Below are 72,089 nucleotides of genomic sequence, written 5' to 3'. Positions count from 1 at the left end.
TCCAGCGCCGAGAAACGCACCGCACCACGCCAATGGAAACGGGGCACCATTTCCGACCAGACAATGCATACCCCAGGCCAGTGACAACGTATCGCCACCACATCCGCCTTTATAGACAAAATCAAGTCTATGCCTTTAACTCGGCCCAGATCATTACCACCCAGATGAATGATAATACAACTGGGGCGACCCCAGCGGCGCTCCCTAGAAAAAAGGACGCGCAACAAATCACCCCATAACATGCCCCTAACCTAACCATCTAAATTGCCGGGACCCAAAAATCTCAGTCGCCCTAGATGCCATGGGATGTTTCTCCGCCCAAAAAACATATGAATGACCAACCATCCATATGTGGTCTCCAAAATTGCTGACAGCTGTAAAAGAAAATATCCTAATGTCAGATTATGCACATAATCTGTAACTTAAACACAACGTAACCAATAAAACCCAAGTGAAGGAGAAAACTCAAAAAACCTCCCGTGGACCTTGGTAGAACAGCCAATTGAAATTAGGCCCCCTCGGAGGAAAAATTTTAAAAATTCGCTTCACACCCTCGATTCCTGAACGGTAAGCGTTCAAAAACCGACGAGTAAACACGTTTTTGGGTTAGCGCAACAGGCGCACTTATAACTTATCTATACGGACATAGGACTTATAGGAGGCCGACCTCCAGCGACCCAACTCCCGAATAGCCGCTGGTGATGAACCAGCGGCCGCCGCATGGGTAGCCGCCCCAATCCGAAAGGAATGAGTACCGAAGTCCGCCTCCTGCAAGCCCAATGCCGTCAAACATTTCTTGAACACCGATGAGAACTGAAACTTTGTCAGAGGGTCCAACTGCGCGTGCACCAGCAACTGGTTGCCCCCCGGAGGTCTTAACCGCACATACTCTTGCGTCAACCGCAGCGGGCAAACGCCCATACCTCCCTGAGCCTCCAAGGACAACCAGCGACCCCGACCTGTTTGATCTGTCTTGGACCGCACAATCCTACAGAGCAACAGGCCCTCCTGCAAGCGCACATTCTCGTAGAGCAGACCCGATTCCCGGGACGCCTTGCTGCTCGCCACTAGCTCGCTCACCCGAAAAGCCCCGAAAAAGGCCAGGGCATACGCGCTACTAAACAATGCCACCTCAAATTCCGAGGACGCAATCCGAGGTAGCACACGCAGCAATTCCGCTAGCAGCTGCAACGTTATAGGCCTACGTGAATCCGCAGGCGCCGGGTGCAACCTAGCCCAACCTTTCAGCGCTCTGGAAAGGACAAACGACCCCGTGGGGTCCGTTGTCCCGTGGAGTCGCGAGTGAAAGGCGATGCCCGCAAGGGCAGTAGCCATGGCCGCTTTTGACCTACCGTTTTGGTAATGCTCCCAAACAAAGGTCAACAGGGCGTCGGCCGAGGACTCACCTGCTACCCCGTACCTACTCTGAAAGGCTGACCAATCCCGCCAGGCAGCATCATACGCTCGTAGCGTAGAGGGAGCCAGTGCACACCTGGCCAACGCCGTTAAACCGCTTCGACCATCTGCCAGACAGAAGGTGGGCACTGTAACCCCTCTGCCTCCGCTCCCGGAACCAACGTCCTGAATTTGTCAAACTGGAACCGGGACAATGCATCCGCAATTCCATTGTCAATTCCAGGTACGTGGCGAGCCCTAAAATTAATATTGCGCTGCAAACAAACCAACACTAAATGCCTTAGCAATCGCAGCGCCTGCGGAGATGAGGAACGCTGGTTATTAATCGCATGCACTACCCCTAAGTTGTTGCAAAGAAACAAAATGTCCCTATTTGCGAACCGTCCGGCCCATAACTCAAGCGCCACTAAGATCGGGAACAATTCCAGCAGAAGCAGGTTCTTGGTAAACCCACGCGTTACCCAAGATGCCGGCCAGGCCGCAGCGCACCATGAGCCAGCGAAGAACGCGCCGAAACCTCGACTGCCTGAAGCATCCGTGAACAACTGCAGCTGCTTACTGGAACAACAAGGAGCGGGCCACAACACTTCCCTGTTGAAGGACACCAGGAACGAGACCCAAATCCGCAAATCATCCTTGATCTCGCGGGAAAGGTACACGGAGTGATTCTGTCGAACCGTCCCCGCGGTGGCCCGCTCAAGTTTGCGACAGAAAATCCTACCCATGGGGATAATCCGACACGCAAAATTGAGAGAACCAAGCAAGGACTGCACCTGTTTAAGCCGAACCCTGCGTTTTCCTAAACAGTCTGTAATCAAACCCAATAGTTTCCGCACCTTATCCTCGGGCAAGCGACAGCACCCCCCTACCGTGTCAATCTCGATACCTAAATAGCTAAGACAAGTGCAAGGACCCTCGCACTTATCCTGCGCAACCGGTACCCCTAAAGCGCAGAATAACGACCTGGCCACCGAGAGAATGTCCCCACAGACCGAACTGTCTCCGGGGCCTACAAAAAGAAAGTCATCCAGGTAGTGAGCCACCCCCATCTGCCCGGAGGCGGTCTGGACGCACCAGTGCAAAAACGTGCTAAAGCACTCAAAGTAGGCGCAGGAGACAGAGCAACCCATGGGGAGACACCGATCGACGTAGAATTCGCCCCCTATTTTGAAACCCAGAAACCGCAGGGAATCTGGGTGTAGCGGGAGTAGCCGAAAGGCCGACTCCACGTCCAATTTTGCCAACAGACTCCCCGGACCACAATCCCGCACTAATCGCAGCGCGTCATCAAACGACTGATATCGAACTCTGCATTGGGCTTCCGGGATAGCGTCGTTGACCGACAGCCCCGGCGGGTGCGACAAGTGCTGTATCAAACGAAACTTACCTATGGCCTTCTTGGGCACTACCCCTACTGGGGAAATGCACAAGGAGGGTAACGGGGAAAGGGCGTAGGGCCCAGCCATGCGCCCAAGCCCAATCTCCCCGTCAACCTTCCGCCGGACTTCCTGCGGGAATTCCCGAGCCGATCTCAAATTCTGGCGTGCAACCACATACACCGAATCCGGGATTGGCAAACGAAAACCGTGCTGAAAGCCCTGCAAGAGAAACGATGCCGCCGACTCATCGGGGTACAAGGTAAGCCAGCGCTGCAACTCGGGAACTATAATCGGGGAGAAGGCCTTACTTGCCAATTCCACCGGCCTCGGTGGAAGCGGCAGGCTTACCGCCTGTCGCCGCGGTGCATTCCTTGGCCGGGTGACTGGCTCCGCACAACCTGCATGAGTGGGGAAAACGACAGCCCGTTCCTTTGCCGCATTTGCCGTCGTTGTAGGCAAAGCACTTGCCTTTTCCCGTCAATCGAGAAGCCACCGCCCCGGCCGCCCCGGGCTTCTTGGCCGTGACGTCCGGGGTGGGTTTGACCTGCTGCGTGACCTCCAACCACACCTCAACATCCTTAAAACCCGCGGGCAGGATGGGGTTGCCATCCTGATTGCGACGAAACTTCTCGTCGTAATCCCGCCACGCGGAACCCTTGGATTTTAAGTACATATCGTGTACTAAAAACAAATATTTCACCAAGTTGGCATACTCCGCGGGACGCGATTCCGTGTAGCAAGCCATGAACACCAAAAACCCACGCAGCCACTGGTGAAAATTGCTAAACGCATTTTCCCCAATACCACCCGGTTTCTTGGCCGCGTCAAAACCCTGCCGCATTTCCTCTGTAAGGGTGAATATGTCTACATACTTCCCCTTACGTATTTTTTCCCGCATGCGCTTACGAACCCCTCTTGTCACTGCCGTGTTGGCGCAATGTACCATCTCGCCGTAACGGGGAGGGTCGGAGGGGACCACCTGCGCAGGAGCGGCCACCTTGTGCGCCTCCTTGGCCATTCGCCGCGCGATGAGCCTAGCTAATTTACGCGGGCGCCGCGGAGAGCCGGATGATACGCTGCTAGAAGACGAGGAACTACAAGTTGAAACGTGTAAAGGAATATTTAGCTCACCGGAGTTTGAAGGACCCGGAACCGCGTCGTCCGCTGCACCCGCCTCCGCTGATGGCCGTACCTCCACGTTCGCAGTCGCGCTTGTCCGTGACCTTCGCCTCGTGACGGGCGTAGCCCCTGAATTAGACGGAACCTGCAAGGGAGAAAAAGAGGGGACAACCGGCACCGGGGGAACCAGAACATCATTAACACTTGTCCGCAAATGCGGAGGCGGAGAGCCCGTCCCCCCGTTCCGTGGCGGATGGCCGCCCGGCAGCTGCAGGGAGGGGGCCCCCGCCGAGGTGTACCCGATCGACTGCGTAAAGGCTGACCCGCTCACTGCACCGAAACTCGCGGGGTAAGACGGACGCCACGCCGTATGCGGCGGGCAGCCGCCCGCCCCCGCCCATCCGTATGACGCCGGAAGGAACTGAGGGGGCGCCGCGAGAGGGGGCCAACTCTGTGCCACCTGATACCCACCGCCCGGTGCCTGCCCTGACTGCAGGCCCGCAAAGGCCGGAAAGGGCACCGCGACTCGGGGGCCACCGACCGACCACGTGGACTGCACGCCGGCGCCCGCGCTGGCCCCGTGCGGGGAAAACTGTGTGCCGGACACCGTCATGAAGCCCATGGAAGGCATGCTGGCGGCTAAGGGGAATGCTGGAGCCGGAGGCCACGCAAAACCCCCGGGGAAGGACTGGCTCCCCGCGAAGCCTTGCTGCGCTGCTACCGAAAGCGCCCCGCCGGGCGTCATATAAGCCGCCGAGACGGATGTCTGTGTGGACCCAAACTGAAAAGGACCGGGAAGGGCGTGGAGAGGGGTTTGAAAACCGACGAGCGGGGGCGCCGTTAATGGCGTCGGGGCGTCTGACACCCAGGAGGAGCCCGAGCAGGCCACCGAGGCCGGGGGAAAACCCTGCCATGTGACTGCCACCGGGGCGGGTGTGGCGGCCGCCGCTGCCACGTCCCCCGCCCCGGCGACACTAGGCCCCAACGGCCCAATATTATTTAAATTGAGGTGCGGTGTGCTAAACCCCCCGCTGGAGGGGGGTAGTATGGGGCCCTGTATTGTCCCGGGGACAGCGGGAGCCGCTACCCGCTGCCCTGGGCTCATATCCCCCAGCTGCATATTGACCCCCCCCTCGCCCCCCGCAGCTCTGCCGCGGCCGTCCGGCACAGCTTGTGCCCCCAGGACGCCGCCGAGAGCCGACCGCGGGGATGGAGGAGGAGGGCCGGAGGCACTTATGGAAGGAGGGAGGGAAGTCGTTTCGCCCGCGGGAGGCGCCGGGGAGCGCGGCCCAGCCGGACCGCGCGCACCCGCGCCACGTGCAGAGCGGCCGCCGGCCGCCGGAGGGGAAGTGCTGCAGACGCCCGAGGCAGGAGGGAGAGGAGAGGCCCATCCCGCTGCGAGCGCCGGGACGCGCGGCCCGGCCGAGCCGCGCGCATCGGCACCACGCGACGAGCGGCCGCTGGCCGCCCGTCTCCGTGCGGCAGGGGAGCGGGCTGTAACTGCCCGTCCCCGCCGCCTGTCTGAAACAGGGGGAAGTCCTCTCTGTGGCGCAACGCTCGGGGAGCGGGAGCGGAAGGCGCTCCCCGCATCCACGAGGCGCCGGGGGGGGGGAGCTGCACGTTTTGGACGAGGCATGGCAGAGGGGGGAGAATCTGCAAAAGTAGACAATGACACGCAGAGAGGGGGCACAGCACTGTATAATGCCCTAGAGAAGGCAAATGAAATTCAAAAAAAAAAAAAAAAAAAAACAATTTACAGGCAGTGAAAATAAGCAATAGTACTTATCCTTCCTGGGGCATAAACTGAAAGGCAAGAGGGAGTCTAGCAAGATGGCCACCCCCTATATACTAACCTAAGACCCTCCTCTTCATCCTGATGCACAACCCCTTAAACCAATAGGAAAAAACCAACCGGGAAAACTGATCTGCCTAGCAACTGCTTAGTCATTTAACAACCAATCACAAAAAGTTGATCGCTTATATGGCCTCAGGCTTATGCAGCCTTCAGCTTATCTAACCCGAAGCACAGGAACAAGTTCACTTCTGAATGGCTCAAAAGAAACAAGATTAAGAGTCTGGAAACAACTAGATAAAGTCATGATTTAAATCCATTGATATACTATGGCAGGACCTTAAATCATCCAATGTAGTTGAATAAAAACAATTATGTAAAGAAGAGTAGGGCAAAAATCCACCACAATGATGTGAACCGATTTTCAGTTACATGAAATGATTGGTGGCAAATAATTTACTTAATTTGTCTTGATTTTATATTCAACTAGCGGTTCTACCTGTTCTTCACACAGGAGTTTCTGACATTCATGGTTGTAAATATAAATGAGTGTTAAAAATTTGGTAAATCTATAGAGAATTAAATTTAAGACGTCTTAATGTAAGTAAATATTAATCCAGGTTTCTTGGAATTACCCGAGGAGCACCCATAGCAGATACGGTAAACAGTGACAGGACCATTTTTGTAGTTTATTAAATTCTGCACACTGGAGGTGCAATCCAAACTTTGATCAGATTGTCCATTTGGGTGTTATCATTCATGCAACGCAAGCCATGCATCGGTAATGACATCATTATGTCAGCACCCTGTTCATCCCCTTAGGGGATGTTTATTAAAATTCTAATAATGTTGTTTTCCTACTTCCCTCTTGAAGAATACCTATGTTAAATTTCATCTTCCTAACATATCGGGAAGCAAGAGAAGTAGTGATGAGTCAGTCAGTGAGTGAGCGAGGGCTTTCACATTTTTGTAGTTTATTAAATTCTACACACTGGAGGTGCAATCCAAATTTTGATCCAATTGTCCGTTTGGGCGTTCTCATTCACGCAATGCAAGACACACATCGGTAATGATGTAATTATGTCAACCCCCTTTTCATCCCGTAGCAGATACCATAGCAGATACAGTAAAAAGGGACAGGACCATTTTTGTAGTTAATTAAATTCTACAGACTGAAGGTGCAATCCAAATTTTGATCCGATTTCCCATTTGGCCGTTATCGTTCACACAATGCAAGCCACGCATCATTAGGTCAACCCCCTGTTCATCCCCTTAGGGGAGGTTTATTAAAACTAATTTTGTACAGAGTGTGTGGAAAGTCACTGTGCACTTATGTATATATATTAACACACATGTATATTTATAATATATGATGTAAACATGAATAATAATTACAAACAATGTTGAAAATGACCACTGTTAGCATCAATACAGGCTTGGATCCTTTTTATTTTGTTTCTAAACACCTCTATATACATAGGTGCACAGTGACTTTCAGATCAAAATATGGGTTCTTTTCATAAAGCAGTGAAAACAGTGGAGAAGTGAAGCATCTGCTCCGTATAATTTCATAATATGCAAATTAGAAATGTTACCTCAACACTGATTGGTTGCCATGGGCAACTTCTTCACTGTTGTCACTGCTTTATGAAAAGTACACAGTGACTTTCCGAACACCCTGTAGTTTTCCTATTTTGCACCTGCAGAATACCTATGCTAAATTTGATCTTCCTAACATATCAGGAAGAAAGAGAATTAGTGATGAGTAAGGGCTTTCACATTATATATATATATATATATATATATATATATATATATATATAGAACAACAGTTTGACCCGGCACTCACAGTTCCGTAATGCTGCTTAATTGGCTCACGGTGCCCTCCCACGGCATGGAACCCGATAGTACAAGCAAACAGAAGGGCGGCACTCAGAGCATTTCTTTTAGAAGTAAAGTGCAGTGACTTTATTGTCAGTGAAGACAGATGTCTTCACTGACAATAAAGTCACTGCACTTTACTTCTTAAAGAAATGCTCTGAGTGCCACCCTTCTGTTTGCTTTTATATATATATATATATATATATATATATATATATTTATATATTTTCTTTATTTTTATTTTTTGTTTGTTTGCGGATCCGAAACAATAAAGTGTGGCATATATACAAAAATAGGAGAATTCAGAAAGGGGGCAAAAACTTTTTTAAGTCACTGAATCTGTGTTCATATGTAACATCATGTAATGTAACAGTGAAATGTTTTTATTTGTTCTTTTTGAGAAGACTGTGTTAACGCAAAGCATACCTATTACTTTATAATAACTCATGAATGCAATAATTAAACTAAGTGGTGTTATGTCACCAAGTTTTCAAAAACTATGCTCTGCATGGATTCCAGAGAATGTCATACCAAACCCATAAATATTGAAGTACAATAAATATAAAATATATTCTAAGCCAGATGCACAATAGTGAGTATTGCTGCTTTATGGCACTGAGGTCTTTGGTTCAAGGCACTGCCTGTATGAAGTTTCTCTTTTTCTCCATGTATGCAATTTAGGTTGTGTCTATGTTGCCTTCGTGCAAAGGACCTGGACGTGACAAAACGAGTGGGCAGGAGACAACTTCTGCCCTTACAGCTCCTAAATGTTTTCTTCGTTCTCCGTTCGTTTGGGGTATTTTTTTTTTTTCTATGCAGCATTGGACGCTCGCCACGCATCGGGCCCGGTGTCTCTCGCTTCGCTCGCCACACTTTTCTATTCCAAATAGATTGTGACATGGACCCAGGGGGTTATGGGAAAGGTCCTCTGCATAAAGAGAATCTAGACGCTACCATGCAATTTATGTATGGGTTTCCTCCAGGTACTTAGGTTCCATTGCATACATACGCACAGTATTTTGAATGGAATTGGTATGCAGTCCCGGCGGATAGGATGCCAGCAGTCACAGTACCGACAGGGGTGAGGTAATATATAAATTCCCCCCTAACCCCCTAATTCTAACCCTCCCTTACAGCAGCCTATCCCTAATTTCCCCCTTAGTGTCTAAACCTACTCCCCCCCCCCCCCCTAACTCTTACCCTCCTCCCCTCTTAGTGCCTAGGCCTAATCCTGCCCTTTCCACTGCATAAACCTAACCTAAAAATATATTATTATTATTATTATTATTATTATTATTAATAATAATAATAATAATAATAATAATAAGTATTACTAAAGCCACATAATATTGTAAGTGCTAACTGTTGAACCACTGGTAACCCCTAAAATCATGTGAAAAAATGCTTTATGTTTTTGCTAAAGGAAAGAAAGACATGAGGTTACAATAATTTGGCAAAGTATGGATAGGCTTTTTTAAGCTAATGGTTTTTGCAAGATACAAAACACTGAATGTTCCTAAAACAACTTATTTATTTGTAAGATGCATCCTGTACTTTTGGCAAACATCCAGAAGTCAGAGAAGTTGAACACATTATGACGTCCTGCTGAGATAAATGAAACATTGTGTATGCAAGAACAATGGATAATTGTTTTTTAAATCCTAGAGTTCAGCAAACATAGAAATAAATGTATTAATATGCAAATATAAAGTATGGCCTATATATATAGCAATGCCCTCATTATATGTTATCATATATCTACAGCAATGTCACTATCACTATGCCACATAAAAATGATAATTATATCCTTTCAGCTACAGTATAATACATATGAAATACAGTACTGGGGCAATAATATACTCTAACCTCTTGGCTGCTAGATTTTGTGACAAATTATACATACATCATATAAACCAGCTACTTTGGGCAATAATTGATGTCCACATACTGTACATGTTAGATCACGAGGTCACAAATTCTCTAATAATAGTACTGTTAAAATAGCAAAGAACTTATCTTGCAATGCAAACTATAACAGATGCAATTTTTCTGAACTTCAGAATAATTAGATACTATACAAATCCAGAAATACAATTTTTTCCTGTAAGTGCTTAAAAAGCATATCGCAAAATGTTATTGGCTGTAGGAATGCCCCCAAATACAGGGATGTCACATTACATATACAATATTTACATATGTGATACCCGCGTTTGGGGTACCCCGTCTACTAGTTAAACCAGCTGCAGATGCACTGTGAGAATTAAAATCCTTTGTTACCCTGGTTGCTAAGCAACCATGGCACCCAGGAGAGAAATATGTATAGCACTAGGACCCTGGGCTTTCCATCAGGATCCCTGCAGAGCGGGAAGCTGGGAGCGCTCTGATTGGCCGTGGTGTGTGGGGAGAGAAGCAGGGAGGAGGGCTGCAGTGAGCAGAGAGCAGCATGGCAGTGAAACAGGATGCAGTGTGTGTGGGTGTGAGGAGCTGTACGCGGAGGTCTGGAGGCAGGCTGCGCTGGGAGAGACTGGGCACTGAGAGAAGGCTGTCATCCTGAAAAGCAGCAGTGAGAAGCGACCGGCAGGAGCTGGCAACAGCAGCAGATAATACAGGTACTCTACCTCACCCCAGACAGCCCCCCACCTATGGGCACCCAGACCAACAGTGATCACCCTGACAGCTTTCAACATCACAGCCCCCTTGGGACAGATCACAGCAGGACTCTATGTACAAGGAGAGGGACATGTGTGATTTATTTGGGGCTGCCTGCCACTGTACCAGAGAGCCTGGACGGATGGGGTTGTGTGAAACCCCCTGCTTCCCCTTACCACTTCAATTGCAAGGAAAACACAAAGTGACATTTATCCCTAGGCTGTTTGAGCTGCAGCACCATGTGTGTGCCAGGATTGGGTCATTTGCTCTGTGTCCCTCTGTATACTGACATCAGTTCAACTACACAGCTCCCTCTATTTGAAGCTCCTTGCTACAATATGCTATGACTTACTGCACAGCGCCCTCTATTTGAAGCTCCTTGCTACACTGTGCTATGACTTACTACACAGCGCCCTCTATTGGAAACTGGTGCTATACATTGCAAGTAGCTGCTCTACGGCACCACCCGTTGGATTACAAATACTGTGCACAGTGCAAACTCATTCTACAGCACCCCCTGTAGGACAGTGATATAGCTGGAACATTTTGTCAGCAGCATAAACTGAACATATCCAATCTAGCGCCATCTAGTGACCCGTCAGTATAACGCATGCATACTCATGAAACAGCTGTATAAGACTTCTGAGTGTTGAAATTCTGAAATGCTCTTGTGTTAATGTTATGTTATATTTTTAGTATGTGACTAAAAGTATTGTGGCTTATTGAATTGCACTGAACTCTAAGCGGTGAATTAAGTCACATGGACCAGTGACTAACCCTGTTTAGAATAAATCTTTGTTACTGTATCCCACCGTAGTGGTCCTTTCACATTTGGGGGGTGTTGCCTATACTGGGGTATCTCCGTCCCTTCTGCCCAGGTTCTGCACAGGTGTCCTCCGCAGATTCCAACCGGCTTCGCACAAGCAGGAACTGGACGGCCGGACCGGAACAGACGCGAGATTCCAGGTACGCTTAGCCACCTATCACACATACACAGACATATTTTTACATTGTTTTCATTTTTTAGGGAAAATGTAAACTATGGTGACAATGTAATAGTTTGCAACTTGCAGACATCAGCATCTTTCTGGTCAGTTGTTTTTGTCTTTTATATGATTGCCACTTTAAAACATTGCGCAGACCCTCCAGAATCATGGTGATGACTGCGTGTTGCAGGAAAATACATTTCCCCATATATGTAGATTCTGCCAGGCATTCAGTCACTCTGGAACTGATTCTGAGTTGGATGGATCTCGGAGCACAGCCATAAACAATGAGTCTTTACATAGATTGCATGTGTAATTGTAAACTTTTGTATTTTTGTGTCACTTCTTCCTATTCTGAGTGGCACACAACTCAGTTGGGCATTACAGGATGGCAATTGGGTAGTAACAAAACAAGTGTACAGAACCGGCATGACTTGTGGGAGTGTCATAGGAGTGTTGTGGGAGTGACATGGGAGTATTGTGGGAGAGACCTTAGAGTATTGTGTGAGCAATCTGGGAGTGTTGTAGAAGTGTCATGGGAGTGTTTTCGGAGAGACATGGCAGTGGTGCGGGTGTATCATGGGAGTGTATTGGGAATGCCATGGAAGTGTTGTGGGAGTGTCATGGGAGTGTGGTGGGTGTGTCACATGAGTGTTGAGTGCTATGGGAGTATTGTGGGAGTGACAGAGTATTGCGAGAGCAGCATGGGAGTGATAAGGGAGTGTCATGGGGGTGCTGTGGAAGTATCATGTGAATGTTATGGGACAGTTATGGGAGTGTCTAGACAGTGTCTTGGGAGTGTTATGGGAGCACTATGGGAGTGTCATGGGAGTGATATGGGACTGTTTTGGGAGTGAAGTGGTAGTGTTGTGTGAGTAACATGGGTTTGCAAGAGGGATATAGGAGTGATGTGGGAGTGTCATGGGAGTGTTGTGGGAGTGACATGAGATTGCGGGAGTGACATGGGAATATTGTTGGAGTGTGATGGGAGTGATGTGGGAGTAACATGGCAGTGTTGTGGGAGTGTAATAACAGTGTTTTGGGAGTGACATGGGTTTGTGGGAGTGACATGAGTGTATTGTTGTAGTTTCATGGGAGCAATGTGGGAGTGTCATGGCAGTGTTGTGGGGAGCTGTAGGAGTGTCGAGGGAGTGTCATAGGAGTGTTGTGGGAGTGTCATGGGAGTGTTGTGGGAGTGTAATGGGATTGTTGTGGGAGTGTTGTGGGAGTGTCATGGGATCAGAGCTGGCAGAACCCACTCAGCAGGGGCATGTATTGAAGGGAATCACCGGCCAGGAGAGGCGCTCTCCCCACTCTGCTACCCGCTGATGGGTCCACCATTGCTGCCTGCTGCAGCTGCGCTTGTCAGACTGACAGGCAGCGTTGGTAATGTGAAGAGCCATGCCTCCTCCTTGCTGGCTGCAGGTCTGGCTGTGTCACCGGCATCTGACCTGCTGGCTAGGTTTCAGCAATGGGGCCCTGCTCCTGCACGTCTTCCTCTCATATCCTCTCCCTGGGTGACTGCTGACAAGGAGCGGAACCCCTCTCTCATACTGCTGGCTACTATCGGGTATGGAAGGAGGTGGGCATTTGTTCAGCAGAGCCACAGCTAGACGTTATGAAGAGTTCCATATATGTAGCCCACTAAGCCGAGGCAGTACTTTAATTAGTTGATAGGCTGCTGCCAGTGCCACTGCAGGGATACCTGTAGTGTACAGGAGGCAGAGCCCTGAGCAGCATCAAATGATGCAGTAAGGGGAGAAGAGACTACAGTTCTCCAGCTACGGAGGCTCCATGGCAGGATGTCATTCAGTGCCCTGGCCTGGACTCTGCTGGAGCTGAGGCTGGATGTGACAGATGATGCAGTGTGCAGAGTGGGCTCACCATGCAGCTAAGCAGCTCACAGCCAGCCCAGGGAGAGTGAGCCGAAGTACCAAGACTTCAGGCTGATGGAGGATTCCAGGACACCAACAGCCAGAAGACACAGCAGTGTAACCCTAATCCTTACCCTCCCCACACAGCCTATCCACACAACACCGCAGCCTAACCCTAACCTCTCCCCCCACATCTGAACTCTAACCCCCCTCAGCCTAACCCTCCTCTGCACTAACGCTCACCCCCGCATCCCCTCCCTATTCATCCCCCTGCAGCCTAATCCTAACCTCCCACAGACTATCCCTGCAGCCTATTCCTAACCACTCCCAACCCATCCTACCTCTAACCCCCCTGCAGCCGTACCCTCTCCCTAACCCTAACTCTCTCCCCCACATCCTCCCCCTGCAGCCTGATCCTATCCCCCCCACAGCTTATCCCTGCCCCCTGCAGCCTAACCCTAACTTCTCCACACGCATCCTAACACTAACCCCCCCCCGCAGCCTAACTCTCCCCTCACATCCTAACCCTCCTCCCGCAGCCTAACAGACCTCCTGCAGCATAACCCTCCAACAGCAGCCTAACTCTAATCCTTCCTCTCTGCTGCCTAAACCTCCCCCGCAACTTAACCCTTCCCTCCCCCAGCCTAACCCTAACCCTCCTTCCCCGCAACCTAACCCTAACTCTCCCCTCCCACAACCTAACCCCACCACAGCCTAACCTTAACCCTTTCGCAGCCTAACCCTCACCCTGCAGCCTAAACCAAACCTTCCCGATGCAGCCTATCCCAATCCCTCCTGCAGCCTAACCCTCCCCCTGTAGCCTAACCCTTCCCACTTTTAGCCTAGCCCTAGACCTCCCTCCCCACGACCTAACCCTTCCACCTGCAGCCTAACTCTAACTCTGCCTACCTGCAGCCTATCCCTATCCATCTCTTCCCACAGCCTAACCCTCCCTCAACACAGCCTAACCCTAACCCTTACCCCCGCAGCCTAACCCTTACCCTCCCTGGCATACTTAGGTTCTGGTTTCCGTTGCTGGCATTCTGACAGGTGTCAGGATTCTGGCGCCAGTCTCCTGATGGCTGGTATCCCGTACAATGCGATGCTAACTACATGAGGGTAGGTGTTACTGCTTAGCCCCTATATTAAAACATTCAAACATAAAAAAAAGTTCACATTGACCTGTTGTATAAAGAAAAAAAAGTTGAACAAAGTAAAAATGAAAATTTTAAAAGAAATAAAAATTTCAGACAAGCATGTGTCTCTGTGGAGGGCAAGGTGGTCAGAGCGGGAGAAGCTATGGTTAGTGTTTACAGTCATTATACTAAAATAGTTTGATTCCAGTGTGTTTATGGAAATGTGGAGTAAGCTTGTCAGAGCTGGAAAACTTTCACATGCAGCCTTCCCAAGTACACTGATAACCTATGTAGCGCCATTTGCATAAAGTCACAAACACAACTGCAGCAAAAGATGCACGGCAGGCCACAATTGCCTTCAATTTAGAGGGAGTATACTGCCAACCTCAGACCCAGTCCTCTCAACAGACCTACCCCTATTAGGGCTGCTTTCAGAAATGTATACAGGGGCAGCACAACCCACTCAGTGGTAACCACTACCCATGGTCATTATATGTATAATGGGCACTACTACAGGGAGATTATGTGTATAAGGGGAACTACTACTTTGGGCATTATGTGTATAAGGGCGCTACTACAGGGGGATTATGTGTATAAGCAGCACTACTACTGTGGGCATTATGTGCATAAGAGGCGCTACTACAGGGGAATTATGTGTATAAGTGGCACTACTACTGTGAGCATTAAGGGGCACTACTGTGTGACGTAATGTGAATAATGGACACTACTGTGTGCCATAATAAGAATAAGGGACACTACTATGTGGTGTAATGTGAATAAGATTGTGCTACTGTGTGGCGTAATTTTAAATGTGGATATTATTGTGAGACCAAACCCCTTTTTGCGGCACATCCCTTAGCAAAGAATTGGAAGGAAGGCGTAAATTTATAGTTTGCAGGGGGTGCCAAACATCCTAGCACCAGCCATGCATGGGAGTGTTGTGGGCATGTATACTGGGAATGGAAACCTGTTTCTTATGGATCTCTTGCACTTAGCATGGGGCTGGTGGAAGTGTTGATACTAATTGTGGAAGTTGTAGCCAAGGCCACCATCAAGGGGAAACTGCTGGGACAGGAGTCCCAGGCCCAGCAGTTAAGACAGTGGGGACCCACTCCTACCACCTGCCCATTACTACTGTTGTGCAATAAAGTGATAGGGGTACCACTATTACTGCCTGTCCACCCGCTGCTACCACCACCCTCCCCCTCCTACCCATCCTACCACTCCTACCCACCAAATATTGAACTTTTTGTTTTCAATATTTCTAAAGAAGGGGAACTGGCCACACCTCCCGGTATTAGCCATGCCCCCTCCAATTACCTGGGCTCGTCACAGCTGTTGCCCCTGCTCCTGCCCTCAGCCTCATGCTTGATACTACATCCATGCAATAAAGTGGAACCAAGAAGGAGCAGGCCCCGTTCCTACCACCCACCTTCTCCTTCTTGGTTCCATCATTCAATATTCCAGCTAGACGGTGCTATAGCTGATGTGAATTCATAGTGCTAAACCAGGGCAGGAGGCTGGTTCCATGGTTACTGGGCCCAGGGAGAAGACACCTGAACTAGGGACGGAACCATACCAGGATCACATGAATGGCACAAAGATGAGGTGGAGTATCCGGAACACTGTTAAAAAGACCTTGTCCGATGAGTATATGCTGTCTCCACGCACATGCTTTTATGTTATGTTTGTGAATGTAAATCTTATCAAATTACATTGTTTTAAAACCTTATCAAAGGTGTCTGCACTATTGGCATTCAATTTCTTTTATGTCTTCCATGTGGTTCCTACATATTTGAAAATATGTGTCGGAGAGCATATATGAAAATTATTCCTTCACCATAGGACACATTTGACTGTGAAGATTATTGTTTATATTATACCCTTCTAAGAAAGCTGCAAAAAGAATTTTCAGTGTTCTCAAAACTTTTATGTGAGTGACATTTATAAGATTTTGTTAAACAGTTTGTTTGCGCAATTGTACATCATATTTTGTTCTTTATTCTGTAGTATTTAAGGAGTTAGAAGTGAACCTCCTTTTGATGTATGTGATCTGGTATCTGTTTATGCACATGATCACAGAGCCTTTCTTCTATATTAGATTCTCACATTAGCAAAAGGCAGTAAATCAGGCTTCCATGGATGCCTGCAAGCAGGGAGCAGGGGCAGATTGGGATGGAAAACCAGTCTGGCAAATTTATTGAAGCAGCCCTAATAAGGGTGTGGTCTAAGGGAGAGGGGGGTATGTTTAAGAGGCAGGAACCCTCCTCATAGGGCCTGATTGTATACAATTGCGGCCTTCCTGATGCCTTTTGCTGCAGTTGTGTCTGAGACCAGGGGCAGATCAGGAACTATAAGTGTCCCTGTAACTTTTTGTAGAAGTGGATGATCAAATTTTGTAGAAATGTTGATCAAAAATGGCAATATTGTAACTTCATTAGTTGCACAATTATAACTTATCTAAATATATATGCAAGAATAGAAAAGGAGCCTTGTAAGTTCTTTATTTTGTTCTAGGACCTCTAGGTCCTAGAACAAAAGGTCCTCTAGCAATGAGGTCCTCTAGCAATGAGCTTGTATACTGTAGCTATAGCTATGCCCTTGCCTGATAGATTTGCACATAAATGTTATGTATTGTTTATGATTTTTCTCTTACAATATAGATTTGCTTGTGTGCTCTAATAAAATATTGTTCATATTCCAGCTGCTGAATTATACTGCAGCATTCTAGAGTAATGAAACAATGCTAGTCTTATATTCCAGATCATAACGTGGCAAGAGAGTGAAGGATAAAAACCTCTTGTTAAATCAATTTAGGACGTCTATGTAATGAAATAGTTTTCCATGTGTACAATTCAAAAACATTTCCAAAATAGTTTCAATATTTCCAATACTGTACGGTATGTAAAATATAAATATAAATGTGGCATTTTTTTTACATTACAAAGCAAGATATTTGGTAGACATTCCTGGGAAGTAGATTTTAAAATTACATTCCAAGATTCTTAAAATTAAGAAATTTAAATAATTCTAGATAAAACCATATGTAATTTAAATTAACCTGACACTTAGTATTTAACATTTCTATCAGTCTGGATTTAATATTTGGAACTAGAGATGTGCACTGACCCCCATATTTTGGTTTTGGATTTTGATTAATTTTAATGTTTTGGTATTGGCTCTGTTTTTGCATTTGTATTTTTTTTATGCTAAAAACATCTCAAATCAAGTAATTTTGGCCTATTTTTGTTCCTACAGTATTATTGACCTCAATAACATTCATTTTCAGTCAATTCTAGTCAATTCTGACCACCTCACAGCTCACAATATTATTCACATCTATGAATCATTGTGGCATAGCAGTGGCAAACAGGATGGCAGTTTACTTAACTATGCGACCCCACATTAGTTTTTAACACAGTGCCTAATACTACAACTAACAGTGCTTCTAGTAATGGTGGCACCTAATGAAAGCTATTTTTTAACACAGTTCATGAAACTGAACACACATACGTTTTATTTATTTATTTACAAATTTTGACTCACTGTATACACTGACAATATGATAATTTATCATTGTCAGGAAATACAGGGGAGTAAGTTCATCCAAGTTGCCCGGAAATAAGTTGGAGTTTGGCGACCCCCCTTAAATAAAAAAGACAAAACAAATATGGTGTGTGTATGTATATATATATATATATATATATATATATATAGCTTAAAAAAGTGGCAAAAGGCACCTTCTAGTGCATTAAATATGATTTTTTAAGGTGACATATAAAAGGTATTTATCCACACATACCCAAATTAAAGCCCAGGGTATACCATTTGGGCTGAAAGTGCTTGTATGAATAATATATCCCGGATCTGGTTCTCAGCTTACACCATCCTCTCAGGATTTCATTTTGCAGTGAATAATATACAGTTTGAAAAGAAATAAAACATATAGTGCAATATGTTTTTTCTTTAATTATTACACACATATACAACAAAATAAGTTGAGTGTACAAGATAAAATGTGCACAGATTTTTGGTAAGTGTAATAAAAGCTTATCTGAGCTCAAGGAGAGACACCAGCATATGGATCTCAGAGCAGGAGTGCCACACAGCCTGAACGCATTTCATCCTTCTCTTTACCAGGACTTCATCACTGCAAAATGAAATACTGAGAGGATGGTGTAAGCTGAGAACCAGTTCCACTATTTATTATTCATACAAGCACTTTCAGCCCAAATGGTGTACCCTAGGCTTTAATTTGGGTACGTGTGGAAGAATACCTTTTACATGTCACCTTGAAAAGTCATATTTAATGCACTAGGATGCGCCTTTTGCCACTTTTTTACCACGGGAATCTTGCCTATGGAGACATAGAATCGGGTGTTGGGCAGCCACTGGACAATCAAGGGAGTGCATATACAAAGAACATTTCATACAAAGCACCTTGCACGATTGCTGAGTGGATCACTAAAGTTAAGCGCCTTTATAATTATTTGTTTTATATATATATACACCAAAGTATTCCATTCACAGTTGCCCGGTCAGCAAATTAGATATCAATACTTCTAAAGTATGAGGTTCCGACACGGGCTATGATGCAGACAAGACCAGCACTCTGTTTCAGTCATTTTAATGTCATCCACGACATGTGTGCAAAATATGTACAAAAGCAGCATAACAGGACATGGTACATATTGTTTGAGGCATACCAAGTGATCTCACATATCCAATATACAGGTATCACTGGGGATACAGATCCGACCCAATTTGCTGACCGGGCACCTGTGAATGAAATACTTTGGTGTTGTACGGTTTACACATTTTTTCTATACTATTACCCTGGACTGGATTCAAACTGCACCACATTTTTAATATTTTATTGGTGTTTTGTTGTTGTGATTTTTGTATATGCGAGGCTTTTTTGTTAGTGGATATCATTTATGACTATGGAGTTCAGTGTCAGTGATATCACTGGGACCAAGAGATTTTTAGATAAAGATGTATCTAAAATATTGTTTGCGAACACAGAGCAGCTTGCCTTTGATCAGGATAGCCCACCAAATGCGCATACAGATTTATTGAGATTGCGTAAAAGGCCGGTGGAGCTAGAATTGCATGGGCTCACACTGTCATGATCCTCACTGTAGTTCTCATATTGGTGACTTACCTCTGCCATCTCTGTCCTGTACCATGCGTTTCCTGAGTCCTGAGTTCTCTGCCTGGAAGCTAAGAGTTAATGAGCTCCACCTTTGGTGATTAAGCTTCTGTCTGAGTCTGAATTCAGCAATCTGAACTTTCGGCCTAAAAGCCAGCATCCTTGGTTTGTTTGCAGAAGTTCAGGCTTCAGTGTTCTTTCGGCCTGCTAGGCATCACTCCACATCACAGCCTAGTCTAGAGTACTCACATGACAGTGACTGTTCACCTGACCCAGAGCTGTCCAATCCTGTGCCAGCCTGAGACTCTCTGAATCACCTGACACTGCTCACCAATCACCAAGGATCAGGAAGTATGTCAGGAGACTTGAGTTGGAAACTCTGCCAGTTCCTTATGTCACACACAGCTCTGTGTGAGCTTAGAAGCTCAGCTCCCTAAAGGTAACACTTGTACTTGGCTGCAGTATTCTACAGTTTCATCTTAAAGTCACAGTTGCAGTATTCCATAGTCTCATCTTAAAGACCTGGCTGCAGTATTCTACAGTTTCATCTTAAAGTCACAGTTGCAGTATTCCATAGTCTCATCTTAAAGACACAGCTGCAGTATTCTACAGTTTCATATTAAAGTCACAGTTGCAGTATTCCATAGTCTCATCTTAAAGACACAGCTGCAGTATTCTACAGTCTCATCTTAAAGCCACAGCTGCAGTGTTCTTCAGCCTTGTCCTAAAGTCGCAGCCACAGTCATTGTTCTACTTTCAGTTGCGTTTCCATTTATATCCAGTACCAGCCCGGATTACAGTTGTGTCCCAGTCTCACCAGTAACCAGCCCGGTTCTCAGTCTCACCAGTAACCAGTCCGGCTTACTATCTCGCCAGTATCCTTGAGTACATAAGCACCTACTCCTGTGACACTATATCCAGTTCAATCTCACCAATACATTAATCATCCCGCTATCAACACCAAGTCCCTGGTGATCCAGTGGTCAGGATATGGCTTCCTCTGCTGAGTCTTGGGTTCGATCCCCGGTCAGGGATTGCTCCTTCTCACTGATTCCTACAGACCAGCCTAATATTCACATAGTCCTCCTGTCACCCGCACAGACTTCACTAACACCGGGTTCACAAAAACCACAGTCATGACACAGACTTATCACAATATCATAAAGAGAATTTAATTCCCAGGGGATTTAGGATTAAGAACCAGCCGACTCTGGGTTGCAACTGTAAAGATTTCTGCAGACAGTGGTGATTAATCCTTAATCAGTGTAGTTTCGATTTAATGTTATTAGTTATCCAGTAAGTGAACACCGACATTAAAAGTGTGGAGAAGGACATCCGTGCCTGTGAATCAGTAGGGTTAGATGTTATAAAATTGGATGGTAACACTGATTGACATGCAAAACTAGATGAAAGTGTCACTACATGTAACACTGAATTGTTAACCTTTAAAAAGATAAAATACAAAAAGGTGAAAGAAGATTATAGGGACCTCCGTGTATATCCCTGGCTAATTGTACAGTCCAATAGACGCCAGTGGAAAACTGGACAACCATATCGTAAGTGACAACCTATACAATTCACTGACACTGAATCAACAACCTCTCAATGCGACTCAGATCAGTCTAGTAGACCAAAACAGCTTTTTTCAGTTGGGAGGGTCCATACTCGCAGCAAAATAACAACAGACAGGGATCCAGAAAACGTCGCAGGGGAGGGGGTGTCAAGCACCAAAATTAAAAAAATAAGAATGCCAAAACAGCCCACAGATAGCATTGTTTAACTTATCTTCTTATGAATTAACAGATCCCAAGATTAGTGTACTAAGGGATTGTCGTTTGTACAAACCCATAGACAAAAAACGTTTGATTTTGAAATAGAACTGCATAAATTTCATAGGCAACTACGCCTAAATGATATTTTTGGTAACAAGGCAGCCATAGAACATAATTTGATTCAATTCATGGCCCATAGTACATTTGAACCTCCTTCATCCAACGCATTGATCGAGACATTCATGCGTTTGGTGAAGATGGATACTTTGGCTGGCTTTCGAAAGCAAAAATTTGACACTCTAATCTTAGCTGCGAGGAGACAGCCACGATTAAATGAAAACTCCGAAATTGTTGTGCACCTTGCCAATAAAGGCGGGGGAATTGTTATATTAAAGAAGTCCAATTATGTGAACGAGGTCATGAGACAGCTGTCTGATGATACATATTACAAAAAGTTAATGTTTGATCCAACTCATAATTTCAAAAGAGAGATTCTGTTATCTTGCTGGGCTTTAATAATGGTTGGATAAATTAACAAACTGTAAAATTTCTGACACAGGACTACCCGAGGATCCCACTTTTGTATATCTTGCTCAAGGTACATAAGAGTTTAGTGGATACTCTGGGTAGGACCATTATCTCTTCTAGTGGGTAACTTGGACAACCATTATCAGTTTGTGGATTACTATCTGCAACCAGTGGTGCAGGACACCCCTTACTTTATCAAGGATACATCTGATTTCATCAACAAACTTGACAGCTGGGGTCCACCTCCTAAAGGATTGATGCTGGTAACTCTAGATGTCACCAGCTTATATACCAGTATCAAACACTCTGAAGGTATTGAATCAGTCAGGAATGCCATAACCAACAGTCCACAGTATGTGGATCTGCCAGTAGATTTTTTTGTTATTGCTCATTGAAATTATTTTACTCAAAAATTATTTTTAGTTTAATTTTTTTTATTTACAGTTAAATAGTACTGCAATGGGGTCTAACATGGCCCCATCATATGCCAATTTATTTACGTATGACATTGAGCAAAGCCATATTATGAGTGATCCTGATTTTTCCAAATTTATCATTTTTTTATGTCAGATTTATTGATGATGTTTTCATGCTGTGGACTGGTCGTGAGATGGCACTTACTGAATTTGTGTATAGGTTGACTAGTATGCCTGGTTCTATCAGATTCATCCACCACTGCAGCACTATGTTTATAGAGTATTTGGCTGTTCATGTAGGAATTGAAAATGGATGTTTTACTACTAATATCTACAAAAAACCAACAGACAAAAATACTCTTCTTTTGGCCACTAGCTTTCACCCCCAACCCTTCAAGAATTGACTCCTGTTCCCTCAGCTAGAGTGGCATGTATTACCTCAGACATTACAAAATTACCTGACGCTCTGGCTAACATGGGGCAGAATTTTATTGACCATGGTTATGATCCACAAGAAGTGAAGAAAGCTGTCACCAAATGCTTGGAACTGAAACATGAGGATTTACTTATACCATGTGAGAAAAAGGAGGACGCAGATCATTTGGTCTTCTCCAGTACATATGCAATCACATCAGGCTTGGTGAAAAAATCAATTCTAAAGCACTGGCATATCATCCAGACAGACCCAACATTACATACATTTTGTAAAAACAATCCGCTTTTTAGCTATGAGAGGATCAAGAATCTAAAAGAAAGGGTCTCATATTCTGACATCAGCCCGAGAGTGGTGTCCAATATGGGTTGGCTCAGTCTACAAGCAGGGGCATTTAAGTGTGGCGGTTGTGCTAACTGCACCTTTATGCTCACAGGCAAAGACTTTATGCATCCCACTCAGGGTAACAAGTAATGTCTTCCACATAGGATGACATGTGAGACCCATTTTGTGACATGTAATTCTATGCCTGTGTAAAAAGCTATACGTGGGTAAGACCATACATATGGTCAAAGAGACGATCTCTATGCATCGCTCCTCGATTAAGAAAGCATTACTATTGTTGGAACCAAGCACTCCGCCGGCTGCGAGACATTTTGTCAACAGTGGACATACCATCAGGGACTTTAAAATCATGCCACTGAACCATGTGCCACCTTTAAGAAGAGGGGGTGATCAAAATAAGTTACTTTTGAAACAGGAGAGACGTTTGATTTACCGGTTGAACTTTATGGCCCCATATGGGCTAAATGAGAAGCTATTGCTATCACTTTTTTTGTAGGATAATATGGGTGGATCTGAGACCAGGCTTACTGATCTTATTTTGAATCCTATATTTATGCGATTCACAGACCATTTGTTAACGTTTCCACACTGATGAACTCCTATATGTGTTTTGTTATATTTGTTTATTTGTTTGTATGTATTATTGGTATTGCATGACTTTTTACACGTCCAGTACAAACCTGTTTTTTTACACAACCAATGGTAGTGACTATGAGAGTCCTGTTATCCTACACTAGATATGTTGATAGTGTAGAAATGACTAGGAAGGTTACTGAACATAACATTGGTTGTGTATACAGGTTTTAGATAGTTTTAGATGGTTACACATCGGTGGTCTGGGAATGTGCTTGACAGTCTAATACGCTTGGCATTGCTCATTAGCTTAATGAGAAATTTATATGCCATTTAATTCAATGATTACAGTGGTTATGTGACTTAGTACGTGTATTATATATGGTTTAAGTGTTATAGCACTGGATTTTGTTTGAAATTGTATATTTAACCCTCACGCTCCATGTCATGCTTTATGGGAGTGCATTGTTGTACTGTTGCCTGGTGACAGGTGTGCTGGTAATCTGATGTTACTTACGGGTACCATCCAGTGCTAAAGTACGCACTCCAGATGACGCTGCAGCTTGCTGTGGGTTGGAGTTGCAGCTGCGCAGACATCACATATGAGTGACGCGCTGATGCGGCGGCCCCTGCACCCTGACAACCCGGATGGAGGTTTAGGGGTGCGGCCTGAGATGCTGATTCGTCACTTCCGGTTGATGTCAGGGCATGGCGAATTATGGGCAAATGTTAGATCCACACTCCCCTCACGATGGCAGGAGCCAAAACGGCCGTTGGGAGCTGGTTCTGGTTCGGATCTATATCCCCAGTGATACCTGTATATTGGATATGTGAGATCACTTGATATGTCTCAAACAATATGTACCATGTCCTGTTATGCTGCTTTTGCACATATTTTGCAGACGTAGTGGATGACATTAAAATGACTGAAATAGAGTGCAGGTCTTGTCTGCATCATAGGCTGTGCCGGAGCCTCATGCTGTGGAAGTATTGATATATATATATATATATATATATATATATATATATATATACATATATATATATATATATACATACATATACACATATGTATACATATACATATGTGTATATATATATATATATATATATATATATACACACACACACATATAAAACACATGATTTTCGAATTATATAGATCTCTCAGACAGTCTGCAGGAATCAAAGCACACAGTGAATTGGCAGGGCTGCAGCTATGCTGTGTGACAATGGCTGGCTGGTCAGAGTCAGACTCATGAGATTCAGCCATCTGCAGCATGCAGAATAACATTCGCCAGTCACCAGTGGGTCCCATCTCACAGTGCAGCTTGGAGTATGGAGGCAGGCATGTTAATTGCCTCTGGGAATTACGGAACAGATTGCTCATCCACACAATAAATGGTATAGTACCCCAATGTCTCAATGTGCTCCATATATATTAATAATAAGCAAGCAGGTAAATGTATACCTTATTTATTGCTATCTCAGGCAAATGCAGTGTACACCAGTTCAACAATCCCTGTTTTACTACAGCGGGTATAAATAATGGGCACTAGTCTTATAACATTTCCATTATAGGAGGTTTATTATCTCCAACTCCCATAACATATGGAATAACAAATCATATAATCTACGTGAAGTACAATGTGCAGTGTTTTAGATGTTTTCACAATCACAGATTAGATCTCAATTTATTGTAACAGGCAGCCGAAAATGCTGCAACGTGTTGAGTCTCTATCACATTCATTCAATGCGTGTGCTGCATATCAGCTGCTAATTCAACTGCCATAACTGCAGGTTATTTAATTACCATCACTAAATAGCGGTGCATATCTGAAAGGTCTGCCACACAAGCTCAACTTGATATTATAATGTGTGAAAAAACTACCAAGGTAGGATGGCGCTGACAGGTGTTGTAGATCCTTAAGCTGCTGAATGGAAGGGCTAGTTAGACCCTTAAGTGGAAACAGAGAAGGTGAAAACAATTCAGCGCTAGGAACTAGTTAAGTGTATAATAGAAAATTTATTAAGAACATATATCATCAATTTCATGCATATTGATATATAATTACTGTTGCAACAGATATTAAAAAAATATTGAAGGTACCACAATTAAAAAATATGGCCAAAATCAACACTGCTAAGTTTTGAGAAAAATTCTTGAAATGCTGGGTGTATTGCAAGAAGCCTTATCCTAGGGAAATTTTTGTACGGTGTTACCAGTTCACTGGAGTGAGTCCTCCAATCGGTTAGCACTCAGTGGAAAAGGAGATCCTCTCACTTGTTTTAGTTGTCCCGTGCTGGTACTAGTAAGGGAATTGAACCATAGCAAGGTCCTGATGTTGTTGTCTTCCCAAAAGTTGTCCCATAGGGATCACCGTTCCCAATAATCGGATGGCAGGCGAATCTTGTAGTTTGACAGTCCCAGTCTTATCACCAACGCGTTTCACTGCTGGCGCAGCTTTTTCAAGGTGTGTGTGTGTGCATATATATATATATACACATATGTATATGTATACATATGTGTATATGTATATATATATATATATATATATATAATTGTATATTTAACCCTCATGCTCCATGTCATGCTTTATGGGAGTGCATTGTTGTACTGTTGCCTGGTGGTACCCGTAAGTAACATCAGATTACCAGCACACCTGTCACCAGGCAACAGTACAACAATGCACTCCCATAAAGCATGACATGGAGCGTGAGGGTTAAATATACAATTTCAAACAAAATCCAGTGCTATAACACTTAAACCATATGTAATACACGTACTAAGTCACATAACCACTGTAATCATTGAATTAAATGGCATATAAATTTCTCATTAAGCTAATGAGCAATGCCAAGCGTATTAGACTGTCAAGCACATTCCCAGACCAGCGATGTGTAACCATCTAAAACTATCTAAAACCTGTATACACAACCAATGTTATGTTCAGTAACCTTCCTAGTCATTTCTACACTATCAACATATCTAGTGTAGGATAACAGGACTCTCATAGTCACTTCCATTGGTTGTGTAAAAAAACAGGTTTGTACTGGACGTGTAAAAAGTCATGCAATACCAATAATACATACAAACAAATAAACAAATATAACAAAACACATATAGGAGTTCATCAGTGTGGAAACGTTAACAAATGGTCTGTGAATCGCATAAATATAGGATTCAAAATAAGATCAGTAAGCCTGGTCTCAGATCCACCCATATTATCCTACAAAAAAAGTGATAGCAATAGCTTCTCATTTAGCCCATATGGGGCCATAAAGTTCAACCGGTAAATCAAACGTCTCTCCTGTTTCAAAAGTAACTTATTTTGAAGGTGAAAAAGCTGCGCCAGCAGTGAAACGCGTTGGTGATAAGACTGGGACTTTCAAACTACAAGATTCGCCTGCCATCCTATTATTGGGAACGGTGATCCCTATGGGACAACTTTTGGGAAGACAACAACATCAGGACCTTGCTATGGTTCAATTCCCTTAATAGTACCAGCACGGGACAACTAAAACAAGTGAGAGGATCTCCTTTTCCACAGAGTGCTAACCGATTGGAGGACTCACTACAGTGAACTGGTAACACCGTACAAAAATTTCCCTAGGATAAGGCTTCTTGCAATACACCCAGCATTTCAAGAATTTTTCTCAAAACTTAGCAGTGTTGATTTTGGCCCTATTTTTTAATTGTGGTACCTTCAATATTTTTTTAATATCTGTTGCAACAGTAATTATATATCAATATGCATGAAATTGATGATATATGTTCTTAATAAATTTTCTATTATACACTTAACTAGTTCCTAGCGCTGAATTGTTTTCACCAACTTGATATTATAACTGCATACAGCAATTACAGTATGTGGCAGCATAGCTGCTATCTTCACTATCATGGCTCCCACTTAATCTATCACTTTGCCATTATCATTGAGTGTATACCTCCCACAGGTATGCACTCAATGGTGTTCCCATTCCCTGCACCTTTAAGCACAGTGCATCAACTGCATTTACTGAATAGGCCCCAGTAATCATGCTCCTAATTGCACAGTAAGTTGCCTTGTATCAGTCCATTCCTACATTATAAAAATAACAATGTCTTGCTGTCTATCAAAGAACTATCACAGACAATTTATTAGCTAAAGTGACAGAGGGTGTCTGTCAATAATAGATCTGCTTGAAACTTTGCCTATTTTTTGGACTGAGCCTGGTGCTCAGATCCACTCATAATCTGTAAAATCAAGTATATTTGGTTTACATGGAAACCAAATTGCACATCTCTATTTTGAACAGATTATATTAAACAATGCAATATATATCCATCTCATTCTCTGTTCATCCACATCTCACTTTTCTGAGATACCTCGTTTCCAGATTTCAGTGTTACCATGGTCCACAGCTCCAGTAAGTTCTCTTGAGTAACCAATTCAGTTGAGCAACTCCAGGCTATCTCCTCAAGAATGGCAAAATCTTTTTAAAAACAACCTTTGCGTCTACTCTAAACCTCTAGTTCACATATTAGCCAATTGTCCCAAAAATAAATCTTCAGAGCCTAGGCAGTGGCAAAGAAGTTCCACTGGGTTACTCTTTAGAATCCTTGTCTCAGTTCTCTGATAACTCTCATGGTTCATAAATCTGTTTAACCCTCTTCCTATTTGCACTTGGGAGCAGTAGATAATTACATTTGTGCTTCATTAGTAAATAAAACGTTGGATTACTCAAATAAAAAGCTTTAAACTTGTTTACCTCCTTGGTTTTGATGAAAACAAAGTCATAGACGGGCCTGTATTCTCCAAGATATGACCAATTACTATGCAAATAGGGGCTTTATATCAAGAGGAAATCCTCTCATATAATACTGAAAGCCATTAACCCTATTTTCTTTGGTTTTACCTTGTTTCAAACAAATATTCCAACTTGAATTGGTAGAGGGATAAGATCTTAGCTTGTGCTTCCCTGCAAAACTGCTATAGTTTGTCCTCCAGCGTCAAAATCTTCTGTATCTGCACAATATGCTGCATCCGCCATTATTTTCAGTAATCAAGATGTGATTAACTCCCTCCTCATAGGGAATGTGGTGTTGATCTGGTCATCATAGTCATGTGTATCTGCTTTCCGTGCCTGTAGTACAGACCATGTCTGAATATATATTGGAATGTGTGTTCATTTGTATGCTTTCTTCTAAAGAAACTCATCTCTTCTTTGTGCAGAACCAGGATGGGGGCTTTGTTTCTGTATAGACTACTGAAATCTGAATGTCATTACAATCAAGGAGAGATTTCCATAGTCCCTAAACTAAAATCTTAACTAAGCTAGCTTTGCTATCCTCACAGTTAGCCCTGGGAAAGAATTATAGCCCACAGTCATTACTAGAGCTGGCCATTCTGAGTATCTTGCAAAACTATATGACCTGGACAATGCCCCAGCAGTGTTTCAAAGCAGTATGAATTACATTTAATTATATTAGATTTATTTATACAAAATTCTCTTTTCATCTCAAAAACTCTCTGATCACTATGCTCAGGAAATTCTCATCTGGCTCATGAAGAACCACCTCTACAGTTTTATTTTCCTTCTTTCTGGCTGCAGATGAACACAGAAAAGTTAAATCCAATTGGCTTCCACCAACTCGATTGAAAGCTATCTAATGTCTTGTGTAATTTTCCAATTATCATAGACAATTATTAAAGGTAAATAAGGTAGATAACTATAATTTCGCTGCTAACAGTTATCCAAGCATTCCACCACTTAGAGCAGACAGTCTATTTGTCTCATGTTCTCAATCAGCCTCATAAGAACTTATAGATTTTTTTCGAAGTAGTCACATCTTTTGGAGTAAAGTGTGGTTTGTCTCAACATTAATCTTTTGGTAAACTCCAACCATGTGTGTTTTCCTCAGCTAAATAATTCTAAGGGATAGGATTAAACTAGCTTTTTTTAATCAAACTAGCTCTAGAGGAATGTCATTTTTGGGTCTGTCTTCCATGTAACCATCTGCACAAACCATAAAAGTATTCTATGATTATGGTCAGCCCAAAGCGATGCCAAATGGTCACACTTTTTCTCCAGTTTCTATTCAGCCATGGCCCTTTTCCTTTTGGCCAGAAACCAAGAACAGGAAAGATGAAATCCATTTATGCTTTTTCAGTGCTACAGACATTAGAACTGAAATGTGTTGTGCAGGCTGCAATATTTCAAGTTAGACATACTCATTGTCCTGGTAAAACCCTAGTGACCCCTAATCTTCATATTTTCAGTCATAGTTCTCATTTTTCTGGACATGCACTTTAAGAAGACATTGAAGTCAATATCTAGCCATTTAATTTGGCCTCTCCTGAGATTTTGTTTCTGCTTGTACTACCAGTCTGCATAGAAACCTATCAGGTTTCTTCAATACTCCCTGTTCTGGATAAACCCTGGACACATTTGTCCATCCACAATAATAAATAATTTAAAAAATAAGAAATGTCTCCCTTGCTAAATTCTTGACCATCACTAACTCTAGATGATTTGCCTGTAACAGGGAACATGCTGGATCCACCTACTACAGTTTATATCAGTCAGAGGTTAGTTAGTTTAAGGCTGTTATTGTAATGGGGAGGGTGGGTTGGAAAAAGTAATATTGTGAGGAGTGAAGTTATAAATAATTAATTATATTTAATTAATTATTTATAAATGTATTTAGGAAATGCAACTAAATAGCATGTATAATTTTAAAATAAACTTTAGCTAAATAATTGACTTCTCAATCCCTCATTCAGCATTTTATTAGATATAAAATAAAACTATTGTTTCTTCCTTGTTTCTGTATTATAATCAGATTATATTACACCATTATCCCAAATATAGAATACAGTAGACATTCATGTACAGTAGACATGCATGTGCAGTTTCATGTAAGCACCACCTACTGTTTGAATTCAATATTGCATGCCTGATAGAAACTATTAGCTGTATGCCTTTTTGTCAGAGGTTTAATCTTTTTTTTACTCTGATTGCCTTGTATTAAAGTCCTGCATCACTGAAACAATCATTAAAGCATACATACATTACAATACATTCCCAAATATAATCTGGAACACATTTATAAGTGTCTCAATGTAAGACATCATTGGGAAACCCATTGTGAATGGTAAAATTAATCTACAATAAGTAATGTGTGATATAATGCTTATATAAAACACCCATAATTATCAGTTGACCAAATTCAATCTGTAAACTGTGAACTAGTTTAAAAATGCAAAATTTTACATGTGTGACAGCACCACATACACATTTCTATATTATATAGGCAATGACGTAATTGGGATTGCTGTCTTATTACAGGAGCCATTCTCTATGCTGACACCAGAGGTGGAACTACCATTGATGCGGCAGGTGCATTGCACCAGGGCCCCTGAGGACTAAGGGGCCCACTGTTGCCCAGACCAGCAATGAGCTATCCCCTAGCCCACCTGCAGACCATTTTGAGTAATGTCGAATGAATGGCCCAGTGCAGAGAGCAGGGTTGGCGACTCTGCTTGAGGGACCTGCACCTCACCTTATGGTGTCAGGGGAGACCTTGTGTGTGCTGGACTGATAAAGGAATCCTGCCACCTAACAGCACTGATGATCACAGCCACTTACTTCCTCTAATTAACAGACAGCTGTACATTTCTTTCTGATTCTCTGCTGTCTGTGAATTAAAGGTAGCCCATAACCGGTGTAACTGGCACTGTCAGAGTCTGCTTGACCAAGTGCCAAGCTGAAGAAAACACAAGAGGTGGGGGCCATGTCACAGACAGAGCAAATATCAATGTGTTCCTGCCCCCACCAAGGTACATGCTCCCTGTTCTCCAAACTCTGCAGGACATTGTACTTGTACCCCTGTCACCCACTGCCTTCCCCTGCATTCTGCTGTCACTCGCTGCCTCCCCCTGCATTCTGCTGTCACCCTCTGCCTTCCCTTGCCTTTTGTTGTCACTCTCTGCTTTAATCTGTTACCCTTTGCCTCTCATAGTTACCCACTGCCGTATTGTGACCTTGGGTTGGGGAAGGAGGAGGGGGGCCCAAATTATATGTTTGCACCTGGATCCACCACTTACAAGTTCTGCTACTGGCTGACACTATATAAATTGCAATACTACTAGTTCTTCTAAACAATGTATGATATTAATGAAAGCTTTACAAATCTTGTAGTGAGAAGTATTTAAACAAAGTTTACTGTTAAGCAGCAAGAAATCCCACCAATGTTCTTCAAGTATTTATGTGTATCTGAAATGTTATTTATAGTTTCCCTTTAATAACAACTTTTTTTTATTTTCTTAACTGATTCGGTAGACTTCAATTCAATATACCCTTTCACCAGCTTGTATGAGATCCATTATGTATCCTACAAAAAGCCAAACACTTGCTTTTGAAAATGTCATCAGTGTGATGATCACGGAACCGCAAGGGCTATTTATTGTAATGGTTTACGTTGTCTTTTTTTAAACATTTGGACTAGTGCAATCTTTTATTACAACTGATATAGATTTTCAGTTGAACAACAGCTGCTAAACACTTTCTCATTGCCACACTTGCTACACAGGACAATATAGACTTCTATTTGGTATATTACTTTTATACTTATTATTTTATACCTGCCACAGTCTGACAGAAAACTGTAATATGTTATTGATTTTTCCTTTGATATGTCATGTAAGAGAGCTGTAACAGGAATTCGACTGCAATGTAATATTACATTACTAAAAACAGATTATCAAAAATATATTTTTGTTACAGATTTATCACACTTTCCCCCCCAGTTTGCAACTAAAGTTTGTCTGCAATTGTTATGATGGTGTGTGGTCAGTAATTTTGAAGATTGCTTTGGACAAAGGAGTTTGTAAAAGCTTTCAGGTTTTGAAATTGAGAATAAAGTTGAGTTCACTTTCTGGACTGATAGCAAAGTATATTATTTATGACCAGGTGACCAGGTTATGGTTAAACAAGAAATTTATATTTATATATACAGTATATAAAAACCTGTATATATAGCAAGCAAGTAGATGGCAACATTCAGGGAATAACCAACTACAGAGCCAATTTGAACAACTGTTTCAATCTATTTACAATCTTTTCATCAGGTTAAGTAACAAAGAACAAACACCTATTACTATATGCTCCCAGAGACAACTTTCATGCACATGCCAATGTTCCATAATGATTATGTCATGGACTGAGCATCTGTCATCCACTGTTGATGGCATCATGGACCTACTGTCCACTGTCATGACCATTGTGGTGCAAATCTAAATAAACAATACACAACACAGTGCATTCAGTTTTAATACTAAAGAAAAAAGAGGCTAAAACATTCAAGACATGTGGATGTACATTAATAATAGTTATATGCACAGAAGTATAATAGATCATTACAGTGCCGTAACTAGACATTTTAGCGCTATGCGCAAGATAGGGCATCGGCGCCCCTCTCTATGTAAAAAAGGGGTAGTGCGCGGCGTAGGCGCGCACAAAAAATATAGGGGCATGGCTTCATGGGGAAGAGATGTGGCAACAAAATAATACTAATTCACATTACATATTATAGTAGTAACCATTATTCAAATTACGCTGCACAGTAGCGCCACTACACCAGGTACAGCCCCTCTTACACATTACGGTGGAAGGATTCCCCTTTTTACACATTACGGCAGATAGTCCCCCTTTTTACACATTACGGCAGACAGCGTCCCCCTTTTTACACATTACGGCAGACAGTGTCCCCCTTTTTACACATTATGGCAGACAATGTCCCCCTTTTTACACATTACGGCAGACAGCATCCCCCTTTTTACACATTATGGCAAACAGTGTCCCCCTTTTTACACATTACGGCAGACAGCGTCCCCTTTTTACACATTAAGGCAGACAGCATCCCCTTTTTACACATTACGGCAGACAGCGTCCCCCTTTTTTCACATTACTGCAGCCAGTCTCCCTTTTTACACATTAAGACAGACAGCGTCCCCTTTTTACACATTACGGCAGACAGCATCCCTCTTTTTACACATTACGGCAGACAGCGTCCCCTTTTTTACACATTACAGCTGACAGAGTCCCCCTTTTACACATTAGGTAGACAGACCGATAGATAGATAGATAGATAGATAGATAGATAGATAGATAGATAGATAGATAGAATAGATGATACTTACCATCTCTCAGGCAGTCAGGCTCCTCGGTGCTGGCAGCTCCGGGTGGTAGGGGAGAAGGAGGGGGAGGAGGGAGCCGCAGCAGTGCACTGGGATTACCGGCGGCGCCGCATGCAGCTGTACCTCTCCTTAAGCATTGGCTGGCCGCTGCCGCTGTGAATGCTGGAATGAGGGAAGCACATCCCAGCATTCACAGGAGTGCCGGGCCAGCTAATGCGGAAGGACTGCTGCAGCGGCGCCGCTACCAATTACATAGCGCTGCTGCGGCTCCCTCCTCCCCCTCTCTCCTGCTCCCTCTCCTCCTCCGGCACAGGCGGATTGTAATGAGTCAAATTGACTCATTACAAGCCGCTGGCCATTGCGGCTTGTAATGACTACGTGTGCCACACCTGGCACACACGTAGTTTCGGCACTGCAGGCTATACACACAGACTGTCATCCCCCCAGTCCCTACACACACACACAAACACACACACACACACACACACACACACACACACACACACACACACACACACACACTCTGTCCCCTGTAGTCACCACACACACTTTACCTCCAGGGTGAATGACTGCAGGAGAAATTAGTCAGAAGGTGAGAGAGCACTGAGCAGGTAGGGCTGCACACAATCTGCCAAGGCCAAGTTGGGGGCATGGCCTAATCCTGGTCCCCTGTGGCCACGCCCCCTTTAAAAAATCCCAGAAACATAGAGCAGCCACCTCCAGCTGCTGACCTGGCTGGGAGAGCAGGAGATCTGGGAATGCAGGCAAGGCCAGCTGCACATCAGTTCACCTGCCACTTTCAAGTGGGGGGCATGACCAACAAGTATTGCTGGGTGGGGTCTCCGTCTTGCTTTCTCGGGGTCTGCAGGCTTCAGAGTTCCCCTCCCTCCTTCTCCTCTCCTCGCTCCGGTGCAGCGCACATCACAGGGCACAGGTGGCTTGTAATGAGTCAGTCTGACTCATTACAATGCTGCACACTTTGTGCCCCTTGAACAGGTATGCGGGCAGTGGGAGCGCAGGGGGAATATGCACTCTAACTAGGTGTGCGCTGTGGGCAATGCCCCTTCTGCACACACCTAGTTATGGCACTGGATCATTATAAGTATATTCATTATCATAGAATATTCAACAGCAAAAATAAGAACTATTTTAGCCAGTACATCTCGAGATAAAGATATACACAATATTTTTAAATTAAAACATTGTAAACCAAGTGTTTAGTTTAAAGCTTTAGGAGCAAAGGAATCTAAAGCTGGGTACACATTTTGTAAACAGAGCAGCCGATCAGTGGCGGAACATGTGAGTGATTGGGCCCAGGTGCAAAATTATAATTCGGGCCCCACTCCTCCTCCCCAACTCAAGTTCACAATAAGCCACACAGCAGTTGGTGATGGTGGAGGGGCAGAAGGTGACAGCAGAATGTAGGGGGAGGCAGAAGGTGACAGGATGAGACAGTGGGTGACAGGTGTACAAGAACAATGTGTCCTGTGTGATGTTGAGAATAGGAGGCATGTACTTTGGTGCGGGAACACAGTGGCCTCTGCTCTTCCCCTGATAGTGGCCCCCACACCTTTGTGTTTTCCTCAGTTTGGCACTCAGTCAGGCAGACTCTGACAGTGCCAGTTACACTGGGTATGAGCTAAGTTTAATTCAGTGAATCTGAAAAAAATAACAGCTGTCTGTTAATTAGAAGCAGTATGTGGCTGTGATCATCGGTGCTGATAGGTGGCAAGACTCCTCTATCAGGCTAAAACACACAAGGTCAGCCCTGCCTTCCTAAATTAAGGGGCAGGTCCCTCAGTCAATGTGGCCCAACCTGCTCTCGGCACTGTGCCATTCATCCTCCTTTGCTCAAAATGATGTGCAGGGGATCCAGCGGATAACTCATTGCTGGTCTTGGTAGCAGTGGGCCCCTTAGTCCTCAGGGGCCCTGGTGCAATGCACCTGCAGTACCAATGGTAGTTCTGCTTCTGCGGCCAATGTAAGTAAGCATATACTGTACACTTACTGATCGGCTTCTCGATGTGTAGTCCTGACATCACAGCTGGGTAGGTATTTGAATTTGCCCGCACAGCTGGGATGTCAGTCCATGCAGCAGGTGTACAGGCAGTCAGTATAACAAGATTAGGGTCTATGATAGCAATAGGCTAATAAGATTTAGATGGCATATGGTATTTAAAACTAGTATTACATGTATTTGGCCAAATCATTGTAGGTGTCATATTTTTGTTTGTGCAGGGCATCAAACTATGGTTTCGAGAGGTAGCAATACAGTCTTTTTTATATCATATAACATACTGTATTGTATTCATAGCCTCTCTGCAGAATCTTATCTACCATATTAGCCAACATACAGTATTCAGGATCACTACAAATCCTGCATACACATAACATCTGTGAATAAGGGAGACCCTTTTGGAGAGGTTTAGGATGGAAACTAGAGAATCCTAAAATTATATTTCTATTTGTGGGTTAAACAAAAAAGGTGTCTTTACCTACTTATCAAATTTACTGATTGTTGTATCTAGAAAATTGGTGGATTACAAATAATATAGATAAGTAAATTTGGTCCACTTCATAGAAAAATAATATAATCTGTGTGAACGGTATAATATGTTATAAGGTGTTGCATTATCTCAGTAGCAGGTCCCTCCCAATTGTAAACATATACACAGTGGCATACGATGGGGCAACATTGCACCCCACCACACAACCAGAGAGTTGTAAGTAATACTGCCCATTATAGTAAAAGTAATTATTATGAAGTACTACTTCAAGTAATTAAAACAAAAAGCAATGTCTGGTCCTTTATATAAAGAGTTGTCAGAGATTAGCACACTGATAGCCTGTATGCCTGATCAGGTATACACTTGTAGAGTAGAGGCTATTAACATCAATACTACAGAGCAGTGGTTCCCAAATGTGGTCCTCAATGCACCCCAATGGTCCTAGTTTTAAATGTATCCATGCTTGGCCACAGGTGACTTAATCAGCACTTTAGTTGATTTGATTTAACCATCTGTGCTGAGCCATGGATATACCTAAAACCTGGACTGCTCCCTAATAGGCGCTAGATCCATGTAAATATATCTCCAATATAGATGTCAAATGAGGTATCAAAATATGATAAAATATTTAATAAAATGAACATAAAATATGACAAAAATAGAAATATAGAACACATGTGGTGAATCACAATGAAGGCAGGAAGGGGATCATACCCGTATATTTGGTGGGAGCCGCAGGTGTTGAGAAAGCAGAGTACCCCGGGGAATACCCTGCTATAGGCTCCAGTGATTTAATTCCCAAATGACCGTCCACGTGACCCAGAGCATGCAGAGGTTGTCCGTCTTGATAATGGAATAAGGCACAGCAGGGCAAGGCCAATGCATTTCGGGACTATGCTGTCCCTTTTTCAAGGCTGATTCAGCCAAATATATGGGTATGATCACCTTCCTGCCTTTATTGTGATTCACCACATGTGTTTTATATTTCTATTTTTGTCATATTTTATGTTCATTTTATTCAATATTTTATCATATTTTGATACCTAATTTGACATCTATATTGGAGATATCATATTTACACGGATCTAGTGCCTATTAGGGAGTCGTTACATCTCTTTTCTATTGTTTATTCCCAAGGGAGTCATATAGGGGACCCCCATACCCTCCCTCACGGCTTGCTTCAGATCCCATACAGCGCCAGTTAGCCACCACTTTTCGTATTTAGCTAAAACCTGGACTGTTGGGGTGCCATGAGGACCACGTTTGGGAACCTCTGCTGCAGAGAACACAATCTACTGGTACTGTATATCACTGATGTTATCCAAGGCAAATAGTAAAGATGTAATATCTTTGAAAAAAATATTTTCACCCTGAACGTACGGTTGTATATCTAAGTTTTCCAAGGAAACATGCATAATGTAAGCATTCTGCAGTAAACGTCCTAATTCTGAAAACTACAGTAACTACTGTAATTAAAATTAGATGGAGTTGCAGCTGTTGTACCTGCATTGTGAATCTTAAGAGCTGAATCGCCAAAAGTGAGATTGGGCATTGCTGTTTCCATTATCACTCTTGAGCAAAACAGGTCTGATGAACATTTAAATGAAAGGTTTTGTAATGTAATGTCCATTATATTTTCTTACATTGTTTATGGTCATTTGGTCTTATCATAACCTTTTACTCAAAGACAAAAAACCTAAACAGAATAACACTTTTAAAAAACAAAAAAATCCATAAAAGATAAAAACAAATATTCCATTGAACAAGTGATTTACATTTGGTACCCTTACATGTACTGTGTTTTGTTGGAGCCAGAAATAAAAAAATATGTGACTCTATTTACAGAAATATAGACCTATTGCGCCAATATTATGAGCTGTTCCTTGAACTGAAGAGCAAAAGGTTCTCTAATTTCTAATACTCTATTACAAAACAACTTTACAGAGTTTGTTGAATGGTACAGTAAGTCAGAATTTTGCGGTAGAAAAATGTGTTTGGGATAACAGGTAAATTATTAATGAATAAATGTAGATGTCAAGTATATAAGTAAAAACTGTATAATGAAACTATAATTATAAGGCAGATGTTGTCCGTTCCTTACTATTACTGGCAAAGTACCTATTACTCAGAATGAATGATGAAATACAAAATCAGTAACATCCTCTCTAGCAAGAAAGTGGAAGTTTACACATTCCTTTACAAAGTATTCAGTTAAACAGAATAACCAATGCGTGAAAGTCAAGAGAGTTATAATTTCAACACTCTATAAAACTGTATTTACAGACACCAATTCCACTTGTTTTCATTCAGTAACCTGTCTTTGGCAATGTTTTCCCAGGAGATCCTTAGATACTGCCTGCCACCTGAAATCTTATTGCAGACAACAGGGCTGGACCAGGGTTCTATGCTGCTATGTGCCAGCCGCTCAACCAATGCCATCACAATGTCACAGCGAGGGGGTGGGGCTATCAGCACTAGAAAGTACATTACTGCCCATAGCATCCTTATGATGCTCCTGAAAGCTCTACAGGCTGCAGAGTCGCTTGGATGCTCTGGGCAACTCTGCAGTAGTGCTACTGGCTACAGACATCCTACAATTTCAATTCAGGTGCAGTGGGACAGTGATGGTTTAGCCTCCAGGGCCCTGTGCAATGGCCCTGGTCACATACCACTAGTTATTGCCTGGCAGATAACAGTCTCACATCCATTTGGAAGAAACTTTAAAAATTAAATTTTATTGTAGTAAAAAGCACAGTGACTTACATGTTGCTTATTATAAGCAGACTTGTGTCTTTCATTGTTACACAGTCCATTTGAAAACATTGGTGATTTGGTGATTAGTGCATGCGGAATCCACCACCTTGTGTTTCTTCTTGTTCTCTTCACTGGCTAGTTAGATTATACAGAGGCCTTTAGAGGGCTAAAAGCAACCACAGTGTAACATTTCTACATGTGTAATCATTGCCTTCATGCTCGGAGGATCTTTGAGAAAGTCACCAAAAGGCTGATCATTGTAACCATCATCTAAATGGCTATTTTATTCCTATAGATGTGAATTTCTAATTCCATTAGATATATGTATTAATTACAATTGTGGTACTGCCTAACTAGTGGGGCCAATCTCTGAAAAACTGAACTTTTTGGAATTTTTAATATAGGGGTAGAGTGTAGTACCCATAGTACCATAGAACCCATTGAAAATAATAGGGATTGCTATCTGCCACGCTAATTAGCTCTATGAGATTTCTGTGAAATAGCACAAATTTGTAACATTATGCAGAATCTGCAGTTCCTACATAGTTTTCAGGGGGGGAAAAATGCTTGATAAATAGGCCCCTAAGTTTCTTTCAATTTCCATGTGATAGCTGATTAAGCACTGCGGGTTGCAATAAGGATTTAGATGGCAGACAGAATCTATACAGCACTCCAAGAAGAGTCACATTAGCGACAGGAAATACTTTCAACCTTTCCATTGTCAGGGGTCAGATCTGGGCAGTAGAGGCATGTGATCATTATCATCTGCATGGCCACTCATATGCAGTGCATACACATTATTTACAGCACTTTAACCAACGGTTTGTGCCACAACAATTTGCTACAATAGCTGGGAGATATCAATGAATAGTTACCTGTCTGACTCCTGAATCTAAGTGTCCGCAGATTCAATTGGTGCATGTTCAGCAGCTGATGCCTCTAATTACAGGTATGCCTTAATTCTCCTCCTCCTCAGGGTATAAAAGAAAGTCCTAGACTAGCAAATGTTCCTAAATCACTATGACTTCAGTACGAAATCCTAGTTACACTGTGTTCATTTCTCCTGTGTTCCAACTGTGATGCTCTGTGTTTACCACCACTCCTGCTTAGTCCTTCTGTGCTGTTGCCAGAGATTAAACCCCATGTACCAGATCCTGGACTGATTCTTTAGACCATGCTTGCTATTACCCATCTCTGCCACAGCCTGCCAGTACATGTACTGAAATCTGATTGTGTCTCTGGATTTCATTGATGTTTACCCATTGTCTGCATTTTGTACCAAGTGCCTGAATTGTCATCTGTATTACATAGCTAACTACTCCCCATTTAATCTGGTGGGCGTTTGCATACAGCTTTCCTGTGATTGGCTTGCCATGGAGGTCCCACTACCTGCCTTTACACATACTGCACATATACTGTATGCCCTTTGGCATGTACCTGAGAATATTACATCATTGAACTGGCTAATGATTTTTTTTCTATAAAATGTCCCTAAATTTGATGATTTTTTTGTTTTGTTATTAGGCTATGTAAATAGAGTGGAGCAAAAAAAAAGTATTTGGACAGCAACCGATTGTGCAAGTTGACCCACTTAAAAAGATGAGAGAGGTCTGTAATTTCCATCATAGGTACACTTCAACTGTGAGAGACAGAATCTGAAAAAAAAAACACTAGGAAATCGCATTGTATGATTTTTAAACAATTTATTTGTATATTCTAGCGGAAAATAAATATTTGGACAATCAAAAAGTTTAACTCAATACTTTGTAATATAACCTCGGTTGGCAATTACAGAGGTCAAACATTTCCTGTAGTTCTTGAGCAGGTTTGCAGACACTGTAGCAGGTATTTTGGCCCACTCTTCCATGCAGATCTTCTCTAGATCTGTCATGTTTTGGGGCTGTCGCCGGGCAACACAGACTTTCAACTCGCTCCACATAGTTTCTATTGGGTTGAGGTCTGGAGACTGGCTAGGCCACTCCAGGACCTTGAAATACTTCTTACGGAGCCACTCCTTAGTTGCCCGAGCGGTGTGTTTGGAGTCATTGTCATGCTGGAAGACTCAGCCATGTTCCACCTTCAATGCTCTTACTGAGGGAAGGAGGTTTTTGCCCAGAATCTCACAATGCATGGCCCCATTCATCCTCGCCTTAATACGGATTAGTCATCCTGTCCCCTTTGCAGAAAAGCAGCCCCAAAGTATGATGTTTCCACCCCCATGCGTCACAGTGGGTATGGTGTTCTTGGGATGCCATTCATCATTCTTCTCCCTCCAAACACAGCGAGTGGAGTTTATATACCAATAAGTTTAATTTTGCTCTCATCTGACCACATTACATTCTCCCAATCCTCCTCTGGATCATCCAGATGGACACTGGCAAACTTTAGATGGGCCTGGACATGTGCTGGCTTAAGCAGGGGGACCTTTCAGGCACTACAGGATTTCAATCCATGATGACGTAGTGTGTTACTAATTGTAACCTTTGTGACTGTGGTCCCAGCTCTCTTGAGGTCATTGACCAGGTCTCCCGTGTAGTTCTGGGCTGATTCCTCACTGTTCTCAAGATCATTGATACCCCACAAGGTGAGATATTGCATGGAGACCCAGGTCGAGGGAGATTGTCAGTGATCTTGTATTTCTTGCATTTTTTTCATAATTGTGCCAACAGTTGATCTCTTCTCACCAAACTGCTTGCTTATAGTCGAGTAGCTCATCCCAGCCTTGTGCAGCTCTACAATTTTGTCCCTGGTGTCCTTAGACACTTCTCTGGTCTTGGCCATGGTGGAGAGGTAGCAGTCTGACTGTTTGAAGGTGTGGACAGGTGTCTTTTATACAGATAACCAGTTTAAACAGGTGCCATTAATACAGGTAACGAGTGGAGGATAGAAGAGCTTCTTAAACAAGAAGTAACAGGTCTGTGAGAGCCAGAAATCTTGCTGCTTGGTTGGTGTCCAAATATTTATTGTCCACAAAAATATACAAGTAAATTGTTTAAAAATCATACAATGTGATTTCTTGTTTTTTTTCAGATTCCGTCTCTCACAGTTGAAGTGTACCTATGATGGAAATTACAGACCTCTCTCATCATTTTAAGTGGGTCAACTTGCACAATCGGTGGCTGTCCAAATACTTTTTTGCCCCACTGTAATAAAGTAACAAGACATCTAATTTCGTAAACTTATTCTACTCGTACATATACGAATAATCAATATTATGGCCTTGGTAAAGATTTTTTTTCCACATAGTCTCCATACTTGCCAAAACATTTTTTTAGCGTTACACCAAGGCATCTATCCCAGCATAAAAGAAATCAGTGTCAAGCGCCTTAAGCCAGGACATGGTGACCTGCTGAACTTCGCTGTCAGTGCTTCTTCTATGTTCTTCAATAGTCCAAAGAGATGGAAATCACTCGATGCCAGGGCAGGTCTGTAGGGAGGATGGTCCAGTACCCAGCATAAACACTTTTTCCTGTACCACAGTTGCTCATGAATGATGCTGTGCATAGTATCTACTCAGATTTTAAGTTTGTGAGCAATATCACTAACTCCAATGCATCTGTCCACCTGAATCAGACCTTCAATGCAGCACAAATTGTCACCTGTGGTGGACATGCTTGGACAGCTGGATTATTGCTCATCTGTCAATGCACCAAACCCAAACCTGTTTCTATGACATGATGTTATCACCGTGCGGTGCACCTCAACAAATTGGCAATGAATTTCAGATGCTGATGTGCCCTTTAGATGCAGAAATCTGATCGCACCATGCACCAACCTTTGACCATGTTTCCACCAGCCCCACTATTTTACAACTGATGTTGGGACAGTATGAACGATATGAGGCACAGTCTAATGGCTGTGAGGGGAAGCAGTGGTCTACTTGCTCTGGCCTGATGGGTAAAAATAATGAAATCGAGAACATTACACATGTGAAGAAGAGCAGTCACCAGCAGGTAGTGCGCGATCCTGAGAATCACCCATCTTAGCTGCTGCAGTACTGCCTGAAAGAGGGGTGCATGGTTGTACTGCAGACTCAAAGCCCAATGCAAACTGTGGGTGATCTTATTAGGATCGCAGATCAGTCTGGGTGGCCATGGAGTAAGAGTCGACTGTGATTGTGCTGAGTGCTGTAAGTTCAAGCTGCATGAAGATTGCCTTCCAGCAGCCGTGGGTATCACACAAGTGAGTGGTTAATTACTCTGTCATTGTGACATCCATAGAGATCATTTTAGTAAAAGTGCTCTACAATGGGGCATCCACAACACAAATAGATCATCTTATCAACTAAAGTCTTCGTATTTGAATGGTTCAAAAATTGATGTGTTGGACTTTATCTCCTTTTTCCACTTTCCTTATGGTACCACACGGTTACCCTCCTAAAAGGGGACAGAGCTAGAGCTACCAAGTCCCGGACAACGATGCTCCTGCTCACTGGCCAGACAAGACCCCCATGTCTCCAAATGTCACCTGCTAGATGGAAAAGGGTCCTTCATGAGGAGCATTGTGACAGTTCCATCAGACCAGCTATAAATACCCCTAGCTAATAAACAAACCTCCCAATCTCCCAGGTGTGACCATTTTTTCCACCTTACTGTGGTTCAATTAGTGACTGCAAATGAAAAAACCCTAAATCAGGAAGAGGATGGCCGCCGTTTGTGTTCCACCATGTGTTCCACGTGGTTTTAGACAGGAAACAATAAGAAAGAAGAAAATGGCTGTTGCATTTGTTCCAGGCTCCAAAACAGCAAGAAGATGGCCACTGTTTGTGTACCACCATGTGTTCCACTGACAGGAAGTTGCTAAATTCCTTTGTAAAAGCACTGTAATAGATCACCAATGTATGTAACTTTCTTTGGTCTTGTGAAATCACTGATCATTGTCCACAAAACATCCATATATTTTCATTATACATGCAAATACATTAAAAACACACTAATTAAAAGGGGATAGATAAAACAAATAAAGTACAGAAACAGACAATCAGATCAAAATTTGGACTGCACCGGATCAGAATCGAACAATCAGATCAAAAATGGTCCTGTCACTTTTTACCATATCTGCTATGGGTACTCCTCGGATAATGCCAAGAACCATGGAGAAATATTTACTTACATTAAGACGGCTCAAATCTACAGCATACAGATTTACCAAATTTTTAACACTTATATATATTTATCACCGTGAAAATCAGAAACTCCCGTGAAAAGAACGGATAGAACTTATGGGATGCAGGAGTTGGTATTTATGTTATTAACATTCAATTATAATAATTTACAGTAAATTTCCCACAACTGTTAACATTTTCGACAATATTGGACAAAGCAAGCTATAGGGATAAATTAATTTCAGAACTGCAATGCAAAAACATGCCAACTTAATAAATGATACACCTCTAGACTTCCAAAGCCAAAGCCCAGTAATTGTAATGGCTTAAGAAAAACTTTGCCTTTCATTCTGAATGTTATACAGCATGTGACATGCACAGGGATAGCATAACCAGTAAGAAGAAAAGCTCATTTTTGCAAAAGAAATGCACCAAGGTGTCACAAGCCCAGAAGTGAGATAGAAACATAGAATATGACAGCAGATAAAACATCTTGGCCCATCTAGTCTGTCCCTGTTTCTTTTATCCTTTTGGCAACTCAACCATATTCATTCCTTAAGTCTCTGTAAGGACATTATTATGCCTATCCCAAGTGTGTTTAAATTGTTCTACTGCCTCTACCACCTCTGATGGGTTGCAATTCCACTTATTCACTACCCTTTCTGTGAAGTAATTTTTTCCTTAAATTTCCTCTGTACCTACCTCCCTCCAGTTTCTGTGAATGTCCTCATGTTCTAATACTTATTTTCCTTTGAAGAATGCTTCCCTCCTATTAAGATATTTAAGTCTTTCCTAGTAAGTTTTATGTTGTAGGCCATGCACCATTTTAGTTTCCCTTCTTTGTACAGTCTCTAATGAATTTATATATCCTTCTGAAGATATGAACTGAACACAGTATTGCAAATGAGGACGTAGCAATGACCTATATAGTGGCATTAGTACTTTTTTTCTGCAACTGATTCCTCTCCCATGCAACAAAACATCTGACTTGTCTACCTCATTGCTTTGTTACATTGCTTACCTGCCTTTAAGTCATCTGAAATAATGATGATTCCTAAATCCCTTCCTCTTTATTTTCCATCAAAGCGCCCTTGATACTGTATATAGCCTTTTGATTTTTGATACCCAAGTGCATGATTAAACTGTAGTTGCCATATTTTTGTCAATTCATCTAGTCTATCTAAATCATCAATCATTTGCTTTAACCCTCCTGGTGTGTCTACCCTATTGCATATCTTTGTGTCATCTGCAGAAAGTCATACTTTCCCTTCAATACTATTTGCAATGTCACCAACAAAGATATTAAAAACCACTGTCTCAAGTACAGATCCCTGGGATATCAACTATAAAAATGAATTTACTGCACTTAATGAATAAAAAAGCTGCTTTTTTAAGGACTGATACTTGTGATAATTAATAGAAAGCGCTAAGTGCTAATGAAATATATATAGGTGTGTGGGTGAAATGTTGATACTAATTATTTATTAAAATTGCGGTACCTGTAAAAAAATTATACTGATTAGTTAGAAATGCTTACACTCTTTTGAGTGAATATATTGAGGAGTAGCCAGCAACACTATGTTTTATTAGTCCTGGTTTGCCAGTGATTTTTCCTAACTTTCCCTGTGCTTTGATGTTTCTGAGCCGCTTAGAGCACTGCGGCTCTGATGTTCCTTTCTGTGCGGCGGGCAGCTGGGGCTGGCGGTGCTCCAAGTCCCGCTGCGTCCAGCGTGGCTGTGCGCTGATGTAGTCTCTGTCCCGGCTCCAGGTGCAGCTGTTGTTAGCTGCTCGTGTTGCGGCCGTTGGTCTGGACATGCAAAAAGCTTCCTCCTTGTTAGAAAAGACTCTCCAACGCGTTTCATGCAGTTAAATGCACTTTTTCGAGGAGTGGAAGTGAATAAAATGTCTTTATTAAGTTGCGTTTTTTATATTAAAAAATACCGGAACTTCCGGACGGAAATGACCTTATTTTAAGTGGGAACCATATGTTAGGTTATATACTTATAGAGGAAATAAAAAAATTGTTATAAAATATGTGGTTTGATGAAATTATACCAGGTACCGCTAATAAAATGGGGATATTGTTTGTTCCTTTATTTTTGTTTATGAAATTTATAGATAATGGCTACAAAAAAAAATATTATTTATTTATGATTAAATTAATTTTTTTAAGAAATGTTGATATTTTAGTTTTGTCTGAAAAATAATTTACTTGGTAAACCTATATTTAGTTCCTTGCAAATTTGATGTTGTTATTTCTGAAGGAATGGATTTAATTCAATTTCTATATTAAAACCCTTTGGGGTCATGGTCTTTAGATCAAAAATCCATTTTGTTTCTACCATTTTCAGTTCTTCCGAAATATTGCCACCTCTCCAATTAGGTTGAACTTTTTTAATCACAGTGAATTTTGTTCCCGTAGGAAAAATAAATAAAAAAGAAGATAACAAACTTGGAATCCAAAACAACAATCTTCAATCTGAGTAAAAAAGAATTAACGACATCTCAAAAACAGCTTCTAAAAAAGGGTCTTAAGTTTGCGCCCCATTCCAAGGTGGACAGTTTCAACCTATACATAGATCTGCAAAAATTTATAAGAAAAGTAACAATCAAAAAATATTTTCACAACATACAGACTGAAGTTCAACAAACATCCACCGATATATATCAACATACCCATTTCAAACCTACATCAATATTCAATCCAGGGCACTGCAAAGGTCCATTCATCAATACATTTCAAAAAGCTATGGAGGAAGATATAGACAGAATTCCCCAAAAACAGAAAATAAGAAACAACCTATCAAAAGAAGACAGTCCAGCCTTGATGGAATTGAAAAAGGATGAAACAATAGTTATCAAGCCCGCAGATAAAGGCAGAGGGATCGTCATAATGCAAAGAGACATGTACGAAGCAGAAGCAGAACGTCTATTAGGAGATCTAGACACGTATATCATTTTAAAACAAGACCCCACACAAGCTTTCATGAAATAGCTGCAAGAACATCTTGAAGAAGGCCTAGAAATAGGCATCATTAATAAAAAAGAATTTGATTATCTTATACAACCAAACCCGAACATTCTGACATTTAATTTTTTGCCAAAAATTCATAAACACCTTACAAATCCACCTGGATGACCCATCATCTCTGGCATAAATTCCATTACATCAAACTTATCCAAATATACCGATCATTTCCTACAAAATCTGGTCACTCGACAAAAGAGTTACCTCAAGGACACCATCAGCATTCTACAAATTTTGGAACATGTTACTTGGAAAATATCATACATATTAGGAACAGCAGACGTCAACTCACTTTACACATGCATCGGACATGAAGTAGGATGCATGCACACTAGACACTACCTCTCCACTCAAACTACGATTCCAAATCAACAAATCAACTTTATCATGGCAAACATCGAATTCATACTAAAGCATAACTATTTCTGGTACAACGACAAATTCTACCTCAAAAAATGTGGCACTGCTATGGGCACACCTTTAGCCCCAAGTTATGCCAACCTTTTTGTGTCAAAATGGGAAGACGATACCATCTGGACAGAAAATATTTTTTCAGAAAATTTGATTTGTTGGTATCGCTATATAGATGACGTGCTGTTCATTTGGGACGGACCAGAAGATAAATTACAACAATTCATCACGTACATCAACAGCAACTCAATAAACTTGGTATTCACTACAACAACCAGTAAAGAACAAGTCATTTTTTTAGATCTTGAGATCTTTATTGAACATCAAAAAATCAAAACCAGGACACATTTTAAAGAGGTTATTGGCAACAACACATTACCTACTCATAATAACCATCACAGACAATGGATCAAAAACATTCCTGGAGGCCAATTACAAAGACTACAAAGAAACTGCACGGACAATAACACCTTTGTAGAACAAAGTGAACTTATGAAACATAACTTCGTAGAAAAAGGATACCCCGACTTTGAAATTCAAAAACACATCTATACGTTGAAACAGATGGACAGAAAAGAATTGATCAAGTACACAGACAAAGACAAAAAAGAAAATTTACCGGAACTGCCATTCATCACCCAATACAGCAGTAACACAACAGTAGTAGAAAAGATGATACGCAAACATTGGCACATCCTACAATTAGATGAGACACTAAAACACATAATACCAGAACAACCGAAGATTATTTATCGTCGAGCGCAATCCATCAAACAGACAATTGTAAAAAGCCACCTACATCAACAGGGAAAAAAAGACCATGATTTCATTGACAAAGGATACAGACAATGCTTAAATTGTAAAGCATGCAGGTTAAGCAACAGAACAACAAAAAACACCACCAACTTTTCATCTACAGTAACTGGAAAAATATACCACATCAATCAAGTACTAAACTGCGATACAGAGGGAGTAATCTATCTCCTACAATGTCCATGCAACCTTCAATACGTCGGACAAACAAAAAGATAAGCAAAGGTCAGTTTCGCAGAACATATCAACAATATTAAAAAAGGACTGACTACACACAATTTCTCAAAACACTATTCAGAAGTTCACAATAAAAATCCTACCGGAACAAAATTCACAGTGATTAAAAAAGTTTAACCTAATTGGAGAGGTGGCAATATTTCGGAAGAACTGAAAATGGTAGAAACAAAATGGATTTTTGATTTAAAGACCATGACCCCAAAGGGTTTGAATGTAGAAATTGAATTAAATCCATTCCTTCGGAAATAACAACATCATATTTGCAAGGAACTAAATATAGGTTTACCAAGTAAATTATTTTTCAGACAAAACTAAAATATCAACATTTGTTAAAAAAAATTATTTAATCAGAAATAAATAATATTTTTTTTTGTAGCCATTATCTATAAATTTCATAAACAAAAATAAAGGAACAAACAATATCCCCATTTTATTACCTGGTATAATTTCATCAAACCACATATTTTATAACAATTTTTTTATTTCCTCTATAAGTATATAACCTAACATATGGTTCCCAATTAAAATGAGGTCATTTCCATCCGGAAGTTCCGGTATTTTTTAATATAAAAAACGTAACTTAATAAAGACATTTTATTCACTTCCACTCCTCGAAAAAGTGCATTTAACTGCATGAAACGCGTTGGAGAGTCTTTTCTAACAAGGAGGAAGCCTTTTGCATGTCCAGACCAACGGCCGCAACACGAGCAGCTAACAACAGCTGCACCTGGAGCAGGGACAGAGACTACACCAGCGCACAGCCACGCTGGACGCAGCGGGACTTGAAGCACCGCCAGCCCCGCCGCCCGCCGCACAGAAAGGAACATCAGAGCCGCAGTGCTCTAAGTGGCTCAGAAACATCAAAGCGCAGGGAAAGGTAGGAAAAATCACTGGCAAACCAGGACTTATAAAACAAAGTGTTGCTGGTTACTCCTCAATATATTCACTCAAAAGAGTGTAAACATTTCTTACTAATCAGTATAATTTTTTTTACAGGTACCGCAATTTTAATAAATAATTAGTATCAACATTTCACCCACAGATCCCTGGGATACTCCAGTGGTAACATTTCCCTTCTGTTTATGCACTCCATTTACTACAACTCTGTTTCCTATAATGCAACAAAGTTTAACTGTGTAACGGGTAAATTTACTAAGGTGGGAGTTTTATTTAGAACTGGTGATGTTGCTCATAGCAACCAATCTGATTCTTCTTTACATTTATCTAGCTGCTTGTAGAAAATAATAGAATCTGATTGGTTGGTATGGGCAACATCACCAGTTCTAAAAAAAACTCCTACCTTGGTAAATTTAACCCCAAGAATCCAATCCTAAACTTCCCAGTTTATTTAGCACTCTGCAGTGCAGAACCATGTCAAAAAGGTTCTACAGTGCATCCGGAAAGAATTCAGAGATTCACTTTTTCCACATCTTGCTATGTTACAGCCTTATTCCAAAATGTAATAAATTATTTTTTCCCCCTCAAAATTCTACACACAATACCCCATAATGACAATGTGAAAAAGTTTTTTTTTGAGATTTTTGCAAATTTTTTAAAAATAAAAAGCTACGAAATCACATGTACATAAGTATTCACATCCTTTGCTTAATACTTTGTTGATGCACCTTTGGCAGCAATTACAGCCTCAAGTCTTTGAATATGATGCCACAAGCTTGTCACACCAATCTTTGGGCAGTTTTGCCCATTCCTCTTTGCCGCATCTCTCAAGCTCCATCAGATTGGATGGGAAGCGTCGGTGCACAGCCATTTTCAGATCTCTCCAGAGATGTTCAATCAGATTAAAGTCTGGGCTCTGGCTGGGCCACTCAAGGACATTCACAGAGTTGCCCTGAAGCCACTCCTTTGATATCTTGGCTGTGTGCTTAGGGTCATTGTACTGCTGAAAGATGAACCGCTGCCCCAGTCTGAGGTCAAGAGCGCTCTGGAGCAGGTTTTCATCCAGGATATCTCTGTACATTGCTGCATTCATCTTTCCCTCTATCCTGACTAGTCTCGCAGTTCCTGCCACTGAAAAACATTCCCACAGCATGATGCTGCCACCACCATGCTTCACTGTAGGGATGGTATTGGCCTGGTGATGAGTGGTGCCTGGTTTCCTCCAAACATGACGCCTTGCATTCACACCAAAGAGTTTAATCTTTGCCTCATCAGACCAGAGAATTTTGTTTCTCATGGTATGAGAGTCCTAGAGTGCATTTTTGCAAATACCAGGTGGGCTGCCATGTGCTTTTTACTAAGGATTGGCTTCCATCTGGCCACTCTACCATACAGGCCTGATTGGTGGATTGCTGCAGAGATGGTTGTCCTCCTGGAAGGGTCTCCTCTCTCCACAGAGGAATGCTGTAGCTCTGACAGAGTGACCATAGGGTTCTGGGTCACCTTCCTGACTAAGGCCCTTCTCCCCTGATCACTCAGTTACTGGGCCCTACACACTGGCAGATAATACTGAAAGATATGAACAATCTCGTTAATTAATGAACAAGATACCATTCATATCTTTCAGTGTGGAGGTACCAGCGATGAACGATGCGCGGCCCCGTGCTCATTCATCGCTGGTGCACTGTCGCTTGTGCATGCAGGCCAATATGAACGAGATAATCCATATTTGCCTGCACTGCTATGGAGCGGGTGATGGGTGAGTGAAGAAACTTCACTCCCCCCATTACTGCCCCCCCCGCCGCCGGGTTGCCCATTGGCCGTATCCGCCGTCAGGCAGCTCGGTGGCGAATCGCGCTGTGTGTGGGCTCATTAGACAACCAGCCAGCTCTAGGAAGTGTCCTGGTGGTTCCAAATTTCTTCCATTTACGAATGATGGAGGCCACTGTGCTTATTGGGACCTTCAAAGCAGCAGATATTTTTCTGTACCCTTCCCCATATTTGTGCCTTAAGACAATCCTGTCTCAGAGGTCTACAGACAATTCCTTTGACTTCATGCTTGGTTTGTACTAAGACATGCACTGTCAAGTTTGGGACCTTATATAGACAGATGTGCGCCTTTACAAATCATGTCCAATCAACTGAATTTACCACAGGTGGACTCCACTTAAGCTGTAGGAACATCTCAAGTATGATCAGTGGAAACAGGATGCACCTGAGCTCAATTTTGAGCTTCATGGCAAAGGCTGTGAATACTTATGTACATGTGATTTCTTAGTTTTTTATTTTTCATAAATTAGCAAAAATCACAAAAAAACTTTTTTCCCATTGTCATTATGGGGTAGTGTGTGTATAATTTTGAGGGAAAGAAATGAATTTATTCCATTGTGGAATAAGGCTGTAACATAACAAAATGTGGAAGCGCTGTGAATACTTTCCGGATGCACTGTACATCTATGCACCCCTTCCCCCCACCGCGATCTATTACTATAGTCAACTAGTCAAAAAAGTCAATAAGATTTGTTTGGCATGAATGTCTCCCAGTAAATCCACTCTGTTTTTCTTTTAATAGTGTATCCATTTTTTTCCCTAGTACTGATATACGGTAAGGCTTACTGGTTGGGAGTTGTTTGCATCTTCCTTGCTTCCACTTTTCTGGATTACATAAAGCACAATGGAATATGCTGCGCTATATAAGAAACTGTTAATTTATAAATACATTTGCTCTTTCCATTCCTCTGGAATTACTCTTGTAGCAATAGACTGGTTGAATATATATGTTAATGGTTTTACCAGAACCCCTTTAAGCTCTATTTTTGGATGCATAATATCCAGCGGTGGCTGCAGCCCCGGGGCAGCATTGACTTGTGCATGGGGGGTAGGACCGCTTAGCATACTGTACATGTTATGATGTATTGTATGTAATATATGTGCTGGCTTGTTCCCCCAAAGATTAGCATTGCTGGGTCTATTAGGCACCATGCGGTACCTGCAACTCAGCATAAGGCTTCAAACTCCTTCTGAGCCCGCCCCTGGACTGATATTGGCTAATTTTACAGGATTCTGGGCAAATCTCCCCCACCGTAGGCATCCACTTGCAGAGCACAAGTGGGCAGTATGTGGGGATCTGATGATGTGATTCATGCTAAATTGCGTCATTATTGCCCCACCACCCCAGCTTATCAATGCCTGTTTTCTCATCACTGTATAGTGGGGGTGGAGCCACAATGACATGATTGTTCAACCATGCCCAACGTCATGCCAGCCACTCCCCCAATGCACTGTCCAAACTGCCTCCTCCCAGGGCACCTGCATTATAATGTATATTTTGATAAGAAAATAATGCCTCCTGTAATGCACTAAGGCAAATACGTCCCCGTAATTAGCTAATTCTCAATGGTACAACAGGATATAAGGATTCCACTGCACCATTCTTAGCTATACCTGCCTTTTGAAAAAGCTGTCCACCCGTGACAGTGAAACACATCTTGGATACGAGTGTATTAACTTTGGAGTGCATACCTTATGTAGCTTATGTGTTGCTGCTACTATTACTAAAGATATAGTTGTATGCATATGGTTACATTTGTTACATCCTGCAGCAAAACCATCTGACTTCACTAAACCGGCATTACAATGTACTCCAAACAGGAATTCTATGGTCACATCTCCCCATCTCCCACCACATTAAATCAGCACTATAACAGAACCCGGGTATCCCCACGTGGGTTTCCATCATCGCTCCCGCCAGTCCCCAGATCTATATAGGTACCAGTGACCACGTACAACACATTTTAACTACCGAATTACCTCTTGGGATATTTGGCTTACTGTGAAGAAGAATCTGCTGCATATAGTGAGCCTGCTGCTACACAATACTTCATACCGTGGCTAGACCGGACCACAAACTTAGGTGAACCGCTACACATTTGTCTCTTGTATTATGATATGCTCTAGGAGAGTTCTTCACATCAGTAATCTTTTGTTGAACTTTTACTATTTTTTAAGATATGACACTCTGGTTCCCTGTGATCATTCATTAACTTTGTTTACAGAGTAGATATATTTTAAACTGTTGCAATGCATGGAACAATAATTGCTTTACTGTTACACGCTACTCTGCATTGCTAGTTAATCTATTAGACTGTTTCTCAGACTTAAGGTGCGTACACAGTTACTAGGCGATATATTCCATGAGCGACATCATCTAGCGTGTCTCCCTCCCGACCACTAGCTATATCACACAGTGATGTCATGCTGCAGCTGGGCCATGCATGCAGCTTTGGACGATGAGTCCAAATTGACCTGCATGCACGGCCGATCGACCGAGGGTCATTAACAACCCATGTAGCCATGTATCGCCAGCACCATATACAGTGGGTGATATAGTAAGTGATATTTCTCAGGAGATAAATAGAGCGATATCGCTTACTGTATCGCCTAGTGTGTACAGGCCTTTAATGGCAGCCTCCATAGATATTTTTATAGACTATTCCCAGGAGCTTCTTATTATTTGTACAATTTTGATGTCTATGTGAATATTTTTTTCATTAAATTTATATATCACTGCTTTCTGTGGTTTCCTGTATGTAACACCAACACCCAGGGCAGGCCCCAACCTATTTTTTTTGCTAAACAAATATACATTTTGACTTGCCTTGCTGTTGTGGGAGGAGCTAAAATATGTGTGGGGCATCAATTGGTGCATAAACCTGTAAGAGTGGGTGTATATATTTTCTGTATGTATGTATATATTCTCACTGTGGCGCTGCACTCAGCTGCATAACTGGTGTAATAGTCGTGTCAGTCCTGCCAAAGCCGTAGCTATTTTCCTGTGACAGCAAAACAATTTACGGCAAGTTTTTCAGGATATCTTGCAGCAATATAACACTGTGTGTACTCAGCACACAGTGGGGTATATTTACCAAGGTCCCGATTTTGACCGATTTGGTGTTTTTTCTTCAAAATGTCATCTCGGGAATTTACTAAACTAAAATCTCGGCAGTGATGAGTGCATTCGTATTTTTTTGGAAGTCAAAGTTAAAAAATACGTATTAATACACCATCGGTCAAACACGGCTGTTTAGGTATAGAACTCGGTAATTTACTATGCATTCGTATTTGAAATCTCTACCGGGAAAGTGCACTGGCGGCCGTGAAAAAAAGCAAATCGTAAAAAAAGCCAGGAAAAAAATAGACCTGCTTTTGAGAAGCGTGTTTACATGTGTTAACAATTCTACATTAATCATACCTTCATTTTTGGTCCTTTTAAAGGGAAACAAGCACATTTTTAACATCTCTCACTCTGAAATGGCTGCTGCCGTGTGTAGTACTGTTTTTTGGGGGCCTGTGGGATACCTAAGACTGCTCCATGAGGCTACAATAAACCAGGGCCACGAAACTGACCATGGTCAGCAGGTTCACCAGGTTCCGCGGAGGCTGCGCAGGTATTGTTTTTTTAGGGTGCGTTTAAACTTTAACGCATTGTCCGATGACCAGCTCATGCAGATGTTCTGGCTACATACAAACATCATTTCCCGTCTGTATGACCTTGTCAAACTGGACCTAGACCCTGAGACAGCACGCTCTCGCTCTGTCTCAGGCCTGCACAAACTCCTGGCTGTGTTACACTCTATGGCTACTGGCAGCTTTCACGCTGTGACTGGCGATGTAATTTCTATCTCACAGGCCACCTTTTCTAAAGTGTAAAATCAGGTAAGTTAACACATACATACTCCTCTATGTCTAAGTTGTGCTTCTGTTATGTAATATAACACAGTATTGTATTTTAAACACGTCATGATACTCACCTTATATTTGTAAATGTCCACTCAGGTTTGGGATGCTTTGTATCCACACATAGATGCCTCTATCTGCTTCCCTACCCAGGAGTCGTAGTGGCATGCAGTCAGGGTATCTTTCTATGAGCTTGCTGGCATGCCCAATGTGCTGGGTGCCATAGATTTTACACATGAAGTAAACAGTCAGCAAGTAGAGGAGATAGAAACATCTTGCCACAGTGTGAGTACAGATGTAGGGAGGCAGGTAAGCCAGTAACTGATTATGCCTCATTTTACAGGTAAGTCTTAATTTATCTAACTGAACATTGGCTAACCCCAAACAAAAAATATATGTATTTATGAATGATGTTTGTGAAGCGTTTTTGTTTGATATTAGGCATGTTATTTAATATTACTCAATAACATTTTCAGATTAGACTGTCAGTCAATAACAAATTAAACATTACACATATAGCATTTGAGTAATGTATTATCTTAAACACTATAATTGGGTTGGTCAAAAATCTACAAACAAAAGTAAGATTTGTCAATACTTTATTTTTTTTATTTAGCTTGATCATTTTCTTGATGTTTTTTTGGTGGCTGCAGAGGATTCTGTTGGCACATTGGGCCGTGTTCTGCTTGATCGCCTACCTGGGGAGGAAATTTGGGTCTGGCTAGGTGTGGTTGTCCCCGAGCTTGAGCCTTGTTGCTGGGCTGCCAACAAATTGATGTTTTGGGTCAGGTTGTTTAGGCTTGCTGTCAGTTGTGTTGTTGTGGCTGTGTTGTTGGCGACTATTCTGGACATACTTTCTGTGATTAGTTGATAGTAACATAGTAATATAGAATCTAAGGTTGAAAAAAGACAATTGTCCATCGAGTTCAACCTATTTGTGGTCTCCTATGCACGATTATTTTGTAGAAAATTTTGACTGAAGTTGATGACTGCCGTTACGTTTTACCCCTCTTTCTCTAACGTCCTAAGTGGATGCTGGGGACTCCGTCAGGACCATGGGGAATAGCGACTCCGCAGGAGACAGGGCACAAAAAGTAAAAGCTTTTGGACCTAGGTGGTGTGCACTGGCTCCTCCCCCTATGACCCTCCTCCAAGCCTCAGTTAGATCTTTGTGCCCGGCCGAGAAGGGTGCAATCTAGGTGGCTCTCCTGAGCTGCTTAGAAGTAAAAGTATACTTAGGTTTTTTTATTTTCAGTGAGTCCTGCTGGCAACAGGCTCACTGCAGCGTGGGACTAAGGGGAGAAGAAGCGAACTCACCTGCGTGCAGAGTGGATTGGGCTTCTTGGCTACTGGACATTAGCTCCAGAGGGACGATCACAGGCCCAGCCATGGATGGGTCCCGGAGCCGCGCCGCCGGCCCCCTTACAGATGCTGAAGCAAGAAGAGGTCCATAAATCGGCGGCAGAAGACTTTCCTGTCTTCATAAGGTAGCGCACAGCACTGCAGCTGTGCGCCATTGCTCTCAGCACACTTCGGTCACTGAGGGTGCAGGGCGCTGGGGGGGGCGCCCTGGGAAGCAATGAATTTACCTTATTTGGCAAAAAATACATCACATATAGCTCCTGGGCTATATGGATGTATTTAACCCCTGCCAGTTTTCCAGAAAAAAGCGGGAGAAGAGCCCGCCGTGAAGGGAGCGGGGCCTATCTCCTCAGCACACAGCGCCATTTTTCCCACACAGCTCCGCTGGTAGGAAGGCTCCCAGAATCTCCCCTGCATCCTGCACTACAGAAACAGGGTAAAAAAGAGAGGGGGGCACTTATTTGGCAAAATAACAGATATAAGCAGCTATAAGGGATAGACACTTATTGTAAGGTTGTCCCTAAACATATATAGCGCTCTGGTGTGTGCTGGCAAACTCTCCCTCTGTCTCCCCAAGGGGCTAAGTGGGGTCCTGTCCTCTATCAGAGCATTCCCTGTGTGTGTGCTGGGTGTCTGTACGTGTGTGTCGACATGTATGAGGAAGAAAATGATGTGGAGGCGGAGCAATTGCCTATAATGGTGATGTCACCCCCTAGGGAGTCGACACCTGAATGGATGGCCGTAATTAAGGAATTACGTGACAGTGTCGGCACGTTACAGAAAACTGTTGACGACATGAGACAGCCGGCAGCTCAGTTAGTGCCTGTCCAGGCGTCTCAAACACCGTCAGGGGCTATAAAACGCCCGTTACCTCAGTGGGTCGACACGGACCCAGACACAGACACTGACTCCAGTGTCGACGGTGAAGAAACAAACGTATTTTCCAGTAGGGCCACACGTTACATGATCAAGGCAATGAAGGAGGTTTTGCACATCTCTGATACTGCAAGTACCACGAAAAGAGGTATTATGTGGGGTGTGAAAAAAGTAAAACTACCCGTAGTTTTTCCTGAATCAGATGAATTGAATGAAGTGTGTGATGAAGCGTGGGTTACCCCCGACAAAAAAGTTGGGAAACACCCCCTAGGATAGATAAGGCGCTCACACGCTTATCAAAACAAGTGGCGTTACCGTCTCCAGAAACGGCCGCCCTTAAGGAGCCAGCAGATAGGAGGCTGGAAAATATCCTTAAAAGTATATACACACATACTGGTGTTATACTGCGACCAGCAATCGCCTCAGCCTGGATGTGCAGTGCTGGGGTGGCGTGGTCGGACTCCCTGACTGAGAATATTGATACCCTGGATAGGGACAGTATTTTATTGACTATTGAGCAATTAAAAGATGCATTTTTATATATGCGAGATGCACAGAGAGATATTTGCACTCTGGCATCAAGAGTAAGTGCGCTGTCCATTTCTGCCAGAAGAGGGTTATGGACGCGACAGTGGTCAGGTGATGCGGATTCAAAACGGCACATGGAGGTATTGCCGTATAAAGGGTAGGAGTTATTTGGGGTCGGTCTATCAGACCTGGTAACCACGGCAATGGCTGGGAAATCCACATTTTTACCTCAAGTCACCTCTCAACAGAAAAAGACACAGTCTTTTCAGCATCAGTCCTTTCGTTCCCATAAAGGCAAGCGGACAAAAGGACAGTCATATCTGCCCCGGGGTAGAGGAAGGGGAAAAAGACTGCAGCAGACAGCTTCTTCCCAAGAACAGAAGCCCTCTTCCGCTTCTGCCAAGTCCTCAGCATGACGCTGGGTCCTTACAAGCAGACTCAGGTACGGTGGGAGGTCGTCTCAGAAATTTCAGCGCGCAGTGGGCTCACTCGCAAGTGAACCCCTGGATCCTGCAAGTAGTATCTCAGGGGTACAAATTGGAATTCGAGACGTCTCCCCCTCGCCGGTTCCTGAAGTCTGCTTTACCAATAGCTCCCTCCGACAGGGAGGCGGTATTGGGAGCCATTCACAAGCTGTACTCCCAACAGGTGATAATAAAAGTACCCCTCCTACAACAAGGGAAGGGATATTACTCCACACTGTTTGTGGTACCGAAACCAGACGGTTCGGTGAGACCGATTTTAAATCTAAAATCTTTGAACACTTATATCAAAAGGTTCAAATTCAAGATGGAATCACTCAGAGCAGTGATAGCGAACCTGGAAGAAGGGGACTATATGGTGTCTCTGGACATCAAGGATGCCTATCTCCATGTCCCGATTTGCCCTTCTCACCAAGGGTATCTCAGGTTCGTAATACAGAACTGTCATTATCAGTTTCAGACGCTGCCGTTTGGATTGTCCACGGCACCCCGGGTCTTTACCAAGGTAATGGCCGAAATGATGATTCTTCTTCGAAGAAAAGGCGTATTAATTATCCCTTACTTGGACGATCTCCTAATAAAAGGCAAGGTCCAGAGAACAGTTAGAAGTCGGAGTAGCACTATCTCAAGAAGTACTACAACAGCACGGGTGGATTTTAAATATTCCAAAATCGCAGCTGATTCCGACGACACGTCTGCTGTTCCTAGGAATGATTCTGGACACAGTCCAGAAAAAGGTGTTTCTCCCGGAGGAGAAAGCCAGGGAGTTATCCGAGCTAGTCAGGAACCTCCTAAAACCAGGAAAGGTGTCAGTGCATCAATGCACAAGGGTCCTGGGAAAAATGGTGGCTTCTTACGAAGCGATTCCTTTCTGCAGATTCCACGCAAGAATTTTTCAGTGGGATCTGCTGGACAAATGGTCCGGATCGCATCTTCAGATGCATCAGAAAATAACCCTGTCTCCAAGGACAAGGGTATCTCTTCTGTGGTGGCTGCAAAGTGCTCATCTCCTAGAGGGCCGCAGATTCGGCATTCAGGACTGGATCCTGGTGACCACGGATGCCAGCCTGAGAGGCTGGGGAGCAGTCACACAAGGAAGAAACTTCCAGGGAGTGTGGTCAAGCCTGGAGACTTCACTTCACATAAATATACTGGAACTAAGGGCAATTTACAATGCTCTAAGCCTAGCAAAGCCTCTGCTTCAGGGTCAGCCGGTGTTGATCCAGTCGGACAACATCACAGCAGTCGCCCACATAAACAGGCAGGGCGGCACAAGAAGCAGGAGGGCAATGACAGAAGCTGCAAGGATTCTGCAATGGGCGGAAAATCATGTGATAGCACTGTCAGCAGTGTTCATTCCGGGAGTGGACAACTGGGAAGCAGACTTCCTCAGCAGACACGACCTACACCCGGGAGAGTGGGGACTTCATCCGGAAGTCTTCCTCATGATTGTGAACCGTTGGGAAAAACCAAAGGTGGACATGATGGCGTCACGCCTCAACAAAAAACTAGACAGGTATTGCGCCAGGTCAAGAGACCCGCAGGCAATAGCTGTGGACGCTCTGGTAACACCTTGGGTGTTCCAGTCGGTGTATGTGTTCCCTCCTTTGCCTCTCTTACCCAAGGTACTGAGAATTATAAGACGGAGAGGAGTAAGAACTATACTAGTGGCTCCGGATTGGCCAAGAAGGACTTGGTACCCGGAACTTCAAGAGATGCTCACAGAGGACCCGTGGCCTCTGCCGCTAAGAAGGGACCTGCTTCAGCAGGGACCCTGTCTGTTCCAAGACTTACCGCGGCTGCGTTTGACGGCATGGCGGTTGAACGCCGGATTCTGAAGGAAAAAGGCATTCCAGATGAAGTTATTCCTACCCTGATTAAAGCTAGGAAGGATGTAACCGCACAGCATTATCACCGTATTTGGCGAAAATATGTTGCGTGGTGCGAGACCAAGAAGGCCCCGACAGAGGAATTTCAACTAGGTCGTTTCCTACATTTCCTGCAAACAGGACTGTCCATGGGCCTAAAGTTAGGGTCCATTAAGGTTCAAATTTCGGCCTTGTCGATTTTCTTTCAGAGAGAATTGGCTTCATTTCCTGAAGTTCAGACTTTTGTAAAAGGGGTACTGCATATACAGCCTCCCTTTGTGCCCCCAGTGGCACCTTGGGATCTCAATGTAGTTTTGGGATTCCTAAAATCACATTGGTTTGAGCCACTTGCCACGGTGGAATTAAAATATCTCACATGGAAAGTGGTAATGTTGTTGGCCCTGGCTTCTGCCAGGCGAGTATCTGAATTGGCGGCTTTATCCTATAAAAGCCCTTACCTGATATTTCATTCGGATAGGGCGGAATTGAGGACTCGTCCTCAATTTCTTCCTAAGGTGGTTTCAGCGTTTCACCTAAACCAACCTATTGTGGTGCCTGCGGCTACTAGGGACTTGGAGGACTCCAAGTTGCTGGACGTAGTCAGGGCCCTGAAAATATATGTTTCCAGGACGGCTGGAGTCAGGAAATCTGACTCGCTGTTTATCCTGTATGCACCCAACAAGCTGGGTGCTCCTGCTTCTAAGCAGACTATTGCGCGTTGGATTTGTAGTACAATTCAGCTTGCACATTCTGTGGCAGGCCTGCCACAGCCAAAATCTGTAAAAGCCCATTCCACAAGGAAAGTGGGCTCATCTTGGGCGGCTGCCCGAGGGGTCTCGGCTTTACAACTTTGCCGAGCAGCTACTTGGTCAGGGGCAAACATGTTTGCTAAATTCTACAAATTTGATACCCTGGCTGAGGAGGACCTGGAGTTCTCTCATTCGGTGCTGCAGAGTCATCCGCACTCTCCCGCCCGTTTGGGAGCTTTGGTATAATCCCCATGGTCCTGACGGAGTCCCCAGCATCCACTTAGGACGTTAGAGAAAATAAGATTTTACTCACCGATAAATCTATTTCTCGTAGTCCGTAGTGGATGCTGGGCGCCCATCCCAAGTGCGGATTGTCTGCAATACTTGTACATAGTTATTGTTAACAAAATCAGGTTTTTGTTGTAGTGAGCCATCTTTTCAGAGGCTCCTCTGTTATCATACTGTTAACTGGGTTCAGATTACAAGTTGTACGGTGTGATTGGTGTGGCTGGTATGAGTCTTACCCGGGATTCAAAATCCTTCCTTATTGTGTACGCTCGTCCGGGCACAGTATCCTAACTGAGGCTTGGAGGAGGGTCATAGGGGGAGGAGCCAGTGCACACCACCTAGGTCCAAAAGCTTTTACTTTTTGTGCCCTGTCTCCTGCGGAGCCGCTATTCCCCATGGTCCTGACGGAGTCCCCAGCATCCACTACGGACTACGAGAAATAGATTTATCGGTGAGTAAAATCTTATTTTTTTATAATAACCATAGTGCGTGACTATGCCCCGTAACCCTGGATATCCTTATCCATTAGGAATTTATCTAACCCATTCTTAAAGGTGTTGACTGAGTCTGCCATTACAACTCCCTCAGGCAGGGAATTCCAAACACGTATCGTCCTTACCGTAAAAAAAGCCTTTACGCCGTATTGTGCGGAATCTCCTCTCCTCTAACCTGAGCGAGTGTCCACAAGTTCTCTGTGTTGATCTAACCAAAAACAGGTCCTGCGCAAGATCTGTGTAATGTCCCCTTATATATTTGTAAATGTTGATCATGTCCCCTCTTAATCTCCTCTTTTCCAGTGTAAACATGCCTAGTCTTGCAAGCCTTTCCTCGTATTCCAGCGTCTCCATACCCTTAATTAGTTTGGTTGCCCGCCTTTGAACCTTTTCTAGCTCCAGGACATCCTTTTTGTAGTAAGGTGCCCAGAATTGTACACAGTATTCAAGGTGTGGCCTCACAAGTGATTTATATAACGGGAGTATAATACTCTCGTCCCTAGCATCAATTCCCCGTTTTATGCATGCTAATATCTTATTAGCCTTCTTTGCTACAGTCCTACTTTGGGTACTACTGCTTAGTTTGCTATCTATGAGGACACCTAAGTCCTTTTCCAGTACAGAATCCCCTAATTTTACCCCATTTAGTAGGTAGCTGTTATTTTTGTTCTTGTTACCACAGTGCATTACCTTACACTTGTCTGTATTGAAGCGCATTCTCCATTTCGCTGCCCAAGCTTCTAATTTAACTATGTCGTTCTGAAGCGACTCAGCATCCCCCTCCGTATTTATAACTTTACACAATTTGGCATCATCTGCAAAAATCGACACCATGCTTTCTAGACCTTCTGTTAGGTCGTTAATGAAAATATTGAACAATAGCAGTCCTAATGCTGAGCCTTGCGGCACACCACTTAGCACTTCAGTCCAAGTTGAAAAAGATCCATTAACCACAACGCGCTGCTCCCTATTATCTAACCAGTTTTTGACCCAAGTGCATATTATGCTTCCTAGCCCTGATTCTTGTAGCTTGTAGATAAGTCTCATGTGTGGTACAGTGTCGAATGCTTTGGCAAAATCTAAAAAGATTACATCCACCTCTTTACCCTGATCTAGGTTTGCGCTTACTGTTTGGTTTGACAGGATCTGTCCTTCATAAACCCATGTTGATTCCTTTTAATGACCTTATTGACTTCAAGGAACTTCTGAATACTATCTCTTAGAATACCTTCCAATACTTTCCCCACTGTAGATGTAAGACTAACTGGTCTATAATTACCTGGTTCAGCTTTACTTCCCTTTTTGAATATAGGCACTATTTCCGCTATACGCCAGTCTTTGGGAACCATACCTGATATTACTGAATCCTTAAAGATCAACAAAAATGATTGTTCTGGATTAGTTGGATGAGGGCTTGTTGCTGGCGGTTTTGTTCATCCATGATGCGTTGAAAGTTTGCTATCATTTGGCTGTTGTCTGCTCTTATTTGTTCCATGCTATTGGCCACTCTGCCAAGTTGTACAATCAGTCTGCCTGAGTTTCTACTTAGTCTCGGTAGATGATGTGGCAGACTGGCAAGGTATTGGCTGTGGTTTTGCAGACAGGCATAGTGTTGGGCCTGTTGTGTGGACCAACTGGACCAAAAGTCTTGTCCCATTTGTGGCTGGGGTGGTGTTGGGCTCAATTGTTGGGTGAGGGTTGTTTGGGGTGGTGGATGAATGTCAGCCGGCGTGGTTGGCTGGTTCGGATCAACTGCTTGCAGGTGTAGTGTGAAAGTTTGCTGCAAGTCAGTTTCCTACTGGGTATCCTGGGGCATGATGTCTGGATCTGTATGGGGTTGAAGACAGCCACAATTTAGTTACTGTTCGGCTTCTGCTTTTATTGTGCTTTACGACAACATGCATTACTTCTTAATATGCATGTTGAAAATTATAAATAGAGTGTGGTCAAAACTTATGATTATATTGGACATTATATTATAAAATGTGGCTTCTTTGGTTCCCTACTCATTACAACAATCTTTAAGGTAAATGTTGGCCTATGAGCGTAACTTAATGGTCAAACACGTAGAAATTTAAAAATGCTACATTACACCCTTTACATATTCTGTTTAAAGCTTCCTTTTGGACAAAAAACAGAATACATTAAATGTGTACAACAATGCACTCATACATTGTTAAAGGCTGTCAGTCTTTCCCAGTAAACATTTTAAATTATAGTGAAAAAAAATATACTTAAAAATATTGTTGGCATAAGTGGCCATATTGTTAATTTGAGATGTGTACCACAAAATAATGCTTACCATGGTGTCAAATTGCTAAGATTGAATTTGTTTTTAAGATGGGATGTTGTCCATAGCAACCAATAACATTGCAGGGATTATATTCGAGAAGGTGCTGTATTAATGTTACTGAGAATATGATTGATTGGTATGGGCAACATCACATCTTAAATAGAAGTCCCATCTTAGTAACGTAAACCACATGTGTTTACTGGTGTTGCTTACTACAAGGATGAGTGTGTGCTTGTGTATTTTTTTGAAAAACAGTGTGGAAAATGCATTTAATTTAAATAAATAAGGTTTACTCACCAGACAGCTGAGGGAATTGAGGCTCATCACTTTGTGGACTGGCCAAAATGGCTTCTGGTGGCTGAGGCAACACAGTAGATATGCGCCGTTGTGGTGGTGAGGATGCGGGTGTAGTTACAGCCTCAAGACGGCGTCTCTTACTACCCATCTTCTGGAGACTGCCAGACCCCTGCGAATGTCGTCTTAGTGGAGTGCGGTGTGATATCTGAAGTTCCTATGGGATAATATAAACATTATAATTCTGTCTTTCTATGGGGTCTATTCATGAAGAAGTGAAAAGTGTGGAGAAGTGAGCCAGTGGAGAAGTTGACCATAGCAACCAATAAGCATTAACGTAACATTTATAATTTGCATACTTTAACATTATACAGAGCCACTGATTGGTTGCCATGGCCAACTTCTCCACTGACTCACTGCTCCACTCTTTTCACTGCTTCTTGAATAGAGCCCTATGTGTTTACAGAATATGTGTACCCACAACATTCTTACCTGCATCGCCAGCATCCGCATCTCTTGCCAGTGTGGTTTGTGTCCTGGCTGTGCTGGCTTGCTTTTGTTCTGTTGAAATAGGAAATTTGACCTTATGAACAATATATTGTGAAAACATATTTACACCAAAACATTATTGTGATGTGGGCATATGAAGAACATTAAGACAATTAAACTAAACTTGGCTTATGCTTTTCTGGCTGACTTCATTGGGTGTGTATACTTTAATCATGAACCAATTGCAACAAACAATCCATACCCTAAGGCAGGCATGTCCAAACTGCAGCACTCCAGCTGTTGTGAAACTACATATCCCAGCATGCCCTGACCCAGTTTTGTAGTTAGAAAATGCTAAAGCTGTGTCAGGGCACGCTGGGATATGTAGTTTCACAACAGCTGGAGAGCCGCAGTTTGGACATGCCTGCCCTAAGATGCATAATTAACAATATTATACAACTACAAAACCAACCGTGGAACTTTAACACAACAAGAATATTAGTCTGTTAGAAACATAAAGATTGGAGCAAAAAAAAACTCACAATAAACAAATATATTATTATCATTAAAAAATTATACAATTATTCTGCGGCAATAATCACATCTTGCACACAAAGGACTATCCACAACAACATACATTAACCGAAAAAACATTAAATAAAATGGATTAAACATTCATGAACACACATAAGTCTTACTTCATTTAAATGGAAAAAAAAATAAAATTAAAATTAAATCACAACCCCCCCCCAAAAAAAAAACATAAATAAAACAAAAATTTTTTTGATGCTCCAAAAGGGACAGGACAACTGCTACCTTCACAAGACAAAGGGAATAAACATAACTATTTATGCCTAAAAAAAAATAGGATTTTAGTACCTACCGGTAAATCCTTTTCTCTTAGTCCGTAGAGGATGCTGGGGACCCCAAAAGGACCATGGGGTATAGACGGATCCGCAGGAGCTTGGGCACACTATAAAGACTTAAACTGGGTGTGAACTGGCTCCTCCCTCTATGCCCCTCCTCCAGACCTCAGTTAGAAAACTGTGCCCAGGAGAGATGGACAATTTCGAGGAAAGAATTTATTGTTATAAACACGGTGAGTGTCCTAGCAGCTCACACCTCAAACACACCGTAGAACGTGGCATTCAGTAGAATACCAGCCAATGGCATGAACAAAACACAGCCACATGCTGAGAGAATATGTAACACAACCCGTGTGTCCACATAAGCAAAGATAAGACCCCGCATGCCATGGCATGAACAACGGTAGCAACCGCCAGACAGAGAAGAGACACCTCCAGGGTGTAACCAAAAGCATTAACTGCAGACACAGTATGCACTGTTATGGGCACCCAGCATCCTCTTTGGACTAAGAGAAAAGGATTTACCGGTAGGTACTAAAATCCTATTTTCTCATACGTCCTAGAGGATGCTGGGGACTCCAAAAGGACCATGGGGTTTATACCAAAGCTCCAAAACGGACGGGAGAGTGCGGACGACTCTGCAGCACCGAATGAGCAAACATAAGGTCCCCAAAAACAGGGTATCAAACTTGTAGAGCATAGCAAAAGCGTTTGATCCCGACCAAGAATCCGCTCGGCAAAGTTGAACCGCCAAGACTCCTCGGGCATCCGCCCAAAAAAAGCCCATCTTCCCAAAAGAATGAACCTCCACCGACTTCGGTGATAGCAAATCAGCCGTAGAACGAACATGCCAAACCGCATCACAGATTCAGCAAGTAACAGACTGCATAATGCAATCTCCCAAACCAAGCTGGGAACATACCAGACAAACAGAGCCTCAGTTTCTCCAAACTGAGCCAAATTGACGACCTACATACTCAAATACCTGGCTAGATCGAGGGAATTTGAATCAGCTAATGCCTAAGTAACCACCGGCATCAAAATAGGCCGATTTCTGCAAAACCCAGAAACCATTCTTGGTAGAACTACCAACCGAGTACTCAATTCCTCTCTATCCACCCGAAAGATCAAACAAGTCTCTTGTGAGATAAAACCACCACTTCGAACACCCGCCTTGGGGACGTCAAAGCCAATAGCCTGACCACTTTCCAAGAGAGAAATTTTGAAAAGAAACTTATTAGGCTTGCCTCCACACCGGCGTGTAAAGCCTGGATAAGCACGACCTAGATGAAAGTCCTCCATAGGAGCCTTCCTGGAAACACACCGAGACACATAATTACTCCAACAACGGTGGTAACGCTGTGCCGTTAGTTCTTTCCTAGCTTGAAGAATTGAGGAAACGACTTCACTGTGAACTCCCGTTCGTCTTAGGATATGGCATTCAACCGCCCCGCCGTCAGACGCAGCCGCGGTAAGTCATGATACACGCCCTGATGTTGTTGTAACATTACCTCACGTAAAGGAAGAGGGCAGTAATTTTCTATGAGTAAACCATGAAAAACCGGATAGCCAACCCTCGCTGGCTAGCCCGGATTTAAGAGGATCACCGGAACCTTCGATCATCTTACGCATACCACTGTCAGAAAAGTGAAAGTGGAGAGGCCACATAGACCGACTAAAAACACCCACGGTGTCACGAGGATGTCCACTGCTATATCTTGAGCGTCCCTTGACCTGGAACAATCTCCTTGAGGCCTCTCGTTGAGGCGAGACGCCAACATGTCCAATTGCGACACTCCTCAAGGACTTGTCGCGTCTGGGAAAGCTTCTCGATGATGACTGAATTTTTCCCAGCTGGATATCGTGTCAGCAGAGGAAATCTATTTCTCCGTCGTTTACCTCCGGAACGGAGACAGCTAATATAGCGTTTACCAGACTTCCCACTCAACTGCAAACTGTGCATCTTCTGCCATTGTCGCTTTGCTCCTTGTTCCGCCATAGCGGCTTACTTATGCCACTGCTGACAAGTCGTCTGGCAGAATTAACACGGGCAGAACACGAAGAATACGTTCGTCTAAAATAGCTCTTAATTCAAGAAAGCTTACAGCAGACAAGCTTCCCAACTTGACCTCATCCTCTGGAAATACGTCCCTTGCAAAGGACTGCTCCCCAGCTTCGGAGATCTGTATGTACGGACACCAGGATCTAAACCTGGATTCCTAACCTTCAATCCTCTAGAAGGAAAGAACCGAGCAGACACCACAGGAGCGATGTCCTGGCCGTTTTGATTATATTCTGGTGCATGCGCAGGTGAGACACGGACCACATTTCCAACTGGTCCCATGAAAACCACTCTGGTATTAGACCTGCTCACCGAAAAAGGCCTCTTAGGCCGCACCCATCTGTCTTATTAACGGAACATATTGATGAGGTGTCACAGCAAAGCCGATCCAACTCTGGATCCTCAGACCTCTTTCCACAGGAAAAACACCGAACCTTAACCGGTCAGTATCTACTCTGAAACCCACTTCTGACATCTGCGTAGTTGGGAACAACAGCCAATCCCTGCGCCGAAGAACAGTCAGAGAGACACAACTATATGCACCTTTATACAGGGACAACCAGACAATGTCCTGAACGTGACGCACCTCTGTATGGCGTCGCGTGCTACCTCCCCTTCCATAGGGGAAAGGCAAGATCTATTAGAAAAAACAGTAAGGGGAAACAACCGTAACTCAGATTGTTCCCCTTTGGCTTCTATAAATAACTCACAGGTCCTAGTCTATTCCTGGACTAACTGAAAATTAGTAGACAAGTGGTCACCGGAGTGGGGACCAGCCAGATAGACTCAGCGACAGTGGTGTATGTAGTGGAAACAGAAAAGGACGTCCACTTCTGCGAACCTAACAAGGCTGCAGAACACTTACCTTTTCACCTTCCACTGTCTGCACAGAAAAGGAAAAAGGAACGGTATCAAACCGGTTAAAACGACTGCATCCCACAAAAGAATGCGTCACCAACCGTTGTGAAGGAGGTTAACTCACGAATTTAGACTTACCAGCGGAAACCGCCGAGATTGACTGAAGAGAGGCCACACCAAACAGCTGTATACCTCCCACCAGCATCTCCCGGAGACCTCCTCCGCATTTTTCCGGTCACACCTCCTGCTGTCACGTGGCAGTCTGCTGTAATGTTATAAGGAAAAATAAACATAGGCAAGCCTACCCACTCTGGGTAGGATAATTCTATCGGATGCCTACCCGACTACAACACTCCCTCAAGTGCATACAGTGCAAATAAGATCAAAGTATAGAAATAAAATTTCACTTAGCTGCCTGTGTATGATCCTTTGCGACCAGGCTCTGCGTCGACCAGGAGTTGACTGTCATAATTTTCTCTCCGCGTTGTGAAGAGAATAATATTCGGACTCCTTGAGAGGATCGAAACCAACTCGTCACGGCCAATCTAGAGCTTAATCAACAGAGCGACCAGCACATGATAAGAATACCATTATTTCAGCATTCATGGATATACATCAAGTAATACACAATAAAACACATATATCCTAACCATGCATATATAACCTATATCTACATATATACACATATAGATATAACCCATATGCAAGTGGATTGTCCAGACATGTCAGGTCCCTAGTGACAGTAATATGTTGCGAATGTGTATGACCATGTACTGACATGCCCCCGATGTGGATCTACCAGGAACGTTATGGTTGACAGAAACTTAGTAAATGTCGACAGCAAGGAATAGTAAGTGGGCAAAAAATAATAATAATAATCACGGAACCCAGAGGGGTCTGAGGGAAGCATACAAATACAATTTTGATAACACTCCCCCCCATATATATTTACATATATATACAGGTACAAGGCCAGAACCGCCTGATAATTCTTTACCCAGGAAATACAGTTGATGCCGACAGGGCATCCATAAACAATTGTATCTCCCCTATCGTGTTTACTGTTTAAGCATACAAACACCCATTTGCTAATACTTAATTTTCCGATTCAAGTACCGCCATACGCCGGCGAAGCCGACAGTTATCCCCACAGCAGCTTATGACAAAGCCCTCACCTTGCCGACATATGTCGACTAACCAATAGTGGGTACAAACAGGGAAACAGTGAATTTATGTAATATAAGAGTGATTAATATGCGTCCATTATCAAAAATAATGCTATATGACAACCATATAGCATTAAACACTGTGCCCCGCCCCCCCTGGCGGATATCTGAGGAAAATGGCGCTGACTCTATGAGGGCTAAGTTCTGCCCCTTCCCGACACGCTTACCCTCTCAACAGATATACATATATAACCTTAAATTGAGCTGGGGTTTATATACAGGGATTAACCCCCTGTATATACCCCTATATGTACAAAATGCAGCCCAGGGCGCCCCCCCCCCCCCCCCCCCGCACCCGGCACCCATGGAAACCGTTGGTGTGTGGGAGCGATGGAGCGCAGCGCGCACGCTGCGGTGCCCTGGCGGGGAGAAGACACCCGGTGTCCGGGTATGTTCCCCCGCCCGGGATGATTCAATAAATGCTGACCAGGGCGCTCCCCCCCAGCGCCCTGCACCCATGGAGCCCGTGGCGGTGGTGGAATGGCGCGCAGTGCGCTACAACACGCTGGCGGGGTCCGGGACACGGAGCCCCGGCACCGCCAGCTTAAGTACACACAATCACCTGCAATATGCTGCCCAGGGCGCTCCCCCCCCAGTGCCCTGCACCCACGGAACCGGCGGTGGGGAAGAAATGGCGCGTAGTGCGCTACAACCTGCTGGCGGGCGTCCGGGACACGGAGCCTCGGCACCTCACACAGAGAACTGTAAAATGTCTGCTCAGGGCGCTCCCCCCCAGCGCCCTGCACCCGTGGGAGCCGGCGGCGGGGAAGTAATGGCGCGCAGCGTGCAGTTATATGCTGGCGGGGGTAGGAGACACGGTGACCAGGCACCTAAATGCTTTTTTGCCAGCCTTAAAAAGAAATCAGCAACCTGCTGCCCAGGGCGCTCCCCCCCCCCCCTCAGCGCTCTGCACCCTGTGAGTGCCATTGGTGTGTGGGAGCATGGAGCGCAGCGCGACCGCTGTACCTCCGTTACTGAAGTCTTCTGCCGTCACTGAAGTCTTCTGTTCTTCACATACTCACCCGGCTTCTTTCTTCTGGCTTCTGTGAGGGGGGTGACGGCGTGGCTCCGGGAACAAGCAGCTAGGCGCACCAAGTGATCGAACCCTCTGGAGCTAATGGTGTCCAGTAGCCGAGAAGCAGAGCCCTTGAACTAAGAAGAAGTAGGTCCTGCTTCTCTCCCCTCACTCCAACGCTGCAGGGAGCCTGTAGCCAGCAGGTCTGCCTGAAAATAAAAAACCTAACATAAAGTCTTTTCAGAGAAACTCAGGAGAGCTCCCCTAGTGTGTGGCCCATCACTCCTGGGCACAAAGTCTAACTGAGGTCTGGAGGAGGGGCATAGAGGGAGGAGCCAGTTCACACCCAGTTTAAGTCTTTATAGTGTGCCCAAGCTCCTGCGGATCCGTCTATACCCCATGGTCCTTTTGGGGTCCCCAGCATCCTCTAGGACGTATGAGAGAAAAAAAACACATTACAATAATTAAGCCCCTTACAAACAGAATCAGCTACAAACCATTTCACTCAACTAAGGACAAAGCACATATGTTAAAATTAGATAAATATTGTACCACAAACTCACCATCCTGCCTTGGACGATCCGAATCCCGGACATAGGTCGCACCAACCACTTCTGGCGGAATAAGGGACCGCACAGGCTCCTCCCAATCCCGATACGATGCTCTGAAGGGATGGCCACCCCCTGTTTGCCTGGCAGACTTTGCCTCCTTGGCCATCTTCGCCTTGACACGGCGCTTGATATCGTAGAAACGCTTGCGACACGTGTCCTCGGTCCTCCTCACCACACCCTCACTATTAACTGCCGCTACTACCTTCCCCCACAGAACACTCTTCCTGCGTGAAGGTACCTTGGCAGCATCATGCCCAAACAGCTGATGATGATGTTTCATCAGCTCCCGCACCAATGCCACATTCTCTGCATAGCTGAATTTAACATTGAGGCCCGTCTTTGTAGTGGTGCGTGGCTGCGGAGCAACAGCACCATCACTGTCACTATCACTCAAGGCCGCAGCAGCAACCTCCCCCTCCTCCTCACTCACCTCCTCCACCTCACTCACCTCCTCCCCCTCACTAACCTCCTCCACCTCACTCTCCTCCTCCACCTCACTCTCCTCCTTCACCTCACTCACCTCCTCCCACTCACTCACCTCCTCCCTCTCACTCACCTCTGACTGGGACATATTCCAGACAAACAACAAATAACAATTATAAAAATAAA

This window comes from Pseudophryne corroboree, chromosome 1 (genome assembly GCF_028390025.1).
Source record: "Pseudophryne corroboree isolate aPseCor3 chromosome 1, aPseCor3.hap2, whole genome shotgun sequence".
NCBI classification, from domain to species: Eukaryota; Metazoa; Chordata; class Amphibia; order Anura; family Myobatrachidae; genus Pseudophryne; species Pseudophryne corroboree.
The sequence above is the reverse complement of the archived record's forward strand: the minus strand, read 5'-3'. Positions refer to the sequence as shown.